At 37.9% G+C, this 72089-nt stretch overlaps 1 protein-coding gene and 1 non-coding gene across 2 annotated transcripts; both read right to left on the minus strand.

Moving 5' to 3' along the window:
- Nucleotides 1–7322: 7322 nt before the first annotated feature.
- LOC145589458 (uncharacterized) lies at nt 7323–37198 on the minus strand. The gene is made up of 20 exons (XM_081646032.1): nt 37031–37198; nt 36201–36782; nt 35521–36031; nt 34249–34324; nt 30748–30881; nt 29009–29202; nt 28626–28756; nt 28215–28490; nt 27694–27780; nt 23592–23846; nt 19290–19430; nt 18927–19217; nt 18664–18837; nt 14981–15896; nt 14662–14759; nt 13058–13162; nt 10185–11408; nt 8924–9565; nt 8616–8838; nt 7323–8225 (listed from the first exon to the last, which is right to left on the minus strand). Exons 2-20 carry the CDS (start codon nt 36757–36759, stop codon nt 7591–7593), a joined length of 6672 nt encoding a protein of 2223 aa, XP_081502158.1. The 5' UTR covers nt 36760–36782; nt 37031–37198; the 3' UTR covers nt 7323–7590.
- Nucleotides 37199–47352: 10154 nt separating this feature from the next.
- On the minus strand, nt 47353–47459 carry LOC145590434 (small nucleolar RNA R71). The gene has a single exon (XR_014102033.1). It is a non-coding gene; the product is annotated as a small nucleolar RNA R71 (small nucleolar RNA).
- Nucleotides 47460–72089: the final 24630 nt, after the last annotated feature.

Consider the following 72089-nt stretch of genomic DNA (forward strand, 5'->3'; position numbering starts at 1 on the left):
TACCTTTAGAAGGGTTGGCGCGTATGGATGGGATTCCACAAGTTAAACTTGTTTCCATGGTTTGGTGAATTCACGAACTCGGATGTACCCTTCGTTGCAATTAGCATTCGATTGGGTAGATGAAGTGTGAATTCTCATGGGGGTATGGCCATATGTAGAACACATATGGGTTTCAGAAAAGAGGGAAAAACTCAATCAGCAAGTAAAATCGGCCAAACAGTACTAGAACCGGTCAAAGAAAGAAGGCAGATTTTTGGCTCGGTATTGGAAGAACATGGCGCGAGACAACAGGGACCATCGCGAGGAGATGGCCCTGTCGCGTCGCGATATTTCTATCTCATCGCGACAGAGCCATCGCACTACGATGAGCACTATTTTCTCAGTGCTAGTTCCTACATGCCTCAGCAGCTTTCTGTGTTCTTAGAATTTTCCAGTTTTCGCAACGTTTTTTCAATTCTAGTTGTGAAAGATATTTCCCAAAAATCCTACGTGTAAAAATCCTATGTTTTTTACGCATTACAGATGGTCTTTCCAATGCTGACCTTTTTCTACTTAGCCAATAATGTCAATCAAAATTATGCACATGAATACTTATAACTTTTCGAGTCTCGTCCACTCATTCTAAATTATTGCCATAATAAATTTTAGGAATTAAAATAGAAATCCTCCCCAATGGAGTCGCCAAAAAACTGTAGGGAATAATTCAAGCATCCCACACTTGAGCCCCACTGTGATCATACACTTAAGTATGGTGGCGTCCAGAGGGAAGGAAGCTAGAGCAAAAGAGTCGCCAACAAGTTTTAGGAACTTGTAAATCGTTCACAAGGTGAAGATTACACCTCTTCACGATCCATGAGATCACTACTCCATAGTGGTCCTGAACCATGACTGGATATTCGGGGATGAAGGTACAAATCCAACCTAAAAGAGATTGAACCTGCCCTAAATAGGCCTCTACTTTATTCTTCTCATATTCATGTGCGCTTTTTAACTAACATACAATCAATATATTAACCCTAAACCTGTTTAATCTATGTTGGTTGATTATTAATGCACAAACAAATCTATCATTGACGATCACTTAAATTAAAATCATATTAGCCTAAACAAAATTATTAATTATCTTATTAAGCGTGATTTCAAGTACAAATTCCCTTTAAACCTGAAAGAGAGGGCGTGATCAAGCAATAATAATAATAATATCAAGCAACATAATAATAATATTGACACAACAATCATCATCATCATAATATCAATCTTAATCTCATCAAAGCAAAATATTATTATTAGCAAGATCCTAGGTATGATACTAACATGATTAATAACAAATCCTAGCATGTCACTAAACAATAAATATCAAAACTTTAGTCCTAACATGATAGAAGAAATAGGAAGCAACCTATACATGATACTAGAAAGCAATAAATAACATCCTAACATAATACTAGGAATTAAAATTATATCAACATGCTTTCTAAAGATATATAACAATAAAATTACTCACTTTGTTGCCTCATATCTCTTTCTATCAAAATAATACACACGTTAGTAACTTCAATAAAAATATTAAATCAGACAATTAATTTAAATAATTGAAATAGGGATTTGGGACCAAACCCTCAGAAATTATCAACCTTTCACGTCTAGGGCAAAGGCAACTTCGAGCTTGGTTATGTGCGTCTAAGTCTCGTGAATGCGGCATTGTATTTAGAAAGGCTAGGCTTAGAAAATCAAGATAGAAAGAAAGAATAAGCTTTTGCTTAAAGAGAGAGAGAATTAGTGTTGATGATTGAAAACGGGGAAATAAAGTCCCTATTTATAGAGAAAAACATCCGGAACGATAGAAAAGAGTCAGAATTCGACTCGGAGTAAAACTGCTCCTATCGCGATGCGATAAACTCCTCGCAGCGCGATGGCGCGACTACGATAAAAAAGCTGTACGGAGTCCTTTCCCTAATATAATTAGACGATTAGACTCCGTATTTATCATTAATTTAAGATCAGTTTATCATTAAAATATTTGCTTTATTTCAAATTAAATCCATTATCTTTTTCAAATAAAATAAAAGTATAATTATCAATCTTAGTTCCTTTAGAACTTAAAATAATCTTCTAGATTATTCTAGAAGTTAAAGTCAATCCTAATGACTTTAGGAATAATAATTAATGGGCCCTCCACTTGATCATTGGGCCATACATAAAATCATTTTGGGCCCAGTTTAGTATTTTGGCCATAACTTGCTCATTATTCATCGAAATTGGGCTTATAATATATCGCTGGAAAGCTATTTTCGAGCCCCATCCAACTACACTATCATTGGACCCATATAATGGACCAAACTAAATGGGACTGGACATTTTCCTAAACAAGGTACGAAAAGAAATATTTTCGAAAACAAAAAGAAGTATTTTTATTAAAACAAGCGCATCACGAGACTCTTTCACATTTCACCTCGTTCGATAATCAATGACGTGAAAGATATTCATCACTGGGTTTGGTTTTTGGGGAGACACAATTAGGTGTCTACAGTCCATAAATCACAAACAACTCTGCATTTGAAAAGAGCATGGAAAACAGTCTCCACCTCGTATAGGCACCAAAGACAACGATCATTATCCTTCATATGTCTATACATCAACAGGCACGCACTGGTAAAGTTCAAGTATAGATCCTCCAAGTAAAATGACGAGCTTTAGGGGAGACATCCATGTTCCAAATTTCAACCCAAGCTTGTTGGAAGTTATCAAGATTACAAGATTTCCCAAGCATATATGCAGATTTGACAGAGTAAGCGCCATCCTTTGAAAAATCCTAGGTGATAACATCGTTAGGAAGCCTTTCACTCAAGGGGATCGACATAATGCAGTGAACATCCCTCTCATTAAAATGTTGAACCAGGAGCTCATAATTCCATTCTCCACAATCAGTAGAAATTAAATCTCTCACATTGTTCAAGTGATCAACTCTTGGAGAGGAAATAAATCTCCCGTTTTCGTCCGCAATCCAAGGATTGTCCCAAATGTTCACACTATTCCCATCACCAATTCTCCAAATCGGTCCTTCCTTTAGAAGAGCTTTTGCAGCCCAAATTCCACGCCACGAATAGCTACTAGTCGAACCCAAAGTTGCCCCCAAAAAATCAGATTTTGGGTAGTACTTAGCTTGTAAAACTCGTGCAAACAAAGACGAAGGTGCGGTAAGAAGTCGCCAAGCTTGTCTACCCAATAGAGTAATATTAAAAACTTCCATATCTCTAAACCCCATACCACCACTTAGGAGAACAAAGAGAGTCCCAATTATCCCAATGAGTCTTCCTTTTAAAGTTCGAGTGGCCCCACCAAAAATCTAGCCGTCATGGAGTGAATGTCCTTGATGAGCGAAATTGGAAGCTTATAAACACCCAAAAGATACGTTAGAATGGCTTGAATAACTGCTTTAGTCAAAACTTCCTTTCCGGCTCCAGATAACAGCTTTTCCTTTTACCCTTGAAGCTTCTTCCGAATTCTATCTTTGAGAGCTCTAAAAATAAATTTTTTCAACCTCCCAATAACAGTAGGAACCCCTAGATACTTAACATGCTCTTCCACCCGTTTCATCTGAAGAACCTCTAATAATTCAGTTTATTTTGCTTCAATAACACCCTTGCTAAAAGAAATAACCTCCGACTTATCAAAATTAATTTTTTGCCCGGAAACTGCTTCATACTTGTTAAAAATTTCAATAATTTTTGAGTATTCCTGTCGGTTGGCTCTAGCAAAGAGAAGACCGTCATCGATGAAGAGGAGATGACTAATCTCCAGACCCGAGCAGCTAGCTCGAGCCCCATGAATTAATTTGTCCTTCGAAGCTTTATTCATCATTCCTGAAAAAACATCTGTCGCAATAATGAATAAATAGGGAAAAAGGGGATCTCCCTGCCGGAGACCTCTAGACGGTTTCACAGCTCCACAAACCTGCCCGTTGACAATAAAGGAATATGAAACAGACGTAACACACTCCATCACCATCTTCACCAACGGTCCGCAAACCCCATCTTTTTAAGAGCACAATCTAAAAAATACCATTCCACCCTGTCATATGTCTTACTCATGTCAAGTTTCATAGCAACGGTTCCCTTACGCCCTTTACTACGATATTTCATCGTATGAAAGAGCTTAAGAGCAATCAAAGAATTATCAGTTATCAACCTTCCCGGAACAAATTCACTCTGATGTTCAAAAATAACTCTCAGCAGGATCGATTTCAATCTCAAAACAATTGCTTTAGAAGTAATCTTATATAGCATATTGCAAAGGGCAATAGGATGAAATTCAGAGACTTGAGTCGGAGATTGTACCTTTGGGATCAATGCGATGTTTGTGTTGTTAATACTCTCCGGGGAACAAGTGCCATTAAGAGTGTTACAGACCATATTAGTCACATCGTCACCAACAGTATGCCAAAATCTTTGATAGAAAATGTCATGCATTCCATCAGGTCCCGGTGCCTTGCAAGGATGCATGCAAGATAAAGCAGCAAAATTTCATCCTTCGTATAGGTCGAAAAAGAAAATCATTATCCGCACTAGAAATTGTAGTCTCAATCGCCTCTAAAACCTCCGAATAAGAATTTGGAGAAGGACCAGCCGTCGTGAACAAATAAGCATAAAAATTTTCAATTATTTCTTCAAAGTCGTCCTCATCCAAAGTCCATTTTCCATCAGCATCATAGAGACCACTAATCTCATTTTTGCTTCTTCTTTGCGATGCTTTATGATGAAAGTACTTCGTATTCTTGTCCCTGTCCCTGATTTCCGACACTCTCAAACGTATGTACCAATATGCTTCCGGCTTCTCATATAATTCCTCTAGAGCCTTCTCAATTTTTGAGCAATCCTGTATCGAGTCATCAGAAATGGGCAAGCTTTGAGCATCTTTGAGAGATTTCTCCATGTCGTCAATTTTCTTCTCCAAGACATCAAAAATTTGCCCTACTCTGGCGGACTAATTCACCACCAACTAAATGTAATCTTGCTCTCATGTCTTCACTTTCAGACCTGACCCACGAATCACGAACAATCTGTTCACAATTATTATCCAAAAGCCATGCAGATTCAAATTTGAAGGATCTGTGTCGACATTTATTTCTCTTCTTCTTTGCTTATTCAAGGGTCAACAAGATTGGTGTGTGATCAGACTTGAAGCGCACCAAATGGAAAACAGAAGCTGACGGAAAGAGTTCATGCCAAGAAGAATTGCAAAGATATCTATCAAGGCGTTCACGAACCATACTTTGAACCGTTCGTCCTCTCTCCCATGTATACCACTGTCCAATGAAGCCAAGATCGCGGAGGGCACAATCATTTATCATCTCTCTAAAGTCATACATTGCAGGTATATCACAATCAGCACCCCCTCCTTCTCATCAAAACTCAAAATTTCGTTGAAATCACCACCGAACACCAACAAACCATGGTACGAGGAAATGACAATCCTGACAAGTTCCCAGGTTTTATGTTTATTTTCGGACTCCGGTCAGCCTTAAATACCCACGAAATGCCAAGAGAGTATTAATTACAAAGTCACATCCCTACACATGTGGTTTTGGGAGTATAAGACAAGGTTAAAAGACAAATTTTCCATCTTCCACAAAATGCACAAGCCACCAACAAGGCCTATAACTAGACCATCTGTCTCCATTGGTGTTCCTACACCGAAACTATAGGCATTGACGCAGCATCATAAATCCCCTCCAGCTCACTCGACTTCACACCCTCAGGTGATGATTGATCAGGTGAAAAAATGAGCTTCCTAGCTGGTGGCCCGAGTCTGACAAAACTCGAGTCAATATAACTAGGAAAGCGACTCTGCTTTTTTGCAGTGAGTTTCTCAAACCATTTTCTATCCTTCTCCTTCTCCATAATCGATTGTTTTGGCCTCTTAAGGTTTTCGTTTATTTTGGTAGCGAAGCTACCATAAATGGTGGTGGACATGTCGGTGGGGGCAAAGTTGTTGGAAATGTTAAAAACGATGGTGTCGGTGGACAAATCTCAACCTCTTTCAACGGAATTTGATGTAGGAAGAAGAAGAAGAGTGAAGGTGAATGGGAAGTTAACGATGTTAATTGAGCAAAAAATATAAAATATACCCTTATTTACATTTATGTCATTCTCAACATCTCATGTTTCTAATTGGGAAAGTGGGGCTCGCTTGTAAATATTTACGAAGTGGAAGAATTTTTTTCAACAATAAGAATACTTCCAACTACAATAAGAGCATGATGAGTAACTGTATTTGTTGGGTTGGAAACATTTTCAATTAAGTAGGTTAGTCACGTGTGATGCACGGTTTAATACTAAAAATTCACTTATAAGTATGTAATAAAAATGTTTTAAGGAAAACATAATAAATTGTAATCCCTTGTAATATTAATTGAGCTAAAATGAAGGACATGATGTTAAATATACTAAATAAATTCATAGCTTTCATAAAAATTTTAAAGTGTAAGCATTCGTTTTTGATTTAATTATATAAAATTTGAAGAATGATAAAGAGTGGAAAATCCAAACTCTACATCACATGGACAATCCAAATTTCTACAACCACATGGACAAAGACAAAGACCAAAAAAAAAAAAAAAAAAAAAAATTCTATGTAGCAGGAAAAAAATATTGTGAAAGAGACTAGCGGTCAATTATTTTTAGTACGTAGAAAATTGTGTACTTAGTCAATTTAGTCCTAAAAGATTTTAGAAAGATGTATAATTAATCAATCATTTTCAGACATTAGTGAAGGGAACACATGGACAATAATGATTTTGGCGGTAATTACTTTAGTATTAATTTTGCTGTTATAGATAAAGCATTACTGTTACCAAATGTTTGGTTAAAAGGTTTGGATAATAATTACCATTACCTAGAGAGAAAATGAAGTTAAGTGATACTTTTCTATGATTAACCTAAACAAATTAAAAAGGTAAAGAGTTAAATAAATCTTTTCCTCCTCATATGCTTCCTTTCCACCTTATTTTTAATATTCATACCAAACAAATAAAAAGGTAAGAATTTTCTAAAAACAAATTTCAATTTTGATACATAATTGTGAAATTCAAGTATTCCGACTTCATACAGTGTACTACGTATTTCAGTTTCAAAATGATTAACAATTATATTTCGTTCTCAGATGAAACATAATTTTACATGTAGTTCACATCGGATCAATTTGGATATTATAGTTGTAAATTCTTGTTCAGACCCTTTTTTTTCCATTTTGGGGAGTTTTTAAGGTTGTATACATTTTATACATACCTCTAATGAGTTGCACTCCCAAATCCCAAAACCAAATTAACAAAATACGAAGTATATTCCAAAAGCTAGAACACTAGCACGAACACGGTACACCGGAAGAATCTTGCACAATATTTTTTTTGAAACCTATTTCATTTCAAATTAATCACAATTAGTTACATTAGCTGCTAACCTATAGCTACAATAACAGTGGACTGTATACAGCTTGCAGACCCAGACTACTATAATTCTTAATCCGAAGCTGAAAATAGGATCTAAGAGTTACAACAAATTGAAGGTTAGGGAACCAAGAATGTCACGATAATTAATCATCATCAGATAAACAGACCACGTCTCCATTTTGTAAATTAGACGAAGAAAGTTGAACATTCGTTGCTTCCTCAAATCGGGATGTGTCAGAACTTCGCACATTATCTGGCAAAGAGGGTACGTTGTTAGAATGAAGATTAGCATCATGTCGCCTTGTAATATCCATTAGCAACTGTGTTGCACTCAAGGATAAGCTAAGTGGTGTACCCCTTCCCATTGATTCTTCTTGGCGAGACTGACCACGAGAGTTTAGCTGTACTGGTGCTAACAGCGGAGGTGGCTGTGGTGGGAGCTGCTGTGCTAAGTCAGAAGTTGGATTGTTAGGTGGCTGTGGCACCAACGCATCAGAAGGCATACAGCTGGAAGAAATAGCAGATGAAGCAGATCTGAAGGGCTGTATATGAGGGGCTGGGGCACGTGCTTCACGCCTAATTTGTTGCTGTTGTCCTGCCGTTAGTGCTACAGGATCGACATGAGAAATTCTGGCTTGAGCACTTAAGGTCATAGAGGGACGAACGGCCCGTAAAGGTGGTGTAGCACTAGGTGGAACACTGGAAGGCGACGTAGCAGGAGAGAAAGGTCTTGTAGAATGTAATTGCGAGGCAATCTCTACAGAACTAGAAGAGTTACCTGTAATATCAATTATTGTGAGAAGCAGACAACAATGAAATCAACTATGAAGCAGCTCCTAATAAAATCAGGCAAGTATAACTAAAAAGTAATACTGCCACCTCAATATCATCTGTACTTTTGACTTTAACATCAAAATTTAAGGTCAAAATTCTTCAAACATTGACAGCACAAACAGGGAAAAAGGAAAACAGAAAAAAAAAAAAAAAAAAAAAAACAAGATTATGTAGGGATCTTAGTAGATTTGTTATCATGAGTAAGGTGTCCTCTCAATCAAGCCTTTCATACTCTCTCTCTTCCTTTTTTTCTATAATTAATTTTTTTAAGAGGGGCTTCTCATTCGACCCTAAATTAAACAAATGTCATTTGTAAAGCCAAAAAATTAAATACCTAGCTGTGGCATCTTTGTAGCTGCCTTATAGTCGGTGCATTTAGATCGAAAAGCCTCAGCCAGCATCTTATGCATCACGACCTTGTTCTGACATGTTTCAAGTTCCTTCCTTTTAAGTGAAAATGCTGCCTCAGCTTCATCAATCTTCTTGTCATAGTTTCTCTTAATTTGAGCAACAAGTTCCTCAATTTCTTTATCACATTCTGATTTCAGTTGTGACTTCTGCAAGGCCCGGTAGGGAAAAATAATTAAGAAAGGCAGACATAATAAAAAATGGAAAAGAAAACGAAGGCAAGCATGCACTAACCTTTTGCTCGTGAATGGTCATCAAATTACCCATCTCTCTACGTATTCTATCTACTTCAAATTGAAGTGGATCAAAATGATTGGGTGTTGTAAACAAAGAGTTAGTAGGCATTTGCACTCGATTTGCATGGTCGGAATGTGCAGGGACAGCTCCTCTTGCTACTGGTGCATTAGTTTCATACGGGATGAAAAAATTTGCAGGAACAACATGAACAGGCATCTGTGAAAAAGGCTGTGAAACAGGTTCACCTAAAACACGGCCCCTATTTTGATCTTGTTGCCTTGGGGTTGTGGTATCCACAATAGATCCATGATTTACTATTGGCATATCAAGCCTACCATTTGGAGTCACTCCCATTTGCTCTTGATGCCTTGAGGTTGTGGTACCCCCAATAGATGTATGATTTCCAATTGGCTGACTATCAAGCCTATTAGGAGCAACTCCCAACTGATCATTGTAATGTGTAACCCACTCATTGAACGAAGCCTCGGTAGAACAGCGTGCTTCTTCATTATGCAAAAGGTCAGATGGCACATGATTGGGACGATTTAAAGATGATGTATCACCTAAAGGCACAGTATGTGTCCTGGTAGCAGGTCCTACTTGTTCTCCCACTTCAATATGAGATTCATCTCCAAGCCCCTAACCAGGTAACAGCAGTAAAAGAAGTGAATATGAGATAATATAAAGGAAAGGAGAATAGATAGTAGCCAATAGCCCACACAATCACATTTTGGGACAAACCAGTGATCTCTCACCAGACCAAAATCAAGAATAGACAAAAAAATCACAACAGCAAATGGAGTGTATTTTCAGTCTCCCTTCTAGCCCACGAAGAAGAGAGATGAAAACACCATTACCATTTTGTCAAGGGTGCTCTGCAAACAATTACTCAGAATGTTTTTTTTTTTCTTCTTAGTTGTTACTTACCAATTAAATTCTTCTTAAATCATTTAAAAAGATAATGAAGTGGTCCATAAATAATCCGAGAAATGCAGCCCTTTGTGCTAGGTGAAACCCAAGTCCAAAATACATAGCATAAATGACTGACCAAGGCACCTAGGCAGAACATCTTGTGACAGAGCTCAGATAATTAAAAATATCAAAGAAGGGAACAGAAAGTAGAACAGCAAAAGGTTGGAGTAGAAATGAGAAGATGCTGAAATTAACACACCACCCGTACCCCTAACCCCCTCCCAAAAAAAAAAAAAAAAAAAAAAAAAAAAAAAAAAAAGGAAAAGGGACAGAGGATAAAGCAAACCTGACTCTTAACAGCATTTGGGTGCTCCGTGAATGAACCAATTGGAGAGAGCAATGGCCCTGTTGTACTGGATCCATTAATTTGGTTGCTTTCTACAGCAGTCAACCTATCTACTATCACGTCATCTATTTGAGTGGTATATTTCTTAATTTGTCCAGTAGGAGCAGAAGGCTGTTCAGGTGAACATGTACTAGTATCAGGCCCATTAGATGCTGGTACGCTCTCTATACCAGTTATAGAATTATCATTCCCACAGTTTTCTATCTGTTCATCTGTACTCTCCAGATTTTCAGCTAGCACAGAAACTACTGCTTCTCCCTCAGAATTTTTCTGCTTTGGGAGATTTCCATTGATACCTCCAGTTCCATTTGATTCTTTATCTAGTCCAATAGGTCCCTTAGATGCTGGTATATTCTCTATGGATGCTACAAAATCATCATTTGAGCAACTCACTCTCTGCTCATCTGTATTCTCCAGATTTTCAGCAAGTACAGACGCTATTGCTTTTGCCTTGAAACTTTGCTGCTTTGAGAGGTTCCCATTGATACCCACAGTTCCATTTGATTCTTCATTTGGTCCAATAGGTTCAGCAACTTCAGAATTTACTCCACTCTTACCATCAGGTTCTTCCAAAAGCCTATGGCACCCCAAGGAGTTAAGTCGTTTCACATACCCAGCTAGCTTCTTCTCTTCTAAATCTTTTTCAACCTTTTGCCTAGCTTCAAGCTCTTTACGTTTGATGGATTTTTGCTTTTCTAGCTCTTCCCTTTTCTTAGCATAATCATTATCCAAGGCCTTCAACTTATCAATTCTAATTGCAGAATTAGCGTGAGTATAACGAATAGTGGTTGACTCTGCTTTACACCACTTTTCTAGCTTCATCGTCAAATCCTCCCAGGATTTTTCAAATTTCTCAAGTTCTTCATAGTGTTTATTTTTTAGCTTCTCCATTTGCCTGCCACATTTCATTTCAACCTTCTTCATATGTTCCTCAAGCTCTACAGTTACATTATTCAGGTTGCCTAGTGGTGATTCAATAAAATTTCCTTCCGACTTGGGATTTTTCACTCTCAAACAAATAAAATTATCCATTATTGGCTTCAACCTTGAAATTATTTTCTCAGTGTCACGTTCTAAGCAATTAAAGCCCAACCTCTCTCTGGCAATGGTAAGCGACTTTTTGTGATCAAGTTTGTTCTTCAGTACCTCAGCTGCAGTCCAACACTATTAAAGACAGCAAATCAAAGTGAGCAAAAGAAAACAGAATCATTCTAAGAAAACAAAAACAACACAAGAAAATTTACAAAAGCAGCTTAACAATTTTGGAGCACCACATATCTATGGATGAGACAACACCAAACTTCTCTTGAATTACAGAGAGCAACACATGACTACAATAAATTATTCTAAATATACGAAGCTTTTTGCTTTTTAATTGTTGCACCCTATGATCATACATTTGAATTGATCTTGTATTGCTATTTCCTTGGCAAAGATTTCATGTAAATTTCCATGAAGGATGCATAAATGCTCTTTGTAAATATACATAACACAACCAAACAATACTCCACCAAAAAGAATGCAACACTAAAAAGTTCCCCTTTGGAAAGATAAAGAAATATGATAACTTGAATAATTTGGAAATCAAATGGCAAGGCAAAGCCCAGGTAAATTTTCATTCAATACATAAATGAACAATGGTTATATAAATAAATATTATCAAACATAGGAAAATGGCATAAAATAATCTCATTCTATTTTGGCCACCCAATTCAAGGAAAATAAAGAATATAAAATATAATCTAAGGATAGGGACGGGATTAGAAGAAAAATCCCACAGCATATGGACAAGGAGGATTACAGCCCACTAGGGACTCTTTAGGGATGAGGATTCCCTTATACAACCCCCCCCCCCCCCCCTCTCTCCCTCCCAATGAGTCTGACATGCAAAGCTGGACTATATTGACTTGTTAGAGGTGCTGATTCATTAGGGTACTCCATACCATTAAAATAAGGGAAATTCTCAATGGTAACCCCCAATTTGTGTAACACTGAAATGGTGACCCTTTTTTTTTTTAATTGTACAAAATGACCTTAATTAAAAATTTATTCTCACTTATAACCTTATTTCACTAAATGGTTAATTTAAACTAAACTATGGTAAGGTTTTTTTTCAAAAGAACTTTAAAAAAAAAAAAAAATAAAAAAAATAACCCACCAATCAGCCACCCACACGCACACCACCACCTTCAAATTAAACCTGCCAGCCACCGCCACCCTCCTTCACTATCGGCGACCCTAACCCAGGACCCATGAACGCTTCCCGACCACCGCCTCTCCCTCTCTGTCCTCTGACAACACCAAAACCCACCACCGCACACCAGTTCAAACACCGACACGATAACGATTGAAGGTGGTGGTTTCGATTTCGGGTTAGGATGGATTCGGTTTCGGGTTAGGAGGGATTTGGTTTCGGGTGGGGAGGGTGTTCGAATTCGGGTGGCTCGTCAACAGAGAGAGATAGAGGTACGGCGAGCCGGCGAGTGACCATACTATGGGTCGTGGGTCGAAGGAGGTTGGGTGGTTTTTTTTGGTTTTTCTTTTTTTTTTTTTTAAAAAAAAAAAAAAAAAATAAAAAAAAAAAAAAAAAAAAAAAAAAAAAAGAAAAAAAAAAATCTAACCATGGTTTAATTTTTTTAACCAAATAAGACTCATTAATGTTATAAGTAGGATAAATTTCTTAATGAGGGTCATTTTGTATAATTAAAAATAAAGAGGGTTACCATTTCAGTGTTACAGAAGTTGGGGGTTGCCATTGAGAATTTCCCTTAAAATAATATATTATAGAAAAAGAACAAGGAGGCACTACATACCACTGAGAGTAAGAAAGCTTGTAATGTAGTCTCAGGCTCTCTTGTGACTCGATAATTTTTCACCAGATACTCGAGAAATTCCTCGGCCAACCTTTTCACATTATCCTGCACAAAGTTCAAATTTCAATCACACTATCATTACTAGGTTAAGTCTCACAATCTGTACATAATTTAAAGTTAACATAATTGTATAGTCACTGCAAATAGACATTTAACCTCTAAATAATTGAAATCCTTTTTGTCTATTCTATCCAATTCAAAAATTGAAATCTATCCCTTGTTCCAAATTAGTTGAATGTTTTGACTTTTGACACTATTCATATTATTTACTTTGAATAAATTTGTGAATTATATGTAAAAATAGTAATGTGAATTAAAATTCAAGTTTAAGAATTTTTTACAATAGTATAATTAAAGATATATTAGATTGAGTTTATGCGTTGGGAAACGTGATAAAAGACACGTATCAACTAATTTGGAACGAAAAACAAAAAAAAGCTATTTAATTCAACGTTTGATTCAAAGATCTACGCTAACCAGACCCCCCCCCCCCCTCCCGAAGCGCATTTCCATTATGCTACCTAGCCAAACACACCACCTCCAGGGCATAAAGCATATTTTAAGGTATAAGGACTTTTACTAGTTTAGCTTCCGGTTGTGGACTATGACAATGGAAGAAAGAATGACCAACTCGAGAAATCGCTGATGTCCGTGATGAGCTTACACTTCATAAAGGCAAATCATGATTATATCTCTCTCAAATTTTATCCACTTAACATATTCTTCAAAAACAATAAGCTGGACCAATTTGTAAAAAATACCAACTATTGCACTACAACTCATCACATGGAAATGTTTTACGGACACAGTAGAAAAGGAAAAAGGCAGCACAGGCTTTTCAAAAACATCATAAAAAGGTCAAGTTGCCAAGTCTCCAGTCATTAGCCCCAAAGACTACAACTAGTAATCAAACCCCTCTCAGAGAAAATACTCAGGTATCTCTCTTGGTCTCTGAAATTTTTCTCTCAGTCATTAGCCCCAAAGACTGCAAAATGTCCAAACCATCTTAGACAATTCTTCTCCATCTTATTCTCAACTGGTAACCCCTACTTTTGTCCTGATTATCTCATTCCATAATTGATCCCAACATACCTTGATACCCTTAACAAGATGATATAGCACACCCAAATCACCTATTTTCTCCATTTCACAAATGTTGCAACAATTACCATTTTAGGAGGTTTCACAAATATTGCAACATTTCCCTATTTGCACATGCTTTCTCTCTTTCTCTCTCCTAATCACATGGGTCTCTATCTTTACTCCCTATTTCCCTCCTCTTCTTAAAATCCGCATCCCATCCCCATGTTGCAATAATTGGGGAACAGAGGAAGTATTACATAATAATTAGTAGGGCAGAGCATTAACAAAAGGCATATGAAAAGAAAACATGTTTTGCAATATCTAATCAAGATATCCCAGTATCCCACAGAAAATTATGCAAGAAAATACTTCCCATTAAACAGCCACACATAATATCAAAGCATTATAAAAAATACCCACAGCACATGCACCATTTTCTCGACTCCGTACTAAAATCATACCTCAAGTAGCAGAGCTTCACAAAGTTCTAATAGAGTTGGCTTCAATATTTCAAAAAGATCCCCCAGCTGGTTATGCAGATTCTCTACATCACCAGACTCTGTAATAGATATAGTTTCAGGTTACAATTGATTACGACAAACAAGGTTGTATCAGCATTTATATGAAAATAAATAAACAAAAGCTTGGGACATTGTTTAGACTGGATGCTAAATTAGTTACTAGGGTTATCCAAATTTTGATGCATTATGAATCAATAATATAGATTAAACGCGAGTAATAAAACCTACAAAGGCCACCATAGAAATAACTGAACTATACCTTGATGCTCCTTGCTCCCAGAATCTTGTTTCTCTAGCCTTGGCTCAGTTTGCTGGGAAGAAGAATCAATCTTAGTACCATCCATTTTCTTGCGCCTCTTTGCTACTTCATCACTATGAACTTCTGAAGGAGACTCCTCAGAGTAATGGACACGCTTCCTGTGTCTCTGAGATGAGCCTGTAAGATACTTCCACTGAGGCTGCTTTCCTTCCAATAACTTAGTCCAAAAATCAGGTGGTGGAACTTCTTCTTGCTGAATTTTCTGCTCTCCAACCAAGGGTATACACTTGAGATAACATCCACCATTTTGTCGTGCTACTGATATATATTTACTTGAGTAAATATTATTACAATCTTGAATTAGAGAAACGATCTCTTTACTAACATCAATCATAAATGAAGATCTGAAAACAATATTGTCTTTGTAGTCCAGAATTTTATCCCGATGAAACTCATCTAGCCTTGAAAACAAATTTGAGGAGCCCCACATCAGAAGCATGTGCCTAGTACTTGGACTAGTACCCTGCAGAGTGCTATCAAGGATCATATCATTCTTGGCAAGGATAAGAACTTTCTCTTCAACAGTAAATGGGCAATACAACCGAAAGACTTTAATCAGTTCAAGCTTTGAATCTATTGTGATTTTTTGAAGTGCCTTTAGGTCATTATGAAGATTCCAGTCACTGTCAAATAAAATAACAGCATCTACTGTCGAAAGTTTAATGGCTGGACTACAAACTCGTGTCTCCAGTAAAAAGAAGGATCTCTCTCTTAATCTGTTGAAGTGGTTGCAAGCGGCCAGCTTCTTGGAAGGGATAACGCAACTTGTAACAGCTTCATAAGAATCTGAACCAAATCTCCCAAGAAAATCTTCAAGAACAACTGAGGTAGCATCCCTTGCAGTACCACCAGTTGACTGTCAATTGTCAAATCAAACCACATAGATAAGAAGACAGAATACATCAATAAAGGCAAATCAAGGACTGAATAAAATTAAAAATTAAAGCATGTAAGCATACGAGATACAAGACAAATTTATGAAGAAAATTACATACAAGTATCAAATGGTTAAATTTTCCATCATTTAAAAATTGTCCCTTAGGACAGAGGAAGAAAAACACAACTTATCCATGGGTAACTTCATAAGAGCACTACTTCATATATCACTAGTGAGACTATATTCAATTCAACTTATTTAAGCACATTTTTACTTACATTATCCATTTCCTACTAGCGTTAATTGTTATTTGCAACTTTGAGGGCTAACACCAATAAACTGGAGTGAGGATAAGTAATTAAGAGGATGATTAATTAACCTGTTATGGATTGGGTAATGGGGTCAATAGCCCAAGGCAACCACCTTTATTGGTGTACACGAGGCGCAAGAAAAGGGGACAGCAGGGGTCAAAAGCATGAGGCAGCAGCAGGAAGCAATTCTTTGCAACAAGACAAAGTTAATTAAAGAGAAGTTAAAGAAGGAAAGCAATCAAATTCAACAATGTCTACTGATGGTTTTTCTAAATTAGTTAACAAGTCACATGTATTCAATTTAGGGGTGACTATGGTCATTAGAAGCTTTGAGTATAAATATTGTAGTATGTTAGAAGTAGAAATCATCCAGAATCGAGTGAACTCTTGTGAGACTTGTAGTCTCAAGCTACTATGAGATTTATAGCCTAAAGCTATACTTATCCCCCTTACTTTGTAATTCGACCATTAATCGATTAATCCTCAAGCTTTGCCTTCTAAATTATATGCATTTAGCTTAATTAGTGTTGAGTGAAATCTGATACATGACATCACCAACAATTAAACCACCTTATCACCCACCCACCCAAGCTACCGTACCACACACCATTGAAAACGACCCCCACAAACCCACGAGAACCACCCTAAAAAACCCAGAAACCCCCCCATGAAATGAACCCATGTTATGAACCCACAAAAAACCTCCCCACGAAACGAATCCATGAAAAATCACCCCACAAAAACCTAGAAACCCACGAAAACCACAAACCCTAAAACCTACAAAACCAGCCAACAAACCCAAAAACCCACGGAAACCACAACCTAAAAACCTACAAAAGTACCCCCATAAACCTAGAAACACCCAAAAACCACCCTCACAACCCCAGAAAACCATGAAAACCACCCCCCCCCCCCACCCTCTCCGAAAAACCCTTCCAACTTACTGACACCCACCCTACAAACCCAAAAACCACCCCCACGAACCCGACAGAAACACCACGAGAATACGGCCTAGTATTACCATTGGGTTCAATTTTGTGGAGGTTGAACATATAGAAGATTTGAAAGAAGATGAAAAGAGATAATGGGATTGTAAGAGGAGAGAGAAAGATATGGGGGAAGATGAAGATGTTGATAAAATATCTTATTGTTAATTAAATTGGGAAAATGAAGAGTAGATGAATTAAATTGGGTTGGTTGGGGTAAATTAAATTTGGTGAGAATTATTGTTTATTAAGTAAGATTATTCACTTAATAAAATCTGATTTAGTTTATGTTAGTAATTTTGCTTGAATAATTTTACTAAAAACAGAATTATTTTTTTATTGGAAAGTTGCACATAATGTGAAACGTCCATAGTTGCAGATAACAATTAACGAAAGAGGTATTCCCTTTATTTTTATAAGTGCCTCATAGTTACATGACACACAAGTCGATGCAAAACTTTGCCTAATAATATCTTTAATTATCACTAACTATAAATTCTAACAATTGAATACTAATAATCTACACATTGAGACGATTCCAATGTAAGTCTAATGTATAAATGTATAATTAATTGTGTAATTATCACTAACTATATTTTTTTTCTTATGTATAATTCACAAACATTGGTCAAAGTAAGTCTAATGAATAGTGCCAAAACTCCCAATGGAACACTTCAAAAAAACAGAAGGAGTACATTACTTGCACCGTTTCTGTTTTCACAATTGCAATCACATTACTTCAACTATTAATAAATTAATTATGTAATTGTAAAATTTGGCATTTGATCGTAAGGGATGCCAATAATCACTTTTGGTTCATGTAACCGATCCCACTTATGGGATTAAGGCTTTGATTGATTAGTAAAATTTATAAAATTAAATTTAAATAAAGTACACATTGAGACGAATCTAACAAGACTCTGTATGACTATAGATTTCTGTTAGTATAAATTACAAAATGTAACTTAAGTGGAGTATGTAAATAGTGTACACTATAAAAACGTTGCAAATTTAAAATTAAAAAAAAAAAATGAAAGTATTTCACAAATGATCATATTAGAACGAGATTAGATCATATTTTACCATATAGTTTTATTTGTGTTAACTTCTCTCTAAATATCTTTAATTCCATGACAAAAAAAATGAAAAAAAAAAAAAAAATGATATTTGCAAAAGTAAACATTAATATGAATTTAATGAAATTAGATCAGAAAATTAATTAAATCAGGTAAGCTGAGAATAGCCGAAGACTGTATTAAAGCAAGACTAGCAAAGCATGTTTGAAGATACTAGTTTTGAGTCTTGTCTGTATTATGAAAAATTCATATCAAGATTACCTTTGACCCTAACAAAGATGACAAAGGTATACATAAAGGGACAACGAATCCAATTTTCAAAAGTGTAATTTGTAGCCAAGGAGAACTTCATTTAAATATTAAAACTAAGTACCTGGAACAGGATAAGAACTTTCAATTTTCGCTCCTTTAACTCAAAGAGAAGATTTTCAAGAAAATGTAGCTTGCCACTAGCTCGGATATCCACATTCATCCTAGCATCCGGGAGAAGATCTTTGGTTAGGGATTCTTGCAATTGCCAATCCACAATATAAGGATGGTCACAGCACTATAAAAACATAAAGAGCATCAGAAGTGAGAAGGTAAGAGAGTATATTAACATCCTTGACTTTTTCATGTACTCTTAAGAGAAAATACCTTTCGTAACAAAATTATAATATCACGGAGGGAGCCCACAGGATCACTCTTCCAAAATGTGCGAAGGGCAGAGAATTCTGACTGCATAGAATAGCAATACCGTTCAAGCTGAATATTTGAGATCTCCACTGGTACCCAATATTCAATAAATCTTGCACAAATAATGAAAGAGGACAATCTATCTTTCAATGCTTTAATGTCAGCATTGGAGTTAGAAAGTAGTTTAAGATCTTGATTGACACCAACAGGATCCAGCAAGGCCAAGATGCTTAAATAATCAGTTATGCTATCCTGCACATTCAACACTGCTATCAGGACATGTTTGATAAAATTAAAAACATTTTATGATGAAAGTAATCTTACCCTTAACTGGGCATTCATAAGAAGTAATCTCCATCCAGTATCCAAATTCTTGATACAACCAGAATGAGTCAAAATACAGGACTGTTGGGAGTCATCGATAATAACAGCTTCCCAACGAATGCCTTTCAGTTCTTCAACATCCTGCACATCATCAGTATGTTTAGAACAAACCCCATTAAGCTACATGATAGAACATAACCACAATTCAAACCTACAAAGTACAGATGAAGTGGAGACAGGAAAAACACATAATAATAGAAGCACCATTACATCTAATCATTTTAATCTGAAACCAAAAAAATGTTCAAAAGGATCATATGTAATAAAGCCATAGTAATTTCTGTTGGCATCTACTTTGTATATTTCAATGCTTGACAACATGAATATAACCTTTTCTTTCTTTTTTTTTGGTGGGGGGTGGGGGGGGGGGGGGGGGGGGGGGGGGGGGGGGGGGGGGTCAGGCAGGGGGGTAAGTGAATATAACCTTTTCTACGATGCACACATCCCATGGTGTAATAGATAACTCTGCAAATAAATACTCCCTCCATCCCATATTTACATGCCTATTTCTCAATTTTCACTGAGAGATTCCTTAAAGTTTATCATTGGAAGTACAACCATGATGTGGGTTGTCATTCAATAATGCAATAAATATTGAAAAAATCAGAAAATGAAAGGAAAGCTGTCATTTTTCTCTCTCCTCTCATACTTCCAGTAATAACCCCTCACCAAAACTTTACTTTCTCTCTCTAGATTAACAACAACGGCATCCTCTTTACTATACCAAGTCATCTCCGCCCGTACTTCCACATTTGGCCACCCATCAACACCCCCTAACCACCTCCCGTCAAACACATTTTCTTAATTTTAACCCTTGTACTATACCCAACCTTCATCTTCTCTCTCCATTCACAAGCTTCAGCTATGTCCAAGTAGAAAACGGATAGTTACCCACCCAAACAAAACAATCAATCAATAATCCAAAATTCTCCGGTTCTCCCTCAATTTTGCTCTGCAATTTCTTTTTATCTTCCCCTAAAGAATCATATCTGAAATTTTTAGACAGAGAAAATGAACATTGCTCTATTTTTTTTCCAGATCTAATTTCAAATAGCCAGCATAAGGTGAAATTAGTTGAGGGGTTTTGTAAAAGGGACAAATTAACGCAAGAAAATTAAAATTTCAAGTGCAACACAGACGAAATCGCAAGAAACGGAGAGAGAGAAAGAGCATAACCAAGGTTGAAGATGAAGTTTCCAAAGAAATTAAGAGAGAGATATAGAGAGAGAGAGAAAAATAAATAATTGGAAGTGCGATGCACACATCCCATGGTGTAATAGATAACTCTGCAAATAAATACTCCCTCCATCCCATATTTACATGCCTATTTCTCAATTTTCACTGAGAGATTCCTTCAAGTTTATCATTGGAAGTACAACCATGATGTGGGTTGTCATTCAATAATGCAATAAATATTGAAAAAATCAGAAAATGAAAGGAAAGCTGTCATTTTTCTCTCTCCTCTCATACTTCCAGTAATAATCCCTCACCAAAACTTTACTTTCTCTCTCTAGATTAACAACAATGGCATCCTCTTTACTATACCAAGTCATCTCTGCCCGTACTTCCACATTTGGCCACCCATCAACACCCCCTAACCACCTCCCGTCAAACACATTTTCTTAATTTTAACCCTTGTACTATACCCAACCTTCATCTTCTCTCTCCATTCACAAGCTTCAGCTATGTCCAAGTAGAAAACGGATAGTTACCCACCCAAACAAAACAATCAATCAATAATCCAAAATTCTCCGGTTCTCCCTCAATTTTGCTCTGCAATTTCTTTTTATCTTCCCCTAAAGAATCATATCTGAAATTTTTAGACAGAGAAAATGAACATTGCTCTATTTTTTTTTCCAGATCTAATTTCAAATAGCCAGCATAAGGTGAAATTAGTTGAGGGGTTTTGTAAAAGGGACAAATTAACGCAAGAAAATTAAAATTTCAAGTGCAACACAGACGAAATCACAAGAAACGGAGAGAGAGAAAGAGCATAACCAAGGTTGAAGATGAAGTTTCCAAAGAAATTAAGAGAGAGATAGAGAGAGAGAGAGAAAAATAAGACTGTTGAAATAATAATGTCAGTATTATTTCAGCATTAAAACCAAGGGAGATGGCACAAGTATCAATGCCAACTCAGCAAAAAAATGAGGATAATTAAGTCATTAGAAAGGGAGATGAGGGTATTCTGTCTAAAAATGGGAAGATTATCTAATAGGCATAACATTTTGGGACACCCAAAATCGAATACAAGCATATAATTATGGGATGGAGGGAGTAAAGTAAAATAAAAATAAACAAATTTTTATAAATAAAAAATAACACCAGCATACATCAAATTTATTTATAGAAAAATCCCTTGAAAAAGAACCACCTTGAAATGGATTTATTCTCAACAACACACCTATGTACAAAATTATAAAAATAAATAAATATCCTCACCGCAAAGTCCTATTCTCTCTTGTTCAAAAAAATAAAATAAAATAAAATAAAAAGTCCTATTCTCTCAACATACACTTGGATATTTTCTATCAACAAGATATTAACTATAGAAGTTAGGTGCTGTTATCTTTTTGAAAGTTCTGAGCTTGTGAGAAAGAAGTTAGGCCGAAAGAAGAATCAAATGTATGATGTTTCAGCTTCTCTACAAGCCCAAAAGAACAAAATATAGATTCCGGAGAGGGAAGTAGTAGAAGCTCCAAATGAAAATTCTAAAAACTTATGGCTGAACACTTTGCTCAATAGATGGAACTTTGTCTGGCCAACATTATTGCCATGCAATTTTTGAAATCCTCAATTGACCAAAAAATAATCCATGTCTTCCATCATCTTCTTCCTCACCCCTACTGTAGTATTCCAGATTCATCTTCAAATGATTTGAAATATGCAACTAATCCCACTAGACTACTAAAGCAGAGGAGCAAACAGCAAAATGCAAACCCAAAACAACAGAGATCAGGAGCCCCCAAGAAAGTCAACAGTTCATTAGGTTTGCCGACCAACATCAATGGGAAAAAAAAAATCAAAAATTTGTTCATCCAAGTAGAGCTACGATGTTTATCATACACCAAAACGACCACTCTTTTACTCCTCCATTCAAAACTATATATATAATTATGTACGTGTCAACTTTAACAAATACACAAGTATAAAAATTAATGCAAAAGATTTTACAACAGCAACATTAATGAAGTACTCCAAACAATTATTTGATCTGACATTTGAAGTCTTTGTGTATTTATACTTACTACCCACCCTTTTGCCCAAAAACTACCTGTTTGACTTTGTACAAAATTTAAATCTCTAAGTTAAACCTTATCCATTCCAAATTACATACCTTGCCTTCTTTCACGATACAGCACCAATAGCAAGAATTTTAAAAAACTCGTGAAACAGCGCCAATCAAGCAGCTAATACAGTAAATTAATTGAATAACATAGCATAACAATGCATGTGCTTTAGATATATTATAGATAATGGACATACCGGCCCACTGAAATTACGCAGTTAAGCAAATAAAACAATCAAAATAAGGGTAGGTTTCCCATAGAATTAATGTCTCGTAGACAGAATTAAAACAAGGAGGTGAGAATCACACCCCTACTTAAAAGTGTATTGCAATTGCTGCAAATTTGATTAAATCAGAGGCAAAATTGAAAGCAGAACACATTAAGTGAATCGCACCAAAACTGAAAGTAGCTTGAACTCATCCAGATTTTACATTTTAAATGGGAATAGGCACATAAACACAACAAGCATTATCAATTTGCACAGAAGCCAATTCCTAAAAGCTACATAGCAAAAAGGGTATTCCCATCTTTTTATAAGGAAACTAAATCAATATAACTGCACAACCCAAACTTTAAGTACAACAAGAGGATAAGGTGTTCTAGGAAAGAGACTGAAAATCAATTATCATGATACAAGAAATTATAAACAAGTCAAAGATATCTGTTAGAAATCCAAACAAAACATTACACCAAGGAGCCATAAACTTTTATAAAAAATAAAAAAATATATCATGATAAAGAGGGCCATAGCAAATATGCCCATAATCATGAGATCCAGAAGGTAAAATAAAAATAAAAAATACATGATGTTTCCCTGTAACAAATATATGTAAAATGTAATAAAAAGACCAATTATTTTAAAAAAAACTAGACCTACAAATGCCTTCTTGGATCAGTCTTGAACTCCTGGAAGAGTACAAACAATTTTATCTTATTATTCAAATGCACATACCTCAGCAATAGCTTCAGCACTAGATAGAAGTACTTGAAGCAATGCTTGACCACCATCTACATAAAGCTCCAGACTTCTTATGATATGACGTGCATCTGCATTTCCACCATAAACCACAACATTGATAGATGCTGCTAAGTGCAAAAACTCAGCCTCCCAGGATGGCAGAGATGCATTAGGACAAATGATGAGAAATGGCCGAGAACCTTGTGTCACTAAGGAAGAAACAAAATGGATTACTTTCACAAATCTATCCTGCAAAAACCCATTCAACCAAAAAAAAAAAGTAAGAAACAGACCCTTCACTTGGTAAGAAGAATACAGAAACAGCGAAAATTTTGAGATCTTGAAAAAAGAATGCAATTAGGCAAATAGCAATCAGCCAAAACATCACAGGTTCAGGTTCAAAAAAATTACAAATTAAAATTGTTTTTCAGAATCTAAATTCATGGGTCCAAGTTTGAACATATATCCATTAAAATGCTCTATGGATAGCTCAAAGGACTCAAACACGCACCCCCCGCCCCTTCCCCAACCAAAAAAAGAGAGTAAAATTAATAATAGTAGTAAAGCACAATAGGTTAAAGTAATAATTACCAAAGGAGGGCAATTGCAATGTTTACCAAACAACTAAAGAAAGATATAATGTTTCATTCCAGCCACGTTCCTTTTTCTCCCCATATTTAATTAAGATTGTTACATAACAAAAATAAAATAAAGAAAAATTAAACTAATGATTACTAATCCTTTGCAAAGGAAGATAACACTCTCCTAAATAGGGATATCAAAGGGACGGGGCGGATGTTGGCCTTCCCATCCCCATCCCCAACTAACATTTCGTCTCAATCCCTGCGGCGAGTCCAAAATTCATCCCCATCCCGCCCTAGCGGGTCCTAAAGGGAAATAATCTAAGGACCAAATTAAACACAAGAAAATTCAAGATAAACAAATTAGCCAAATAATGACACGTTGTCCACACAGAGAGATTCAATATTCAGAACCCTGTAAAATGAGTTGTTGCACAAAAAAAAACCAGTTCAAAAGATGACAAAAAAATTAGAAGAATAGTAAGGTTCAAAATACAATGGAAAAATGTGCAGAAAAGGTGAGTACGCAAATGCCCAGTCACGGAAGACAACTATCTTAAAGAGAATATGTGCTCCAAATGCAGCAATCTCTCTAGGTATTCCTAACTTTTTTTTTTTTTTTAGGGCAAGGTATTCCTAACTTTGTCCTGATCAAATAGGACTAATCAATTATCACGGCAGTCAAGTCCTTTTATTCTGCCTCTAATATATCACGAGTCATGGAAGGTTCTTCATCCAAAACCTAACAATCTTTATAATAATTAAGCAAAGCAACTTTGATACTAGCTTATACATTACATTCAGGTAGCTGCAGTTTTAAATTGGCACAAATGCAATTTGGCATCCACAATTTAAAAAGAGCTCAAACCTACTCATTAAAATCCTTCAATTTTGGAATGATAATAAGATTGTTGCTCAAAATGGATTTTATAAATAAAAATCATGAAACCACATAGTACAAGGACTAGCAGTCTTCCGAATTCTGATAGCAAAATCAACATATTTTTTTCAGCTAAACACTCGAATACAGAAACAACTTCCAAGAGTCAAACATGGAAAATTGATTTGCATACCAGAGACCATCAAACAAGGAAAAGCCCATATGTCCATTTCAATTTCATGCAAATAGAGTGATCAATTTTAAAATACAGACTTTATTAATACAAACCCTAGTCTGAAAGAAAAAATGAATAAAACCAAGTATAATTAGTGAATTTAAATACATAAGTGTTTCCATTGAGTTGCTTGCAACTCCCTAATACATCTAGTACCAAGACTCCAAGCATCATAGCTGTTCAGCACCTATATCTACAAAAACTTACTTCAATCATACCTAAACTATTTGATAAGTACCACAAACGTAAGAAAAACTCAAACAGGCACGTTATGAAATTAAATGCCCACTTGGCTTGGATGCTTCTCCAATTATCCCAGCAATATTAACCAACAGTTACCACTAACAACAGGGCCTAAATCAAAAGATTAAACAAGCACTGTTTTGTCACAAAACCCAAAAAAAATTAGAAAAAATTTTAAAATAAAAAGCAATTGAGGTATGGAGCAAATAGCCACAAAGAAAAAAAAAAAAAAAAGTATGCTGAAAATTTATCAAGTATTTCAGTCTATGTCCAACAATACTCAGAAATGTCAATAATTCAACATAGTTTTGCCAGTCTGACGTGTCGGGAGTCTGATCACATCAACCGACGTTATCAAGAAAATTTAACCATTATCAAAGAATGTTTGGAAGACCAGGAACCTTAATTTTACACAGTGATCGTTATACGCACCTGCGCAAGGCACAGTTAGGCAGGAGAGCTGGCGCCTTAGCTCTGCAAGACACAAATACCTACAGAAGGTGCACACCTATGTGCTTTTTTCTAGGCGACCACTTCAGCCTTTGCACCTTATGTTGCATCAATAGCTAATGTGTAACATAGCTTTTTTGTAAAGAATAAAACCACTCGACTTTGCAAAAATAAGATTTACTTCTATACTCCCTCTGCTTCATAATAATCGCAACACTTTCCTTTTTCATCCGTTTCATAATAATTGCAACACTTCCCTATTTGGTAAGGACCCACCAATATTTTATTACTTCTCTCTCCAACCAACCCCACTTACAACACTTTTTTATTATCTCTCTCTCCTACTAACAATTAAATAAATCTCCACTAACTATACTTTGTATTTTAATATTTCCTTTTGGTCCCCACCCAATTAATTTTTAAAACTTTGTGCCCTCCCTAGTGTTGCAATTAGAGGTGAGCAAAAATTCAGGTACCCTAAATCGGAACCGAAACTTGTTAGAAACCGCAGGTTCTAAAACTTGAACCTGTACAAGAGGTTTCGGTTCCGGATAGCAAAATGGAGAACCTGTTAGGGTACCCTATAACTAGATAAAAGTATAACTTAATTTTTAATTATATACCAATTCTAACTTATTTTTTAATTAATAAATTACAATTATAATATATGTATTAAATTTGTTAGACAACTACTTGTTTTATTTGCGAGTTGTAAACATTATAAATTAGTAACCAACCAGCTTTTTGTTAAAAAAAATCTGCAAAAAGTTAGTAAGTATATTACAAGATAGGGTACCCTGAATTGGAACCGATACCGTTCCTAATTTCAAGGAACCCGGTGAACAGGGTTCCGGTTCCAATTTTGAGGAACCTGTTGCAAGCGGTTCCGGTTACAGGAATTTAAACAGGGTACCCTATTTTGCTCACCCCTAGTTGCAATTATTACGAAACGAATGGAGGACTCATGAAGAGAGAAACCTCACATCCCCTACTTCCATTTGAAGAACCCTAGTGATTGATCACAAGCCCGTTCACCTTTTCTCATACCTCTAATTTTATGACTTATTTTACAAAATTCAAATATAATATCATACGAGTAAAGTGCACCTAGCCTTTCGCCTTGCGCCTAAGCTTCAAGGACTTTTGCGCCATGTTGTGCCCTTTAGATCTAAGTCGAGAGCCATTAAACTAGAAGAAAAAATATAGACCGACTAAGGGGGGGGGGGGGGGGAGCTAACAAGGCAACTTTGTCCTAGTTTAAAGATCAATTTAATAAATTACCCCTCGAAATTTATATTTATATTTCCTCCGTCAACAAAAAAATCTTCTTATATTCCCTTTTTAAATTTAAATGTCCACAAAAAATCTTCCAGATACTTAAAATGGAAACCTAACACACTCAACATATGTGTGATGGACCTTCCTACCAGCTCTCTTTCTCTATGCCATGTGATGTAGGCCCTCTCACTCAGTAGCTATCTTCCAATCATTATTTTTATATACTAATTCCTCCACTACTTACCAAAAACCTTACCCAACTATAAAACTTGATATGTGTGCCCAAACATAACAGAAAGATTGTCGTTAGTAACAATACAACAAAACAAGGTGCAATGCATCAACGACATTATCATATCAATAACCAAGCAAATCAATGGAAATGTAAGAAATCAAGAAGCAGCAGACATTATAGAAATAAAGGCATACCTGTTCATCTAGTAGAACAGCATTATGCCCCTTATGGTGATACTCACGAAGCTTATTGACATGCGAATCCTTTCTCTTTTCCTGAGCCTACAAATCATTAATAGACAAAACCAAATATGAAAACTGATGTCCCATTAGCAAGAGAAACAACTGGTCGCGAAATCAAGAAATTTGAAACCAAAAAAGGATAGAACAAGTCCCAAAGCACACAAGAAAAAACAGTAGATGAGAATATTGAGTATGCTGTAAATCATATAACAACAGTCATGCATAACTAGAAATAAAATTGTAACATATAAAAGGGGGATAAGAAAAGGATTATTAAAATTAATAAGTGCCATAAAGATTTACGCATCCTATCAAACTCACTCTACCTCCCCCTCCTCTAAGAATGGCACTTCCCTTTATTAAGAGGAACCAATACATAATTGTATATGGAAAAAACTACTAATTGTTCATAAGTCTTCAACATAAAAATTGGTAGAGACACATCTAAATATGAAGCCGCATAAATAACAAACCTCATTATTTCCAGATAATGGTGGGTTCCGGGCTTTGTTATGACGTGTTTCATATTCTTCAATCAATCGCTGAGTTTCGGGTTTCTTAAAAAAAGACAAATCCTCAGGTTCCCATGTCGCTAGATCATAATCAAGACCACACCATTTCACAAGCCATTCGTGCTGGCTCTTTGATTCAAGACTAATTTCCTGATCAATTGGCTTATCATCGACAATTACTGATCTTCTCTGCAGTAAACGATGAGGTACAGCCAAAGCTGGATTCCACTGCGAGTCCTAGAGAGAAAGAAGCATGTTACATTAAACCAGAGGCATGACTCATAAGGAGAAGCTTCTATGCACATGCACAGCCAACTTTGATTCACAAGGCACCAACATTGGCTGCAAACAGCTAAGAGATGTTTAGTATACCTCTTTCTGTTTGCCAAGCTTTGCGTGAAGTTCTGAGGCTTCGTGAACCAACAGTAATTCTGGTACCCAGCGATTATGAATATGAGCAAGACCTTTAAATTTGACAAAGCACTGCTTTTGTTTCTGTCTACCTGGAACAACACACTATCATGTGAAGCATCTGTCATCTTCATAATATATGCAATAATAAAAAAGTAGCAGGTACATATAATAGTCGCTTGTTCCTTTTTTTTAACTTTCAAAATAAGAAGTGCAAGACTGAAGGCCAACGAAGCAATACTTATAGTCTTTTGTTCACTTTTGATGGTAATGCTAACACTATGAATACAATACAGTCCCCATTACACTAAGTTTGACCTAAAATGAGATCAATTTATCAGTACCTTCAGTGTTTGACACATCCACTTCTCTAACATCCAAAATTGATTCTATGCCTTCAGACACAGAATGAACACCAAGGGTCAACTGTTTCTTAGTGCAGTCAGAACAGTACCAATTTGAAAGATATATATTTTCCTCAGGGTTCAATGAACATGGAGGATGATAACTTCTTCCGCATCCTTTTCCGCTACAGTGCCTAGAATTTAAAATTTTAAAAATCAATAATTATTACATATATCATAGATAACACAGCATCTAAACGAGATTTATGGTTATATAAACTGGATATTACAAATTAAAATTATGGAAAATTCTAATAGGAAGTTCAATGGTTTTGTGCTTTTCATATGGTAGCCATGAAATCAAGGAAATTTAATTAAGAAACATGCAATGCTACTGATGATTAAATAAAACAACAATAATGATGATTTGTCTGTAAAAATGATAAATGATGAGGTAGTGAACTAGTGAAGGCACATTGGGTGGTTTCCAGTGAATTTATTCTGAATCACAGTGCTTGGGCTTAACAGGGTGGTGATGTTAGGTTTCAATAAATGAGTTTAGGTGTGGCGGTTGATGGGAAGGGGAATCAATTATGCAGGTGGTTATTAATGATGTTGGTGAGAGTGTTAGGGTGATGATCAATGTTGGTCAAGGGTAACGTGTGTGAAGGCCGCAAATGATGGCCGTTTGTGGTTGCAAATCGGTATTGTTGCTAGTAGGGTAGGAGGGAGTCGTTTGTTATTGAGATGGACATGGTGTTGGTCAAGGTACGGTATTATTTGTTCTTAAACAGTATAAAGGGAAGCATAATATTTGTACCATTTATTAGCCAAAAATTCATCTTTAACGTCACTTTGTTAATATAGGAACACCCAATTGTTATTAGGTTTTCATACAATTTTGGGCTATCAGATATAAATGCAGAAAACATACAGCTACAAATGAGGATTTCCCAAAATTTTAGCATCCAGTGAATTAAAATGCAGGAGAGAGAAGCTCCGATGAGGATTTCCCAAGCTTCAAAAAACATTGGAATAGAACACACAAGAAATCAAGCCCAGATGTTCAAGCATATGCACAACGCAATACTATTCTGCTCAGCTTGCCAAGACAGTATTTACCTAAACATATTACATGCTTTAGATCAACAAAAAGTTGAATACAGCTTAGGCCACCCCATGGGACCCACTTCCCCCACATTGTTTATAAGCAGCTTCTCTCTCATGTAAACAAAGGGCCCATTGACCTCACTTTTATCACTTCCCTTGGCATGTGAAGCTACATCATGAGGGAATAGCTTAATAAAACGGATGGAGTATATAATTCAATAATGTTATTGAATTTTACTAATTAGAATTGCTTTTTACAGAAATATTTTTAGTTGAAGAAAATGGGAGGTGAGCTGCTAGCAGAAAACTTAGTAAAAATCTTCAACACTTAAGCTAAGAAATGGAGCATACTTCCTAATAAACAAATAATCACAGCATGAACCAAAGAGTACAAATCAAATAGTGCATGTATGAAAGAACTAAAATTTGAAGCAGCAACCTTAAGTAAACCCTTAGTATAAAAGATCCTAACTACATAAAGGAGAAATTGGCCATTGCCTCAAATTTGATTTAAGAGTATATGATTGTAGGTTGAAGTCTACAATAACCCACAACAGGATCCATTAGAAGAATTGCATAGTGGAAAAGACAAAGCAGACAGAGAGAAAAAGCAGGACAAAGTTACCCACAAGAGTTTTCCTGCAAGTTTGCAAGTAACACAAGTACTCCGCTGAACATCAAGCTTAGAAACGCTTTGGTTGACACCTCGACCAAGGTCCTCAGCAAATTCTGTAGTAACAACAGTCCAGCATTGCCTTCTATCCTAATTCATTATAACAGATAATTAGGGATCAATACGAAACCCAAATAATACCTTTAGATGCCAAAGAAAAACAGAGTACATATAAACACAATTAAAGCAATGTGATCTGATCATTACAGAAGTAGAATTTCCACCATGTAGGAAATGTACCCCTATGTTTTAAAAAATTACTACGTACAGACTATAATCCCAAGGTTCATTACACTAAATAAGTGGCAGAAAAAAGGAAATTGATGCCAACAGTCCAAACTATGATCACTCTTCTTTAAACAGTCCCAAGGGGCAAAACTATATGTGCACTAATAAAGAATGGACCTTACTAAAAAGTGGCCTACTACAGCAGGTAAAAAAGGGTCATGTGATAGTCACATGATTTTAATGAACCCCTTTTTGACTCAACAGTTTTGATTTCATTGTTGTAAATATTTAACTAATTAACTACCATTTAAACCTACCCTAATTCAATACATAACCAAACAATTGACTCCCTTTCTTTACTTCTTCACCTCTTCCACTTCTTTGCATCCTTCTTCAACCTCCTATGAACTAGAAACCAGCAACAAAGACAATAGTCGGCACCAACAATTAATTTTTTCCATAAATAGAACACATTCAACTACTTTAATAACAATTAAACTTCACCTAAAACAATAAACCAACTATATTCCCAGATTCTTGCAAAATTCGGAAGACAAAATTGTGAATCCATGCTTTAGTAGCAATAGGGCAGTTGAGGAGAAAAAACGAGCAGCCTCAGGAAGAAACAGTAGGGCCAGCATCAATTAGTTGCAATACAAATCCTTGTTCATGTGTATCCCAAATTTTTACAGTACACTTGTATTGAAAATTTGATTCATAAATCAAAATTTCAATTAATTAAATTATTAAACTAGTATAGTATTGACATTATAATTTACAGTACACTTGTACAAAAATATTCATTCATAATCTTAATGTATAATTAGTTATACTAGATTACTAGAGCCCTTTTGGCTCAAAAATAAGCCCATCAGACCTCATTTAATTAAAACAACAGTTTCAGGCCTTTCAGCATCCCTTATTTTTGTTTAGCGACTTGGTTATTTGGAGGTGAACTGATGGAGTACATGGGTCATTGATTTTGGGTAATGCTAGGGTTTTCAAGGCAGTTGCAAAGGGCCTTTTTTTTTTTTTTTTTTTTGGGGGGGGGGGGGGGTGGGGGGGGGGGGGGTGGTTGGCACTTGGCAGTAGAACGAAGGTGATGGAACGATGGAGGTTCCAATCGGGTTGAACGCTGGGAAAGGGTAAGGCGGGTGGTGGATTGGGATCTTACTCATCTTAGTTGTGGTTTCGATAAATAGTGAGCAGGGGTGAGGGAGTAGCACGAGGTAGCTGACAGGGTGAGGAACCAAAAGAAAGAGGTTGTTGACTCTCATATTGTTCATTGTTTATGGTAATTATGAAAGTCAAATGAGGGGAAAAAAAAAAAAGGTAACAAAATTATAAAGGTCATTTTTGTGTCATCTGCCATAGGTTTAAATCAAATTGCCAGGGTCCATTCCCATAAAAGACTGAATATAGTAATGATTGTTCTTAGTAATTCAAAAGAATGGACTGTTTCAAGATGAATGAACATAGTTGGGATCATTCTTATCAATAAAAAATTTAAAAAAAAAAAATAGACATGGGTGTAGAATTACAACATAAACTGAAAAAAAAATCCTTTTTAAAAGACTTTATGCGTGAAATTTACCATACAAATGCATACTTCCTCCGTTTCTCAATAAACCCAATTTACTCTTTGCGCTATTTTTTTTTGCTAACTTGGACTTTTTTTTTTTAATGTAAGAAATATGTCATTTTTATTGTTGTAAGGTTAGTCTCATAGTATATTTTCAAAATATCAACTATTAAAATAATTTTCATTATTAAAAATTTTATTTATTAATGGTCAAAGTTGTTTCGCTGACAAAGAGTAAAAGACAAAACAGTGCATGTATTATTAAACGGATGCAGTATACACACATTTTAAACTGACATCATAGTTGAATCTATTGAAATGCTTTTTTAAGCCTATTGTGAGCACATATTGCACACATTCTTATTGCCATCTCATGGTGCAAATATATGACCGCGTCATTTCAATTGGAGCATATCTTATAAGATTTTCAATTGATCAATTATTACTATTGTTGTAAGATTAATCTCATTGTATATTTTCAAAATATAAACTATTAAAATAATTTTCATTATAAAAATTAAATTTGTTGATAGTCAAAGTTGTTTTGCTAAGAAGGGTTTCGCTAACAAGGGTTAGCGTCAAAACAGTGCATGCATTATGAAATGGATGAAGTATACACACATTTTAAGCCTATTGTGAGCACATATTGCACACATTCTTATTTTTGTTTCTTGGTGCAAACATATCAATCAAAGCCTTAATCCCTTAAGTGGGGTCCGGGTACATAAACCAAAAGTGATTATTCAGTATAGTCATCCACAAAAAATCTTCCTCCTCCAAACCTTATGATCAAATACCTCATTCTCATGCAAATCCATTTGTTTCATATCCTTCCTAACTACTTCCAACCAAGTCAATTTCGATCTCCCTCTACCTTACTCTCCATGATCCCACTCCTCCACTCTTCATGTCTCCATATTAACCAACACATCATTTCAATTAGGGCATAACTTATAAGATTTTCAATTGATTGATTACAACTATGTTCTACATAAACCCATGACATTGTCCGAATCAAACATTCCAACCCCAAACCAACCCCACGTCGAATGTTACATCTTGAGTTTCACTCAAAAGTTGCTTGCTATTCAGAGAGACATTAAAGACTTCCCATGTCTCCCAATAATGGCTTGAAGCCCCTAATAGTCTACTCAACAACTATTATGGCTTTTGAAATAAAATTCGCTTCACAACAACCACAACAAGAATCAATCAACTCAATAATTCAATTACCGAGACAATGTCACCATTCCCAAAATCGCAACCAAACCCATATTTTTAACCATTATTTTCCATCTATTTTTACATTTTTCACTATAGTTGTGTGGACGTGTGGTATAAGATAATTATTAAAGTATCTGATTTTTCATTAAAGTATCATATAACCATACACTTGTCAAAAATCCCAACATCAAGACACAATTATGGAGGAGAAAATGTAGAGTGGAAGTAGCATTGATGGCCAATCAAAATGATTTCAGTGAAGATACCTTAATTGAACCTCATATAATATATACAAAGTATTAAATGTTGGTAAATTGTACATAATACTTCTTGAAGAAGAGCCACAGCCACAGGGGTGGAAAAAGCAAATCAAAAAAGCCAACAGCACATAAACTAAAAATATAGTAAAAGATAAAAACCAACCTTAGAATTATCGATGTCATTTATAGTGTTTAAAAGACAGCAGCAAAGCTCTTCCTCCGGAGAATCATAGTCCAGCCTGCAACAAAAAGAATTTTATTTTATAGGTTGCTAGAAAGAGAACAGTCAGTAGTCTGTACAGATGTTGTAATAAATTTAAACAAACTACGAATGACAGGTCCACAGATTGACAAAAGAATGGGAGCGCTAACATGTGAGGGAAAATTTCTGTTTTGATAGGAGTCTAAAGCATATTTTGAAATTTCTGAACACAGATCTATGTACTTTGAGCAACTTAAGCTTGACGGTGCCCAAAATCGTGCACCAGGTGGCCAAGGGTTGCATTCTTATTCAATAGGTTCTAGACAACTATTAACACATAGGAGTTTTGACTACTTAAATTATCCAAGTCCACCTTCATCTGCAAGAGCTTATTGCATGGCAAGTAGAGTTGCATAGAGAGAGACACATGGAAAATTTACTTTTTATGCAAAGAGAACAATTACTTGCTTTCAAAAAAAGAGAACAACTACTTAGTGGGTTGTAGCCTAGACAAACACTCACTGACTCACACGGGTAGAATACCACAACATTGTTCCCATACCACAAATCAAATCACATACCACATACACTCTAAACAAAAGTTTACCTTCAAAAACACTAAAACAAAGCAAGCCAAACAGAATCATAAGTTTGAAGTGTAGAAAGAAAAAAAAAGAGATCTTTATGTCTAAATCTCGCGGCAATATATAGATGATGAAGAGAGAGGGAGTAGAAAAAGAAATACGAAATTAAACGAAGTCGAACCCACTATGCATGAACAACAACAGATAATAAGAAAATGGAAAAGATAATATTTTTTTATATCAATTAGAATGGGAAGCTATCTTTTCTTCAAAAAAAAAAGAATGGGAAGCTATATTTCCTTCAAAAAAACAAGAGGAAGCTATCTAACCAAAGAATTTGTTTTGATAATGACCACCCTTTGCAAAGAACAAAGACAAGAACTCAGAGGATTTAAAGTGGTGTCAACAAGCAAACTTTCAACTTCTTGCCATTTGTACATCAAGTTATTCAATCCACCAAACGAAAAATTTGATTCAAATCCGTTATTAGGTTATTTTTTCTGAGCATTTACAATATAATAATGATTACAACAATTAACTGGAAGCAAGACATGGTAACTGTTGAACATATGTTTGGTTCAATATGCGTTCCCCAAGTTTTAGTGAGGATTAATGACTTACACCAACTACGAAATGAAAAAATCATTACCTTCGCTTTCTTAAGCATTTGGCACAGTCCTCGGCAAAAATGCTTAAATTGCATGAAGATGATACTGAGGAAGCAACATCCATGGCACATTTGCTTGTACCTTCACTTCTAACAGCAGAAGCCCCTTGACTTATCCCTCTCTCACTACATCCAGATCCATCACCATCGTCAGATAGCTTGTCAAGAGTCAACTGCATTTCCTGGTTGGAAAGATTTTCCATTGCAGAGCCATTCACTGGACCTTCTTTAGATTTGTCGGATTTTTGCACAGCCTCGATCCTAGGAGAGGATGGAGAGCCAACATCATGACCCCTAGACGCCAGCAGAATTACTCCATCTTCGATTTCACAAGAATTAGAATCTCCAGCATCATCATCTATGTCCTTTGCACAATCTCCATTCATTTCTTCTCCATCACTACGCTCTTGATCCTCTTCTTCGATTTTCTCATGACCGCTACCTCCACTGTCATCACAATTTTCCGGCCTGCTCTTTTTATCAGATTCTGAATCTGCAGGATTTTACAAAAGGATCATGCAACAGCATTTAAGTAATAGCAAATATAGCATAACAAGCTCAACAACAATACAACAGACTTGTGAAATACAGTACATAGAAAATTAAAACGGAAAGAAAAAAAAAGTTGTAAATGAGGAGACCAAGAGTAATTAATAGCTCACCTGATACTTTGCTCTTCTTCAGGGGCTTAAACATGTCTCTGTAACGCCGAGCATCTAGCCTCTTTTTCCTCTTATTACCAACTTCAGAACTGCAACTCTGCTTACCCCTATCTTTAACTTCCTGTGCAATCTGCTTTAAAGTCTTATCTTGGTTCTGATTCTTCTCGTTTGAAGAGTCTAACACAGTTGAACCCTTAATCTGCTTCTTCGAACCTTTAGAAGACGGTGAACCCTTCTCCCCCATCTCCTTGGAGCTTAAAGAGTGAGACTTATTCTCCCTCACCGACCTTCGCAATGGGCTCGGATTCCCAGCTTTCTTCTTCTTAGAAGAGGGTGGGGTGGCAGGTGGCGACTGCCTTTGTAGTCTCTGAGACTTCCTCAGACTAACCGGACTCGAATTATTCTGACCCCTAGTTGACCTCCTCAGCGCAGAAGCATCTGAACCTGAGACTGAGGCTTGTGAATCACTTTTACCACTACTCGAGGCCCGTCCCTGAGCCGGGGCGGCCGCCCTGGACCCAGGGAGAGAAGCAACATTTTCATTGTTCTGCCCTAACATTATTAAAGGTTATAAACAAAATCCTGCAACACAACAGCAACCAAATTCGACTCAATCATCAAATTAGGCTCAAAAGATCGCATAAATTTCTTCACACTTATGAAAATCAACGTAAATTACACATAGAATTACACTAGCAACAAAATCGATGATTACAATTTATCAAACTTCAGTAATTACACAACCAATAATTCGTAGCAATTGCATGAATCTAAACCCTAGATTGTGAAATTAATAATGGACGATTCCAAAAATAGAAAGAAAAATTTACCTTAAAAGCTTCTTCAATGGAGAAAAAGCTCAGAAGTGCGCTTCAATGGAGAATTCAAAGTGCGCTTCAATGGAGGAGAGAGAGAAAAATACACAGGGGTGCAGCGTTAAAGTGAAAACTTCCATTGAGGGAAACAAAGTGAAAACTTAAGAGAAAGAGGAAGATTAATGACACGCATATAATGTAAACAGTTACATCTATTTTTTATTTTTTTTATTTTTTTTTTCCAATAATAATACTCCATGTTAATCTACTTTGTAAATACGGAACACAGATTAATAGTATGACTTCCCTCGATTTTTTTTATTTGGAACCATTTGAACAACTCGAAATTTAGGGAGCCACAAGGGCGGATGATCCCAAGATGTCTTAAAATTGGGAGGGAGCTCTAGACACTTGAGTTTTCCCTCACTCTCGAATTGATTTGTTACGTGTAAACTATTATGTAAGTGAGATTTGTTAGAAATGAATAAATGATTTTTTGTAAAAATGGTAATGGGAAAAATCACAGAGTTAATTAAAGGAACAACCAACTCTTTCTTAAAAAAAAAAAAAAAAAAAAAAAAAAAAAAAAAAAACTCTTTACAATTGTTAAGGAGGTCCAAGAGCTTCTCTTTCCAACCTGGTTTAAAAAAAGTAGGCTCAAAGTAGATTAGCATCTCAACAAGGAGAATTGCCATCGAGCGAGATGCTCAACGGAATTCAAGGTTGTTGAAGAGTTGTTCAAATGACGAGTGATTTGGTGGATGTGATCGGAGAGGAAATAATGAGAATTTCATGAATGGACTTTTTAATATGGGGGAGAGGTCAGAGGAGTTGTTGAAATAGGGGAAGAAGAAAGAAAGGAAAAAAAAAGAATAAGAAGAAAGTTTATGCTCCAAAATAGGAGAAAATGTGGGAAATGGGTTATTAAATGTAACATGAAAGGCACACGTGATACGATCAATGTTAAAGAACTAGGTTACAGATGGAGATCAAGTAAAGGTAGTAACTTACTACATTAATTTATGTTTTATAAGGTATTTAATTACAACATTTTTTTCGGGAAATTTGACAATGTAGGACTATACTATAACAGAAACTCCTACAATATCAAATGTCATATGTTGCTTCCATAATAATAATAATAATAATATAAAAAAAAGGAAAGAAAAGTACTATATTAAACAACTTTATGTGTCAAAAAAAGTTAAAAGATTTATCTTGTGTCAAAAAAAGTTAAAAGATTTATCTAATTTTTTTTATTCTATATAAATTTAATATCTAATGAAATCTAAATATTACAAAGTATTTCGTTATTTTTAAATGATCAGCGTAAATATATTACTAATTTGAGATGATTGTGGTAATATACTTTATATCTTATAAAAAAAAAGTGATTAGACATTTTAAGATATTCTTTTCGCATAACATAATTTTTATCAATCAGTAATTACATATTACAAGATAATCTTTTCGCTAAAGATAATTTTTATCAATCTTAATTAATTCACTTGGTAACACAAATATATTAAACAACTTTATGTTAGTCTGATTGGGAATTAAGTACTATATTACATAAATTTCACAAATTATATTCATTCACAACTAATCAGGATCTACAAGCATAACACATAAATTAAAGAATCACATGGAATTTCACGAATCATATTCATCCGCAACTAATTAGGTTCTACAAGCATAACACTTAAATTAAAAAATCACGTAATTCATACCTTTGACATGTGATTTCCACGAATGATTGATTGCGATGAAGGGAGAATAAGAGTCCTAGATGGTGCTCCTTTACTCAGTCAACGAGTTAGGATTGAACCTCCACTACTTCTAGATAGTCGAGCACGAACAACCTTCGAACCACCTTCTATGGAGAAGATGGAATGAGAAACCACCAACTACGAACACCATACACACGTCAAACACATGGAGGGGTGAGAGAGAGAAAGATTAGGGTTAGGGTTTTTTATTGCTTGGTGAATCAACTAACTAATTAACCTAGGCTACTCTAATTATATATGACATATATATAAGTAGAGTCCAATATCAAGCCCAAAACCTCCCTCTATACTCCATATGGCCCCTTAGAAGGGCCCACTAATGGGACTTTTTCTTTTGTTCAATCCATCATCACAAAGTGTGACCTTGTAGGATCTATTTTATTTGGTTTTGAATTATTTGACTAAACCAAAGATTATTGATCATGTCTAACAATAGATAATGACGACCAAAGAGAATGAATTAATTATCTCCATAATTTGATCCAATAATATATCTAGTAATTGCACTTAACGAAGACATTCAAGTTTTTTGTTTTATCTATTTAGGATAACATTGTTATTTTATTAATGGATACGTATAATACATTAAAAATCTAACAAAATCTCAACATCAATTCATTTATTATAAATGTTCAGGAAAAATATTTTAGAATAACGAAGTATGTAATAGAAGATTACGATAAGATAAATTCCAATTTTATTTTATTTTTGAAGAAAAAAAAAGTGATACAATTATTGTCAATACATGTTACTTTTTGTCAAGAATTTTATCAAGGATTGCGAAGAAAATGAGACTTCCCTACATGAATTGGATTTAGTCTCATTTGATAAAATACTTTAAAAACAATTAAATGATACATAATATTGCAAAAACTTTCATGTATATCAGGCTTATAATAACATTTTTTTGGTGTAAAAGAGAGGAGAAACCTCAAAACTAAGAAACACACAACAAATTAAAACAAAAACAGGCAATGATAAAATAAAAGGCTAGAAAACATAAACAAAACAAAATGAACTAGTGAAGACTACTAGTCTTTAAGTTGCTAGAGCCAGAACCTTCCTCGCAATAGTTACACCATTCAAATTCTCCAATAAAACGATCCATAGATCCATTGGGATCTCCTCAAGGATAACCATACATTGAGAATGTAACACCCTAGAAATTCTTTCCCTTTAAAATACCTGTTTTACTCTTTATAAAAATACGAATTAGGAAAATCTAACATTACCGCCACCGTGAAAACAACTAAGGCAAATATCGAAGACACACAGCGGAAGACTATATTTAAAAACCATTTAAAGCTAGTCAACTTTCAAGTCAAAACCCAACGAAAGTAAAGTAAAACCAATGTCAAACGAAACCAAACATAGTCAAACAAAGTCAACCCACAACTTGGAACCATTATAGACCCTTATTAAAACCGAGTAATACCAAAACCTTTGCGTTAGTTGCAATCATAATAATAATAATAATAATAATAATAATAATAATAATAATAATAATAATAATAATAAACTTATTCTTATGAAAACTAAACATGATTCGCTCTTCACTCATGCCCATCATGAATATGCTTCATCACCTGAAAAGAGCTTCACTTTACTTGTCCCACTACTCGCCATTAGAAATGGGTCGTCGTAGGGCCAAGGTAAAGACAAGGCCAAACAAACATACAAACACACAATCAGCAAAGCTGCGTACTACATAAGCGTAACGAAACACACTAACATGATTTCATCCTATCAATCACACAACTTACCTTGTTGCACCCGTAACAAGCATTCAAGACACTCAACATTTAAATTGAAAAATACAAATGTCTATTTAAATTCGATTACGCATCGAACAGGTTTTCAACCAAATCCCTGCCCCAAATAGATTTAGGTAAACTACACCGGAAGCTAACCGGGTAGGCAAATGTCAGATGAAGTGACGGACGTCCTGTGCATAATAATAATGAAAAGGAAAATACAGCGTCTTGTACTCTCAGTAGAAGTTATGGTTAAATATAAAACCCCACAACTCCCCCCATATATGTTCATACTCGAGGTATATACGTTCCAAGAGTTTTGGTGCGTAATCTCTTTCACTTTACGTTGTTTTACGTATTATTCAACTTGGTGATGACTCTCAAATCATAACATGATCAAACATTATAATTATACAAGCAATCAATCATATCAAATTAATTCTTGAATAATTAGTGACCACATAACTTTTAATGTTGAATCCTTTTTAATCTACCTAGGTGTCAAATACACCTTAAACGCATAATGCGCCGCAAATCCTATCCTTGGTGTTAGAAACACCTTAAGTGGACATATGCACCACAATATAATTTATTCTTGTGTACTAAGACACTTGAGAGCTCAAATCTCATGCTTAAAGCTAAGCATCAATAAAAATTATATGAACCATAATAAAATTCCCTTTTAATATTCCAAACCTGTAATCCCCCATATTTTTAATATATTTATTTATTATTTATATAAATATTTTTATTTTGATTTTATAAGTATGAATTATTTTGATGTAAAGTAATAAGATTTTCATTATTATTAAACTAAAACTATTAAGTTTTTGGTTGAAATCAAAATCCCTTTTTAAGTTACTAGCCCAAACACTTAATGCCTATTCAAGCCTAAATTACAAGTTCCTACTCCTAATAAGATTAGGAAAGTTAAGCCCATACTTTTACAAAAACATAAACCCTTTAACCCACCTTTTTTCCCCTCACTTCTCTTCTCCTCTTTCACGTACAAAAAAAAAAAAAAAAAAAAAAAAAAAAAAAGAGTTCCTGCTTGCTGCCAGCCAACCCGACGCCCTCCCTGCTCACCACTAACCACCACCGCGCCACCAGGCCACCGCCGTCCAGCCGCCCCTGCTGCTGCCGTTCGCCCTTTCCTCCCTTTCTTCCTTTATTTCTTTTTATTGCTTTATTATCTTAATTAAATTGTTTAAAGTTTCAACCTTTAATTAAAATTTTGTTCTAAATTATATTGTTATGGTTTGATAATATGTTTGGATAATAAAAGATTATAAATTTATGAGTTTTGACATGTTTAATTTATTATACAAAATTTCAGATTATATATGTTGTATAATTTAGGGTATTAAACATTGATTTTTCATGTCTTAGGGCTTGAAAACGTGCTAATCAAGTTATCTAATTATACTATGTTTAAATTACATCAAAGTATGATTATTTTGATTATATATAAATTTTCAGATTATTAAAGTTTTGATTTTTATGAGCAAGATATGTTAATTTCATGTTTTTATGCTTCTAAGCCTATAAAATAATTATTGTGGGTATTTTATGATTAAAAAGCTTTGAACTTTAAATTACAGCCTCAAGTATAAATTTTCAGATTTCATATTTTTTATTTTGAAGCCTCTAATTACATTGAATTGATATATTTTTGGGTTTTAAACACACTAACTTGCTATATAACAATAATTTCAAGTAATGATGCTTATGGGGTTATTTTATATACTTAAACTAAATTTTCAGATTTATTTACCTACTTTAAAGCTGCTGGAATTTCATGTTATACACTATATTTTCATAATTTTGACATATAAACTTATAGTTGGGATGTTATATTATTATTATTGACTAATGGGAACAATTTAAAAGCTTTGTTTTGATAGTTTAAGAGGTTTTAAAATAGTTTAGTATTGCTGTAAATTTATTTGCTTGGGTATTAATTTAATTCTCGTTGTTTGGTTTAGGAGAAAAGTTTATAGAAGGTGATTTCTAGTGAGTAAAGTGGCATACCAATTCGTTTACTCAAGGTACGTACGAGTTACGAAACCTTGCTTTTAGATGCATGTTTAAGGACGGATCGAGAACTTAGTATCATGTATAGAGAAGATTGGGATAAATTATTTGGTTATACATTGTGATTTCCGTATGTTGTGCACTATTCTATATTGCAAGTACTGTTTATGCTCTAATTATGTAAGGTGCGCTTAGAGGCAAAGGTATGTGATTGGTGAAATGATTCATTTATTACTCATTCATGATTATTGAAATAGAATGAGTAAAGGAGGAAGTTAAGTCTTATAAGACGAGGTTAAAGTTGTGGGGTGCCGTATGCACTCAAGGTGTTTATACACCGAGGTAGTTAAAGGAATAAATAATAAATGTTGCTTGTCATTAATAAATCAAGAATTGAAATTGAAAGTTTGCTTTACTTGATTGAATTGATATTGGATTGATTGTATTGCTCTGCAAATGAGTCATCACCAAGTCTAAACTTGTAAATCACGTAAAGTGCAAGATGGATGAGCAACAAAACTTTGGATTTGTGCACATCTGGAGTAATGACAATCAGGGGTTGGGGTACACGGGGTATTAACCGTGCACTTTTCTTGAGGCCGTCTGATCTACAATTTTCAAAACTAGGAGTTAGATGAGATCTCATACTAGCTACGGTCACGGAGTCGTGCCCGTGGTCGTTGGATGTTTTATTGATGTTTCCGAAAGGAGGCATGGGGTTTTCTTTTATTGATGTTCCAAATGGAGCATGGGTTGGACAACCTTGTCTATTGCTTAATCCAATGAATAACAATGATGAGTTAACTACTTTTAACTAGTGAAGTCTTAGTACATTGATAGTTGAGTCATGTGTCGAGTCTACAAATTAATGATGTGTGATGATTGATTGTTAGTAGCATGCTAGGGTTTTCTTATTATGTTTCGCAGCTTGTATGTACTCAGCTTTGCTGATTGCGTGCTTTGTGTGTCTTTCTTTGGTCATGACCTTCACTTTTCAATGACCCTGTGACGATCCAATTTTTACACTTGTAATATTGGGGAGCAAATTAACCACAGGTTCTTACACATGCAGCATCCGTATCTAGGCGGTGGGATCTCAAGTGGAGTGTTGGTTGCTTTTCTTATTTTTATTATTATTATTTACTTTTGAAGTTATCTAAACTCAATTTTCTTTCATACTACCTCTATTGATTCAAGTTTTGAATAAGGGCCTTAATGGTTCCAAGTGTAAGATTTAATTTGGTTGATTTTTGGTTTTGAAACTTATTTAAAACTGTTTTAGTTTTTCCGTTGCTAATTTCTGAAATAGCCTTAACGTTTAAACACGTGGCGGTAGCACACCAGTAATTCTCTTAAATATTGTTCAGGGTCCTCACAAGTTTAAACAGAGAATTATTGGGGTGTTACAAAACCAAATTAAACATATAGTTTAATTAAAAGTGCTTCCAATCATGTCAATAATAAAAGTGATTCATATTTAACATGCCAATATAATTATTTCCAATCACCAAACCATCACAAATAATTAATCCACGATTCATAATTCAATCACCAACATCAACCATATAACAAATTCCAATCAATACCTATTATGATACTATTTGGGATTAATTATTCAAAGCCTAGCATATTCCTACATCAACAATTAAATACGGATTAGCAAAATATGCTAAGTACGATAAGTGCAAGATAATTAAACTCAATTTATTAGCAAACATGCTTTTGAAATCAATTCAATACTTTCCAATAATTTAACCAATAATTCCGACTCAAAATTCCAAAACCAATTTTAATAATCAATATCAATAGTCAATTCAATAAACCAATTCCTCTTTAAAACCAATTCCTTTTAATCCAATTCCTCACCCAAGTGTGCACACCCCTCAAGCTAGTCTCCTTATATTACAAGGCTATTCTTGAGGAAAGATCCGGTCATACAAAGTCCAAGGCCTTATCAATAAACCAAATCCGCATAGTGGGATTACCAACATGCTTGTAAAGCATAAATAATAATCCTCTTTAAATCCAATAATTCCAACCTTTAATAATAATAATTCAAACTCCTTTTTTATTTAAATCCACATGCTTTCAAAATCAAACCCTTTTAAACATGAATAATATTTTTAATTATTTAAAACATGATATAAAATCAATACTCCAATTTATTTATCAAAACCAATTTATTTAAACATGCTTTTATTTCATAAATCATAATTCAATTCAATTCAATCATCATAAAATCATTCAAACATGCTTATTCAAACCAATCACTTCCAAGGTATCTAGCCACTTAACGTACCTTGATCCTTGCTTAGCAAAATCACACACAAAGAACCTCAAGAATCTTGATCAAACACATCCTACAAATAAATATAACCTTAATCAATATAAGGTTAACAAATAATCACAATAATTAAATTAAAAACCCCCAACTATATGTACATGAACCTTTTAAATTAATTTTCATAAACATCATTAAAAATCTAATTTTATATAATTAAAACTACTCATAATAATTTTTATCAATCCCCCATAATAATAATAATAATAATTGAATAAAAAAAGAGAAGAAGAAAAGATAAGGAACCAAGGAAAAGAGAAGAATTGGATTTTCGTTGGAAAGAATAGGCAGAACTTGCAGAGGCTGTAACTCCTTCGATATAACTTCGAATTGGGTGATTCTTGAGCCTAACCTCAAGGATTTTTCAAGAGGAACAATCTTCTGTGAAAATTCAATACCCCAAAAAACTATGGCAAGAGAATGTGGGAAGAATTATGGCAAGTAGGGTATAAGGGATTTGATATGTCTATTTTGTATAATGTTTTACCCCCGTCCCTTGGTCGTAATTAGTAGTGTTTTTGGCTCTTTAGAGCCACTTTTATTAATAATTGGTGTTTTCTAGTATTTTCGTAGTTTTGGTTGAGTTTTGTAGGGGGAATTGCATCTTTGGAGCTTTTTCCTGGGATTATTGCGGTACAACTACGAGCATTTGAAGGCATGACCGATTGCATTTGGACACCGAGTATTCAAGACCCGAAGTGGAGATTCGAATTGGGCCAAGAATGAAGCCTTATCCAAGTCCAGCATATAGCCGGGCCCGATCGGGCGAGCTTTAGCCCGATCGGGCGGATGCCCAGAACGAGTGGGCGAAGAAAAAGGCGGGACCGATCGGGCGGCCTTCGCCCGATCGGGCGTTCTGGGGAGCTATTTTTAGCGATTCCTTAGTTCTAATTAGGAATAATTTTGGGTTATTGTATAACTACAATTTTTATGCTTTTGTTTAGTACCTCTTCTCTTAGACTTTCTCTCTCTACTTAGTTAATTTCTCTCTACAACTTCACTCTTGTTTTTGATTCAACTCTTTGTTTGACGTTAATTTGGTAACGATTTCTTCTCCATTAATTTCAGTATTTCTATTTCTTTATTTCATCATGTTTTCTTTAATTACTCTGATTAGTTTAGATTTAATTATGTGTGAGTAGTTTAATTCTAGGGTTTTGGGGAATCCATAATTAATATGAAGGGTTAATTTATTATCGTTGATTATTGACATTGCTTGATAATTTCTTATTGAATTGTTTTAATTCTTTACGATTAGATTATGAATCGAGTAGATGTGATTTGATTATAAAAGTATAGCAATATTGAATTGATGAATCGAGCAGATATTAATTTGATATTAAAGGCTATTTTCAATAGGAACTTAGATCTAGTAAATTGCGAGAGCATGTTAGGTCTATGTTGATTAATAAATTGCGAGAGCCTGTTATTCATGTTATATGTGCAATGTTAATTATTGGTTGTTATGTTTTATCCCGGATTATTAATTATTGGTGAACCTGTAACCCTAGGCTTCCTTATTATTGATTTTCTCCTTAAACTTGATCTCCGTAGTATAGTTTCTTTTTACAACAACAAATTAGTTACATGATAATTTAGATTACTCTTAATTAATTAGGAATAAATTAACTTGTTTCCCTGTGGTTCGACCCTTCTTCCCTATCTGCATGTTAGAGGATTTAGGAATTATTTTTGATTAGGTGATTATGACTTTAGCCTGTCAAAATTTGGCACCGTTGCCAGGGAAACGGTTTTATTTTTATTTCTGATTGTTTTCTGTAGTCTGGGTTATTTCTTCTTGTCTTAGAGAATGTTAGTTCTTTGAGGCAAGTCTCATAATTGCTTTTTAGTTCTTTGTGTATGCCTAGGTGTTCAAGATCAGGTTATATCCCATTCGATCCTGAGATCGAACGCTCTTTTCATAGACAAAAGAATCTTTACAGGCAAATCCTGGCGGGTTCTGGGGATAACAATAATCGCCGAGACTCTCCAACTGATTCTAGTGATTCAGAAGTACCTTCAGATTCAGAATCAGAGATGACGGCACCTAAGAAGCTCAGTGATTATTCGCAGCCGACGCTTACAGATTTTCCACATCTTACTCCCACTCCGTCTCTTGATGGGGTACAATTCGAGATTAAACCCCAATTTATCACGATGATAGAAAGGAAGCAATTTAGTGGAGCTAAGGGTGCAGACCCAAATCTTCATATTGCAGACTACTGTTAATATTGTAATACCATCAGGCAAGCTAGGGTCACACAGGACCAAATCAGGGAGATTCTCTTTCCTTTTTCTTTATGTGGAAAAGCCAAATTATGGTATAATGGATTAAATAGAACTGCACTTAGTATAACTAACTGGGAGACTCCTGTTTTAAATTTCTATAATAAATATTACCCTACAGAGAGGACAGCTTTGCTAAGAAGCGCAATTCAAAACTTTTCCCAAGAGCCAGATGAAACTTTGTATGAGGCTTGGGAAAGATTTAAAGATTTGTAGAGGGAGTGTCCCCACCATAATTTGGCACAGTGGCAGTTAATCCAAGCCTTTTATAATGGGATTGGAAATTTATCTAGAACAATATTGGATTCTGCAGCTAGTGGGAGGTTTATGAACCTTAATGTTGATGATGCAGGTCAAGTAATCAAAGATATGGCAATCAACAATTCCCAATATGGGAATCCTAGAGGCTTTGCTAACAAAGGGAAACATAGTGTCGACTCTGTATCCTTTTTACAAGCTCAATTAACCTCTATTTGTTAAAAATTAGATAATCTTAGTACTGCAAATATAGCTAATGTTTCTGCAATTAATAATAATGATAATGAGGCTTTTTGTGAAAACTGTGGAATTGTAGGTAATTGGGAGCAAGATTGCAGGAGTTCCGTGGAGAAAGTCAACGCCTTTCAAGCTTATAGGCAGAATGACCCATACTCCAACACTTACAATCCTGGTTTTCGGAATCATCCATATCTTTCTTACCGGAGCACCAATGTTCAAAATCCACCACCTCCACAACAATCACAAGCGCCACAACAACCACAGTAGAAATATTACCACCCCAATGCTGGCCAGAAGAACCAACCACAACAACCCTCCTCATCTTCCGACCCTGCTTTGGCAAAAATTAGAGCGATGCTGGCTAATATGCAAAAGCACATGGAGAGTAGAGATGCTCAAATTGATTCGATCATAGCACATAACAAAATAGTAGATAATCAAATTGCGCAGATTTCTTCTACTCTATAAGCCCGTCAATAGGGATCCCTGCTGTTTTGGGTGTTTTTGTCCCTCGGGAGTGTTACAGCTCGAAGACTAGTCCGATGCGGCCTGTACCTGCAAAACAAACGGAGACACCGGTTGGTAGGTGCTCCACCTCCGACGATCAAGTTAGTAACTTGAAGGGAGAGAAAAAGGTGTGGAAATTTAGGTGGGGATCTGCTCGGATTCCAAGCTCAGTTGTCTCTATCAAAGGGATAGTTTGTAATAAAATGGAAAAACGTGCCCTCCAAAAGAGGGGAATCTCCCTATTTATAGGGTCCTTGGGAATTATGCCCCTGATTAGGTCACAGAACCCTAATCAGTGGTGGGCTGCGCCGCATTGCGGCTTTCTCGGGATTTGGGCCTGAAGGCCGTCATTTTCCCAAATATCTGGGATGACACGTGTCAAGCAGGGATAGGTCCACTTTGGACCATCCTGGGGCTGACACGTGTCGCCCTCTGGTTGGTCCACATGGCGGGGTAAAATTACCCTAAACATTTGCCCCTCACAGATGTGACGTGGCACGCCACGTGGCATCTGTGACACGCATCACTCTCTGATTGGTGGTAATTTTACCGCCAAAATTTTACTGTTCACCATCTGAGTAAATTACAGGAATACCCCTTAATTTACCCTCCTTATATAGCCGTTTACCCTCATGATTTTTGTACGTTTCACAAAAATTTTCAGAGAAAACTTAGAGAGAATCTTGAAAGAGAGAGCATAAGTCATCCGTCTGAGTCACGCGCAAGCTAAGAAAACTCAGCCTCATCAACACAAGCGGACCCGTCTACCTTCAGATCTCAAATCTAAAGGTACCGTCTCTGACTCTCTCAGCTCTTTTTCATTTTACCGCTTGTACATATTTCTTGCAATAAATGGATTCATCACCAACACACATGGCACAACCTAGGTTAGAATCCAGCCGTTCACCAGGGACAGCTGAGTCTAGGACTGGTAGTGCCGTCTCAGGGTGTTGGGACCACCCTCATGCTTGGATTCCGACCATTTGCGTGTCTGTGCCGGACACAATGGCTCGGACTATGCAGACATCACAAGACCCCAATTATAGGAGCGAAGGCTCAGGCGGCCAAACGCCCGAGGGGGAGACGTCTGGCTCAGAACACTAGACGGCTCCGGAGAGATCCCCTCCGCGTGGCCCCCCAACTCCTCCAGACTCGTTTTTGGACGAGTGCGACCAAGGCGGTGAGGAGGCCGCCTCAGCTTCTGTCTCCCAATCTGGGGAGGAGACGGGGAGTGGATTTACCGTCTCCTCTTTTGAGAGCAGCGATGATCTTCCCCCGCTTGAGGATAGCGAGGAAGAAGAGAGGAAGAAATGGAACGAGAAGGACGATCCCTACAAGATCCACGTCTCCATCAAAGACAGGGACCTCATGGAAAGAGGTCTTGAATTTTTTTTGAAAGTGCACCCAATGGGAGACGGGTGGAAAATAAGGGTGCCTCCTACAAACGGCACCATCTCTTGGGAAGATACTGAACGAAACGCCAACGGCTACTTCGGCTGTTACGAGGCGGCGTTCAAGGCTGGTTTGCGCTTCCCCCTTCACCAGGCGGTGAAGGCAATCTTGAGAGGCTACGGCCTCGGAGTCTGGCAACTTACCCCCAATTCTTGGGCAAACATTCTGGGGTATGTTGCCGCTTGTGAATTCCAAGGAATTCACCCCGGCTGGGAAGCTTTTGCTAAGATGCACTATCTTAGCCGCAGCCCAGGCGGGTACAGAGCGTGGTATACTTTGACCACGTTTCCTCAATATATGATGAACTTTGGATAAGGTCTCAAAATTTGACGGCTGGAAGCACATGTTCTACCTGTTGACGGCCCCAACTAGGCGGGAGAACTACGAGCTCTGTCAATACAATAAGAAGCCTGACCTTCTGGGTCGGAAATGCTGTCTTCCCCGGATCCCGGATGAGGACTTCGACAAAATAATTGAGGCTGACTTCTTCGGCCTCACAGACGCCACATTGTCAACCGGGGAGACAATAAAAGTCCCCAGAAACTGGATCCTTAAGAGCGCCTGGCTCAGGGACGAATGCTTCCTAGCCGCCTGCGGGCTAGGACACATGTTCACCAGACGTATGCGCCTGAATACACTTCCGTCTGTAGTACTTTTGTATCGGAATCGTTTTTTATGATGTACTAATCAATTCCCTTTTTGTTTTTGCAGAAGAAGCTCTGAACATGTTGCCAGACGAGAAGACCCCCAAACGGTCCTCAGCACAGATCCGCCGAGACTTGGCGGAAGCCCAGGCAAGAGAGCTCAGGGCCAAGGTAAACGCCTGACTCTTTTCTTGAGTTTGCTTTCAAAGTTTACTTTCTTCGACTGCTAACATTAACTTGTTTATTTTCTCAGGGAGGAGAGGTGGACAAGACGTTGAGAAAAAACTCAAACGGGCTAGGGAGGAGACCACCGCCTCTAACCCCAGCAAGTCCTCAAAAAAGGCTGCCTCCACCGCAACTCCCAACGCCCCAGGCGGGAAGACTCAAATGTGGATAGGGGGAAGGACGGAGAGGGTGAGTGGCTCTCTAGGCCTTGACCTGGCCAACCCCCTATCTGCAACCGGGGGGTTCACCACGCCTGCCAGCGGCTCTCGCCTGGCCGGCTCTGCAGGTAAGAACCCTTTTGAATCCCCGCCTGAGCTGGGATGGCCGTTGCGAGTGAAATCACACTCCCAGCAGACGTCATCCTCAGACGGTCGGAACCAGATTGGTGCTGCTTTAGTTTCACACTCTGACGCTGATTGTGGTGCAGATCAATCACCCCGCTGGCCAGACGTCCAGAAGCACGCCAAGGCCATGCTGGAGGCTGTCAGCAAACGGGATAAGGATGCTATCCCGGGGATTGAGACGTTCAATCTTGAACGTATCCTGTCCCTCCTGGCTGAGGTAAGACACTTGAATAATTTTCAATAATTTTCTCCAAGTTTTTCTCCTCCTGCAGTGCTAACCTTGTTTTGCTTTTGCAGGCTCTTCTGCGGGTAGATGGGCTCAAGCGTCCTTACACCCGCAAGCGGGATGAGGTAAGACGGGCCAAGCAGTCCGCCTCAGACTCCAATAATGTTGCTTTATACTCGTGTAACATTGACGATCTTGAAACTAAAGCAACCCAAATGACACAGGCGGCCAAGATCCAGGAACTGGAGGCGGACTTGCGGGCGGCCAAGCAGAAGGCGACGGATGCTGAGACGGCCTAGAAACAGGCGGAGGAGGACCTCGTAAAGCTAGGGAGGACCTCAAGAAGGCTCAGGAGGATCTGGAGAAGCTTCAGGGTGTCTCGAAAGAGAACACTGATCTGAAGGGGAAAGTTGCCAAGCTGGAGAAGGAGGCGGCCAAAGCTCAGGATAATTTCTGAGCGACTCTGCAGGCGGATCAAAACCGCCTGGTAGCTGAGATGGCCGCCGACAGCGAGGCCATGATGAAGATCGCCTGGGCTGCCTTGTATCCAAACAAGGATTATGACGTTTGGGCTCTGGCTTACAAATATGCTGAAGAGGTGATATACCTGAGAGAGAAGGGTGAGCCAGAGCCTGAGTCTTTCCTCGCCTGAGCCAACAATGAGCACCCCGAGCCTGAAGCCCCCGAGACTGAAGAAGAAGGGGAGAAGGGCCAGGAGGGACCGTCTGCGGGGCAATGATTTCAGCGGCTGTGTGCCAATTTCTTTCTTTTTTTTATCTGCGGCAGTATGCCATCATTTGCTTTTCCGGCCTGTGTGCCGAGTATATTTGTATCTTTACCGGCTATAGGGCCGTGTTGTCAAACAATTTCCTTTACCCGGACGGGGTCCGGTTAACATTTAATCCATCACAGCCGTTTGGCTGGGTGGAAATTCAACGAATGCACTGACTGAGTCGGTTTTTATTACTTTGCGCTTGTGTTTGCACTTCAATTTCATTTCAATTTTTTGCATTTTTCAATATTTGCCTATCTTATCAAAAGCATGCGGCGATCTCTTCCTAACTTATCAAAAGTATACGGCTGTCCTTGCCCCTGGACGGCTGTGTGGTTGGTTTCAAGTGGAGTTGGTTGATTGACTTGGGAACGTCTGATGCTGCAAAGAGCATGATACGTTTGTAAGTCAATCAATCACAGTAGTGATTGCCCCAAACCAAGTACACAGCCGTACATTAACAGGCGTTCCAGTCACTAGCTAGACGGTGTTGACCGTCTAGGTAGAGATTGTATAGCCATTGCACAACTCTTTTGCCCCAAACGAGGATGTATGCAATTTAAAACGAAAAAACTCTAAGTAAGAACTTCAGTCGGTCGCCGACTGATGTCATTGGACATCCGGGTTCCGAAACTTGGTCGTTCCTTAGACGGTTCAGGTCAAACGACTATGGATGGCTGATTCAGCCGTCCAATTGTGGCCGCCTGAATTGGTACGTAGAGTAAGTAGGTTGGCATCTCTCTGCGACGATTGCACCCGGAGGGGTGTCGCCGGACGCCTTTGTCCATGTTGGGATAGACGAATTTATGGGAAAGAGCAGCCATCCGGCCATTGGCCTTCTGGTCTTGTTTGAGACCGGCTGTATAGCCACTAAGCGGTTTTGTGCTTAGCTTAATTATCTGGCCATTGGCCTCTCGTCAATCAGACGTTAATTCAATTTTCAAGTGACAAACTCAGAAAAATAAACAAGTGAAAACAAAAGGCAATTTCTTGTTTACAAACATTACAAATCTCAGAAGTAGTACTTTTTCAAAAATTTTCTACATTCCAAGTTCTAGGCAGGCGCCTGCCGTCTGGAGTTTCCAAGCGGTAGGTGCCGTCTCTTACTTCTTCATAAATCCGGTAGGGGCCTTCCCAATTTGGAGTTAGCTTTCCAAGCTCATTGGCCCTACCGGTTGCCTCCATTTTCCGTAACACTAGGTCGTCCACTTTCAAAGGACGCCTGTGTACTTTCTTGTTGTAGGCTCTTGTCATTCTCAGACGGTAAATCTCATGACGCAAGGCGGCATTGCCCCTGCGTTCTGGGAGTGAGTCCAATGCCAGGCGCATTGCCTCCCAGTTTGCCTCTTCATCATAAAGCATGACTATAAGAGTCGGCTCATAGTGTTCAATGGGAAAGACGGCTTCAGCACCGTAAACCATGAGAAATGGGGTTTCACCGGTTGCCCCCTTTGCTGTTGTCCGGATGGCCCATAGGACATGGATTAATTCCTCATCCCATAAGCCACCGGCTCTTTCAATTTTCTTCTTAATGCCGTCTGAGATCAATTTGTTGAAGGCTTCAACTTGGCCGTTTGCTTGGGGACGGCCGACTGATGCAAAATAACTTGAGATCCCTTGATCTCCCAACCAAGTTTTTAGCTGAGGCGTCTCAAACTGAGGACCATTATCAAACACCATGGACATAGGAACCCCATACCGGGTGATGACATTCTTCCAGATGAAAGAGATGACGTCTGATGTCTTGATATTTTTTACCGCCTCAGCCTCTACCCATTTGGTAAAGTAATCCACAGCCACCAAGATGTAGCGCTTTCCGCCTGGTGCAGGCGTGTAAGGACCTAAGATGTCCATGCCCCATTTTGCAAACGGAATTGGGCTGTGGATGGCCGTCAGATCAGTAGCCGGACGGTGAATAAGTTTGCCAAATTTCTGGCACTTGTCACATTTCTTCACCAACTCCTTGGCGTCTGCCTCTAGAGTGGGCCAAAAGTAATGTCGTCTGGCTCTGACGGCTAGGGATCTGCCGCCTATATGGGAGGCGTAGAATCCCGAGTGCAAGTCTTCAAGAACTTCTTTCCCCTTTTCTGGGGTTACACACTTCAAAAGAGGCTTAAGAAACCCCGCCTTGAAGAGTTCTCCATTTCTCAACTCAAAGCTTGTGGCTCGCTTCTTCAGAACGACTGCCTCCTGTGGCGAATCAGGAAGTGTACCGTCTGAGAGGTATGCCCGGATGCCATCCATCCAGGTAGAGCTTCGGTCAAGGACTCCAATGGGATCTTCATAGATGCTTCTTTTTTCAAGAACTTCCCAAAAGACTGACCGAGGCGTATCATGGCAGGCGGAGGATGCAAGTTTTGACAGTGCATCCGCCTGGTTGTTATCAGACCTGGGTACTTGATTCAGATGAAACTCTTCGAGTGACCCACCCTCCTCTTTGACCGCCTGAAGATATTTGATCATAGCCGGGTGAGTTGCCTCAAATTTTCCCTCATACTGGCTAACGACCAACTGTGAATCAGAGTAGGCGTCAGTTTTTGTTGCCCCTGCCGCCTTACACATGCAGATTCCGGCTAGCAGGGCTTCATATTCCGCCTCATTGTTTGAGGCCTGAAACTTGAACCGTAGTGCATACTCATATCTGTCCCCCTCAGGAGACTCATAAATTACGCCTACACCACAGTCGTTCTTTGTAGAGCCCCCGTCTACATACACTTTCCAAACCTGATCAAGATTATCCGGAGCCACCGGACGGGTCATTTCAACAATGAAGTCGGCAAACGCTTGACCTTTCACTGCCTTCCTTGGTTCGTAAGTGATTTCAAGACTTTGCATTTCAATAGCCCATTTCAACATTCTGCCGGCTGACTTTAAGGTAGACATTGGCTGCTTGAGTGGCTGGTCGGTGTAAATCACCACCGGATGAGCCAGAAAGTAAGGCTTCAATTTTTTGAATGCCATGTACAAAGCAAGACCAAAATTTTCAACCATGGGGTACCGGAGTTCAACATTTTTAGAACATGGCTAATGAAGTAAACCGGGAGCTAAACGCCGTCTCGCTCAGCAAGGAGAACGGCACTGAGAGCATGATCTGAGACGGCCAAATACATGTACAACGTCTCCCTAGGTAGAGGACTGACCAGCCTAGGCAGAGAATGCAAGTGCTCTTTTAGCTTCCGGAATGCCGTCTCAGCATCGTCTCCCCATTCAAACGTGGTCTTCTTCCTGATTGCTTGGAAGAAGTAAAGGCATTTGTCACCTGACCGGGTGAGGAACCTTCCCAAGGCGGCCAGGCAACTTGTTAGTCTCTGAACTTCCTTGACAGAACGGGGTGACCTCACGTCAATTACCGCCTGTATCTTTTCGGGGTTAGCCTCTATCCCCCTTTGATCAATCAGGAATCCGAGAAACTTCCCAGACTCAACACCAAAGACGCATTTCTTGGGGTTTAACATGACCTTATGCTGCCTGAGGGTGGTGAATGTTTCTCGGAGATTAGCAAGATGATCCGTCTGTTGCTTGGATTTGACTATCATGTCATCGATGTACGCCTCCACATTCCTCCCAATTTGATTAATGAAGACCGTATTAATCATCCGTTGGAAGGTGGCAGGCGCATTCTTCAAGCCAAACGGCATCACAATATAACAGAATAACCCCAAATCAGTGACGAAGGCCGTCTTCTCTTGATCTTTCTTCCAGAGGGGTATCTGATGGAAGCCGGAGTAGGCATCCATGAAGCTCATCAAGGCGTGACCGGCTGTTGAATCGACCAGACCGTCGATCTTTGGAAGCGGGTAACTGTCCTTTGGACATGCCTTGTTGAGGTCTGTGTAATCAACACACATGCGCCAGGTCCCATTCGGTTTCTTAACAAGGACCACATTGGCCACCTAGTCGGGGAAATTACAAGGCCGAATGAACCTGGTGTCTAGCAGCTTTTTGACTTCGGCAGCTGCCGCCTGACTTCTTTCTCGCCATGGTTTCTTTTCTTTTGCCGGATGGGCTTCTTTTAGGATCCACGGCGAGTTTGTGGACAGCGAGATCCGGGCTGACGCCTGGCATCTCTTCCACTTCAAAGGCAAAGATGTCTTTGAATTCTTTCAGCAGAAGGTGCAAGCTTGCACCCAGAGTAGCATAAGCAACCGTCCCAACCTTCACAGTACGCTCTGGACGGCTGTCATCCAGAGCGAGATCAATGTTTTCACCAGCCGGTTGGGGACGGAGCTCGTCTGATCGTTCCCCGGTCAGTGATTGCTATTTTTTCTCTTTTTTCACCTCCACCAGCTGAGGCGCTTTTCTTTTCTTACCAACGGCTGGTGGGGCAGGATTGGCATCCTTGACATTGTCAAGGTCTATTGGTTCCTTTTCTTGGCCGTCTGAGGCCACACTGTCTTTAACGGCTGAGAGGTAGCACTCCGGAGCCGTCTTCTGATCCCCGTTCAGGGAACCAACAGAGCCATCATCCCGCTCATACTTGATGAGCATGAGAGACGGGATGATTACCGCCTTGGCTTCGTTGAAGGTTGGCCTACCAAGGATGATATTGTAGGCGGTCAACTCCTTAACGACTAAGAATCTGACGACAATATGTCGTCCCTGGCCTTTTTCTCCCAGCCGGATGGGCAAGTCAATTCTTCCGGCTGGGTAGACCATCCCACCCCCAAAACCAACCAAGGGGTGGGTGACCGGATGCATGCAGCTGACATTGTATTTCAGCTTCTGCAGGCACCGGAGGCTGATAATGTTCGACGAGCTGCCGGTGTCAATAAGGATCCGTCCAACCAGCTGTTTGGCAACCTTACATTCAATGACGACCGGGTCGTCATGCGGACGGCGGACGCTGCCCTTGTCCTTCTCAGTTATGAGGACGTCTGGGAAGGTGGAACTGGCAGACGCCTGCTCATCATCATCATCCTTGTCCATCTTTCGAAGATGGCTCTTGGTGCCCCGGATGGTAGGGCACCACAAGAAAATCCGCGTGCTACAGTGTAGACCGGATCCTTATCGGTATCCGAGCTACTAGTAGGCTGATGGGTAGTCTTGGGGGACTGACCCTTGTTTTTCTTCTTTGCCCTAGCTGGGGACTTAGAAATGTAGGACTTTAGAAGCCCTTTGTCAGCCAGACGGTCCAACGTCCGCTGTAGACTGAAGCAGTCGTTGGTGTCATGGCCAACCTCCTCATGGAACTGGCAAAATTTATTTTTGTTCCGCAACTGGACGGAACTCTTCATTGGATTCGGCTTCTCAATGGACAACCGGTCCTTTACCTCCATGAGGATGGAGTTGCAGTCTTTGTTAAACTCGTACTTGAGGACGTACGGTTTAAACTCTCTCTTTTTCTTCTGGGACGGCTGGTCAGAATCACTAACCGCCCAGACTTCTTTTCTCTTTTTGCTCTCTTCTTTTTTGTTGGCCGGCTGAGGAGACTGACTTTCTTTTTGTTTGTCAGACTTCTTTGAGTCTGACTGACTACTAGGCGTGCAGAGGTCGGTAGCTTGAATATAGCTCTCCGCCTCCCTCAGGGCCGTCTGTAGCGTAAATGCCCCCTTTCTGACAAGGTCGAACTTAAAAGCCGACCCGTCTCTCAGACCCTTGAAAAAGTCTGTAAAAGCTACCTCGTTAGACAGTCCCTGGATCTGAATTCTGACCAGGTTGAACCGCCTGACATATGAGCGTAGCCCTTCCTTCTCACCCTGCTTAACGGTGCTCAAATCAAGGCTTGTTTTCTTAGCAGGGATGTTCATTGAGAAGTTGGTGGCAAACAAGAAGGCTAGCTTCTTGAAGCAATCAATTGAGCCGGCTGGCAAGTTGCCAAACCACTGTTGGGCAATGCCCTTTAGTGTAGCCGGGAAACATCAACACCAGGTGGCATCGTCCCAACCCTGTAAGCACATGAGGTTGGTGTATGCCATCAGGTGGTCTTCTGGGTTGGTGGTACCATCATAGGTGCCCACCAACACATTCTTAACCTTGGACGGCTGAGCCGCCTCGGTTATATTCTTGGCAAACGCAGAGGGTTGTTCACCAAGCTTGAGCAGCTGGAGCTGCCAGTCCAAAGGCTGGATGGGGGTGTATGCCGCCTGTCCTCCAAAAGGAGGAGGCTGCATGAACTGTAGGCCATATTGCCCATATTGCGCCTGAGGCGCATATGGGACAGACCCAATCATCAACTGAGGTTCGGTATTGACGGTTTTACCGCCTGTCCGACTCTCAAGTAAGGACTGTGAGTTCCTTACAGAAGTTTCTTTGAAGCTGTCTGGAAAGCTCGAAGTAGAGGCTGACTCAGACAGCTGCTGGTTTCTCCTCTGCTCGATGATGTGTCGAGCGTCGGAGGCTGTTTTCTTGCTGGTCCCCGGCTGTTCATGCCGAGGCTGCCTCTGAGGACCAGTAGGCAGTAGAATTTTCGACCAGTCAAGTCTGGAGGCCATCCTCTCCTTCTCCCTTTCTTTGTCTTTGGGATGGGGAGTTGGACGCCTGTCCTTGACGGGCTTTTTCTTCCCAGGAGTGGGAGACTTCTTAGCCGGCGGACTCTTGCTAAAGCCTGCCTTGTTTTTGTTGATCATGGCCTTGATTTCACCTTTGAAAGAGGTCATGAATTTCATGAGCTCATCCCGGGTGACTGGGGCTTGACCTTTGGCCTTCTAGGTTTCCCCTTCTGGCCTTCCAGAGGGGCGCCTGCTTGGGCCTGCCTGGTCGAGATTGCGCTCCAATCTATCTTTGGAACGCTTGTACTTTGACATGAAGGGCCCATCCTTTGTGGTATAGGTCTCCACGTCATCATCATCTTCATCATCAGCTTCATCCTCAGTGACAACCTCAGGTGGAGGCCGAGGGAACAACTGAGGGATTCCAGAACCTCCCGGCTGAGGTGCTGGTTGAGGGTTTTCTTGATTTTCCGGTTGTATAACCGGCTGTAAGTTTGTAAGATCAGGAATGGGTACAGACTCTCCAACCATCTTTGAGGTACCCTCCCCACAGAGGGCGCCAAATGTTTTGGATGTTTTTGTCCCTCGGGAGAGTTACAGCTCGAAGACTGGTCCGATGCGGCCTGTACCTGCAAAACAAATGGAGACACCGGTTGGTAGGTGCTCCGCCTCCGACGATCAAGTTAGTAACTTGAAGGGAGAGAAAAAGGTGTGGAAATTTAGGTGGGGATCTGCTCGGATTCCAAGCTCAGTTGTCTCTATCAAAGGGACAGTTTGTAATAAAATGGAAAAACGTGCCCTCCAAAAGAGGGGAATCTCCCTATTTATAGGGTCCTTGGGAATTGTGCCCCTGATTAGGTCACAGAACCCTAATCAGTGGTGGGCTGCGCCGCATTGCGGCTTTCTCGGGATTTGGGCCTGAAGGCCGTCATTTTCCCAAATATCTGGGATGACACGTGTCAAGCAGGGATAGGTCCACTTTGGACCATCCTGGGGGCTGACACGTGTCGCCCTCTGGTTGGTCCACATGGTGGGGTAAAATTACCCTAAACACCTGCCAGCACAGCCAACCAGGCCTACGGATCAAGCTTTCGCAATTACTCTAAGGAGCGGTTCACACTATGAAGGACCCCTATGCCCAGAGATGATGAACCTGTTTTAATGAATAATGCTAATCTTGATTCCATTAAACCTAACAATGTTGTTAATAGCCTTACAAGGCTAAAGAGTAGTATTAATATTTCTGATAATACATTGCAGGGTACAACTCCAGGGAAGATAGCAGCTCCAGATAAGAGCAGTAATGCTCCAAAGCTGGTTATCAAACTACCATTCCCCAATCATCACTTAAAAACAAATTTGGATAAGCAGTTTGATTAGTTTCTGGAGATGGTTAAAGATTTGCAGGTAACGATACCCTTCACAGAACTAATTACACAAATTCCTGCATATGCAAAATTCATGAAGGAAATATTGACTAGAAAAAGATCTATTAGTGAGGTAGAGATAGTCGCTTTTACTGCAGAATGTAGTGTCGTACTACAAAATAAATCTCCACCTAAATTGAAAGATCCGGGTAGTTTTTCTATCCCTTGTCATATTGGAAATCTAATGATTGATAATGCATTATGTGATTTGGGTGCTAGCGTTAGTGTCATGCCATTGTCTGTGTGTTCCAAGCTAAATATGGGTAAATTAAAAGCTACTAATATTACTCTACAAATGGCCGATCGTTCTTTTAAATTCCCCTTAGGTGTTTTAGAGGATGTTCCTGTTAGAGTAGGTAAATTTTATATACCTGTTGACTTTGTTGTTCTTGATATGGCTGAGGATTTACAAACTCTAATTATTTTGGGTAGACTATTTCTTAACACTGCAGGAGCAATTATAGATGTGAAATGTGGCAAACTGACACTATCAGTAGGGGATGATTAAATTACTTTCAATTTGAATAATACCCCTAAAAGCCCCATGACAGAGGATTAATGTGGTTGATAATTGTTCTAATAAGCCCCAAGCTCTTGTAAAAGATCCCTTGGAGGCGGTATCTTGTGTTGCATCCTCTACAGATGAAATAGACAGATGGCAAAAGGAAGTTGATGCAATAGAAAGAGCCCTCTACACTGTCGGTCTTGGCTTTGAAGATGAGAAGGTGGAAACAAACAAGCAAGTTGCGGAAAGTGAGTTTATAGTGAGTGTTCCACCAGATCGAGTTGCAATTGCTCAATCCAGTGATAATTTGAAGCAACCATCAGTCAAAAAGAGGTCTCTTGTGAGTAGTAGTAAAGAACCCCCAGTTCACAACAAGGAGGATCCACCAGATAAGGTGAATTGGCGTCCCACAGGGCATGTCAGGAAGCCGCATCGTGGTCTAAACACAGCTCGACCGGGTGAGAAACCACCCGATCAAGCGGTAGGCCAAGGGTCCTAATTTTTAGTCTTGTGGTAAGAGGGTCGTGCGGGACCTATATAAACCAGCGCTTTGCGGGAGGCAACCCTTATTTCTTGCTTTCTAGACTAGTTTTTTATCATTGTTATTTTTTTACTTTAATTTTTTAGAGAGGTCAGGACAGTGTAATCTTACCTTTTAAAAGTGTTTTATACAGGTTTCAAGTCACCAAAGTAAGGAGATTTAAAGAGAAAAAAAAAAAGAAGAGATTGAGTGTTCCGAGTTGGGCAGGGGCCCGATCGAGCGGACCTCGCCCAATCGGGAGCGAGAGTGAGGTTCAGATCGAGCTTTACTCTTGCCCGATCGGGCGGATAGCCCGATCGGGCGCGAGAGTGAGCCAGAAATCGAGTGAAAATTCGCCCGATCAGGCGGATGCGCCCGATCGGGCGCAAAATCGGAGAAATCGAGTGCACAAAAAGATATCCCGTGCGAGGGGATTGAGTTTGATTCGACCCCTCTCGCGCCCGATTGGGTGCGAGCCTTAAGAATCAAACTGCTGAAGGTTCGCCCGATTGGGCGGACCTGTGCCCGATCGAGCGCGCCTTTTTACCCGGGTTTACAAACCCTTTTTTCCCCTTTTTCTTTTCACTTCCTTCCTTATTTCTCCTCCTTCACTCACTCTTTCTCTCTCTAAACTCCATTAAAAAACCTTCAAACTCACTTTTCAACTCAAGATCTTCTCATATTCTCCCATCAAAACTCAAAAAACTTTTTACATATTTTTCGTCCTCTCACTTTCCTCTACAATCTAAATATACTTTTCACTTGTTTCTCTCAATTTTTTTAGGAACCCTTAGAGAGAGAAAGCTTCAACTTGTCAACCATGGCATCCAAAAGATCAAGGACACAAAGGGGTGAGTCATCAAGGTAAACACCAACACCCACGGTCGACCCGGAGCTCCAAATTCCGGGATGGAGCGAGGTGGTGGTCACAAACACCGAGCAAAAGAATAGGATGCTCAATCTAATTAAGAGGCAGGTAATTTCTACTCGTTTTGTTCATCACCCGACTTTGTCTAAGTTAGGAATTGACAAGCATATGGAAAAGTTGTTCAAAGGAATTGGAATGAATGGTTTATTCAAATTGCATTACGATACTTATGATTATTTGACCGTTGTATTTATTTCTACGTTTAATTTGATTAAGTCTAGTGCGTCCATATATCATGTTCAATTCCGTTTGCTTAATAAAGATTTAAGATTGTCGTTGAAAGATTTTGGTAAAATTTTTGAGTTGAAATCCGATAGGCCATCGGAACCTCCTAGGGACTATTGTGCCGAAATCTATTTGGCTTTGACAGGAAATGTACTTGAAAACCTCCAACATGCCAAGGGAACTTGGATACAACATCCCGTGCTAAAATTTTGGCAACGGTTTGTTGGCCTCACCATCTTTGGGAGGCATGAGCCGGCCAACGTGAGGAGGGATGAGTTAGAATTGTTATCCACCTATATGATCCCTAGTAGTGAAAAACTAAACATTCCCCTTAAGATGGCCCAACATTTTTAAAGGTGTGGTAAGATGACCGAGGCCGGTAGGTCTAGAACCCCAATTTACTTTGGTGGGTTAGTCACCCACATGGCGGTTAAATTGATGGGTTTTACACCCAATGATCATTGAAAAGTAATTGGCTCTACCCTTATGGACCTAGCATATTTAGGGGGCCTCAATTGGATCCAAGCTACCCCTAGTGAAATATGGTGGATTATCCATAGAGAGAACGGTAGGAAGGATCAAGCCTTTACCTTGCCTAACCCAAATTTATCCAAGTTCGAAAAGGGTAAATCTACTTATACTTTTGAGTTAGGAGACCAAGGGGAGGCTAGAGAGGCTCACCACTCACCACCCCAACCTCCACCCCAATTCCAACCTCCACCTTAACCCCAACCCCACATGTATGATATCCCCACCTCTTCCTTTGACTACAACATCGATCCTAATGCACCTTATGACTTCTCGGCTTTTAGGAGCCAACTAGATAGGATCGAGAGAGGCCAAGGAAGAGTGGAGGGTTTAGTCCAAAACCTTGACTCTAGGGTAGGTTCCCTAGATAGACGGGGTGGGGTATGTGGAGAGAAACCTAGGGAGGGGTTTATACCCCATGTATGATGACTATGCCCGCCGAGGGGCTATCCCCCCCCGAGGCTCTTGTTCCCGATTGGTTTCAATACCCCCAAGGAGGGTATTCGACCCCCGGTGCTTTTGGTAGTTATGTGGAATACTTTTCGGTCCATGGTTATGGGGCCGATGTACCTTTTGGTGGGACTGGGGGGAATGTAGACCCTAACTATTTTGCAGGTGGTTTGGGCTGTGGAGGTGCCGGTTCGAGTCATGGCGGTGTTGGCTCTAGCCATGGTGGTGGATTTGCTAGGATGGAGGAGGATGAGGATGATGATTGAGGAGTAGCTAGTCCTAGCTACACTTCCAAGTCAATGAGGGCATTGCTTGATTTGGCTTGGGGGGAGATCTTGTATATATGGTATTTCTCTCTCTTATATTTTTTTTTATTGCTTTCTAGTGTAGTTTCTCTATTGTTTTTTAGAGTAGTTTTATTGCTTTTGAAAAAAAAATGCAAAAATACGTTCCAATGAAGAAAATGAATCATGCTTCCCTATGCCCCTTGAAAAAAATTGTTTTGACTCTTGGATATTGATGATGAACATTGTGGATTGGTTGGTCATGATTTGATGTTTGATTGCCTTGAAACCTTAGAATGCGTCAATTTTGTCCAACTACTTGGAATATAGTGCTTGACTAGTTGATTTGGCGAGGAATGTGTGTTAGTTCCTGGTATATCAATGAATCTGAGTATTGACTTGCGACTATGAGTAATGTTTATAGATTCACTATTATGCACAATGTGGAGGACGAAGGCATTTTTTTTCTTTTAGGTAGCCTTCAGACGATATTAGATACATTTGTTCCCTTCTTGCTACCCATGTTGTTGCTTGTGCCCTTTTATTATTTATTTAGCCACATTACAAGCCTATTTAGCCCCATTGGTTACTAGTCCCAAGCTTGGCTTGGGGGAGCTATTAGTTGGTGAGGTGAGGGAGTTGTGGTGTGCATATTATTTGCACAATGTGGGAATAAAAGAAGAGTGATTGTTTTTTTGATTTTGTGATTGGAAAAATTGTTGATAGTTGTGTTTAAAAGTTGAAAATTTCCAATGTGAGATAAAAAGAAAAAAAAGAGCAAAAGAAAAAAAATTGGTTCAATGTTCAAGTGTTCTAAGTGAAGGTTGCTCAAGAAAAAAAATTCAAAGGCAAAATATTCAAGTTCAAAAGAAAATAATAATTCAAAGTTTATTAGTTCACTCAAGTTCTATAATATTTTTTTTTTTGAGTGATTTAATGTAAGTGTTGAAAAATATTGTTATTATTGGTTGGTTTGTTTGGTGAATTTTTGTGGAGTTGAGTTGAGTTGAGTTGAGTTGGAGATGATTAGTCATTATTTATTTTTTTTGACCTTGGTTTTATTAGGATATGTCCTTAAGCATGGCTTTGCTCCCACATTTCTTCCCAAATATTTCCTACCCTTTACCTTAGCCTTACATTACAAGCTTTAAAGACCTTTCGACCTTTGTTCATAGAATTGTGTAGATGTGAAAGTAGTTGTTTGTCAATGCAAGGGATGACTTGATGTATTTCGAGTCGACTATTTAGGTTGAGTGTTATTCTCTTTAAACACACGAGTGTTGTGAGTTTGGGGGGGGCATTGTTCACAATTAAGGGGTGGTTTGAGAGCGAATCAAGTACATTCTTTACTCGCCACATAAATGAGAGTTGAGTGTGTGAGCACTAGTCTTGAATTCTATACGCTCTTGTGGTTTGCTCTACTTGACAATTGCTAGGGAAGATAGGAAGTCGAATGGATTTGAATGATTGATTTTGATGCATGTTTGTTGGATTGACCTTGAGTTATATTTTGGATCTTTGATTTGATTTGGGGTGAAGTCATGATTTGTTTTGATTCATTGCCTTGCTTAGGGACAAGCAAGGGTTTGGCTTGGGGGAGTTTGATATGTCTATTTTGTATAGTGTTTTACCCCCGTCCCTTGGACGTAATTAGTAGTGTTTTTGGCTCTTTAGAGCCACTTTTATTACTAATTGGTGTTTTCTAGTGTTTTCGTCGTTTTGGTTGAGTTTTGTAGGGAATTTCATCTTTGGAGCTTTTTCCCGGGATTATTGCGGTACAACTACGAGCATTTGAAGGCATGACCGATTGCATTTGGACACCGAGTATTCAAGACCCAAAGTGGAGATTCGAATTGGGCTAAGAATGAAGCCCAATCCAAGTCCAGCATATAGCCTGGCCCGATCGGGCGAGCTTTAGCCCGATCGGGCGGATGCCCAGAACAAGTGGGCGAAGAAAAAGGCGGGCCCAATAGGGCGGCCCTTCGCCCGATCAGGCGCGCGTTTCTGGGGAGCTGTTTTCAGCGATTCCTTAGTTCTAATTAGGTGTAATTTTGGGTTATTGTATAAATACGATTATTATGCTTTTGTTTAGTACCTCTTCTCTTAGACTTTCTCTCTCTACTTAGTTAATTTCTCTCTCTTAATTTCTCTCTACAACTTCACTCTTGTTTTTGATTCAACTCTTTGTTTGACGTTAATTTTGGTAACGATTTCTTCTCTATTAATTTCAGTATTTCTATTTCTTTATTTCATCATGTTTTCTTTAATTACTCTGATTAGTTTAGATTTAATTATGTGTGAGTAGTTTAAATCTAGGGTTTTGGGGAATCCATAATTAATATGAAGGGTTAATTTATTATCGTTGATTATTGACATTGCATGATAATTTCTTATTGAATTGTTTTAATTCTTTACGATTAGATTATAAATCGAGCAGATGTGATTTGATTATAAAAGTATAGCAATGTTGAATTGATGAATCGAGCAGATGTTAATTTGATATTAAAGGCTATTGTCAATAGGAACTTAGATCTAGTAAATTGCGAGAGCATGTTAGGTCTATGTTGATTAATAAATTGCGAGAGCTTGTTATTCATGTTATATGTGCAATGTTAATTATTGGTTGTTATGTTTTATACCGGATTATTAATTATTGGTGAATCTGTAACCCTAGGCTTCCTTATTATTGATTTTCTCCTTAAACTTGATCTCCGTAGTATAGTTTCTTTTTACAACAACAAATTGGTTACTTGATAATTTAGATTACTCTTAATTAATTAGGAATAAATTAACTTGTTTCCCTGTGGTTCGACCCTTCTTCCCTATCTGCATAGTTAGAGGATTTAGGAATTATTTTTGATCAGGTGATTACGACTTTAGCCTGTTTGGATTACTTGGAGAAGTGAGTAAAAGAATTAAGGAAAGTTTGGATATTAAGGTGATTGTGTATACTTGAATATGGATGGTATGTATGTCATGTAAAATAATAGGGAAATTAGAATTACTTAGGGAATAATTAAGAAGAGTGAATGGCAAGAAAATATGATGATTAGATATTAAAAAGATGGAGAAATAGAATTAAGGAAAATAAGAGATTTTGGGAGATAATTTAAAATACAATTTTACCAAAATAAATTCCCTTAAAATAATTAGAGAGGGTCGAAAATATTGAGCTTACCATAGCTCAAATTTTCGGATTCCTCTAGATATATTTACGATGATTTTGCTCGATTTTTAAAGAATAAAATAATTGTATAAATAATATAGAATGAATAATTAAATAATTAATTAATTAAATACATTTACCAATAAATAACCAAGAAAATCAGATTTTCCATTCATGGAATTTCCGAAATTCCTTAACTCATTATTGGGAATTTTCGGCCATATTAAATAATTAATAAAATATTATTTTGCTTTAATTAAAATATCCGAAATATGTAAATAACCCGGTTTTTAGAATAAGATAAATGGATAATAAATCTTATCCAAAATAATGATTAGTTTTCAAAATACTTTTGACGCCAAAATTCAAATATTATTTTGGCTCCAAACAATTAATTTACTAAAATACCCTTTTTATAAAATAATTCCTAATTAATTAATTAGAAAATATGTATGAAATTACAAGGTATTACAAAATTGTTGTAAATATGTTTTAAAACACGTATTTCAATAATTTTAAACCACCCATAATCAATTTCCATCCATGTACAATAATTTAGAGACCTAGGGTTTTCAATTTGGGGCTTTTAAATTCAAAACCAAATATGAAAATTTATATACATTATATTTATAATCAAACATCATAAAATCATCACAAAACCCCAAATTAATAATTAGATGATGGATTAAAATAAAAAGAATAATTTTTTTTGTTTGTTCTCGAAAAAGGGAGAAGAAGGGGGAGAGTAGTCGGCGCCACCTCCCCCGCGGCTGTTGCTGCTATCGCGCCGTGCTGGCGGCTGGCGGCAGCCGACTGTGGTGGTGGTGGTGGCAGCCGGCCACCGGTGGTGGTGTGTGTGTGGTGGTGTAAAAAAAAAGGGAGGAGTGGAAAATAAGAGGAGAGGAAGAGAGTTACCTTTGGGTATTTTTCCACCTTGGGGCAAAGTTTGATTTTTGCTCATATGATGGGTATTTATACCCTCTCTCAAAAAACTCTCCTACTTAAAATTCCTTTTCTACCCTTAATGATCCCTTTCCTATTCCAACTACAATTTGACTTTCCTTTAAATACCGTTGACTTCCAAAATTATCTTTTATAAAATCATATGCCCCAATATTTTTAAATTATAAAATAAAGCATTTCCAAAATTATTAAATAAATAAATTGGATCTTTAATAAAACTCTTTAAATATATATAAAACCTCATAAATAATTAATTTCAACTTCTTTTAATACTTCAAGAAATACTATGTAAATTAAAAATACGTATAAAAATACAGGGTATTACAGAGAAAGTCCAATGTCATAGTTAACAAGTCAATCCTCCGCGTGATTAGCTTCACAGTACCAATGACTTACCATGACCCTCCAATTAACCTTGTCTACATACGAAGTAAGCTTTTGCATTTTTGAGTGATGAAAAAGTAATGGTTTTGAGGTGTAGGTGTTGGGTACAATCTAGATGGTAAGTGATTATTGACAAGGTAGTCAGTAACTTGGTGAAATTCTTCATTACTTTCTTCATTACTATGATACTATCAGATGAAGAACTTGAGCTTGAAGAGCTTTTTTGAAACAACATTTGTGTTAATTATAGTAAAGTTTTGTGGATGATGTTTTAAGTGTGTTGACAGGATAAAGTCGTATCACCTAATCAAAAGTATTACCTAAGTCCTCTAACTAAAGTAGATAGAGAAGTAGGGTCGAATCCACAGGGAAACAATTCTTTCTATTCCTAATTAATTAATATAATCTAAATTATTAAATAACCAATTTGTTGTGAAGGGAATTAAAATAAGGAGAATAAAAGTAGGGAGACATCAATAAATAAAAGCCTAGGGCATAGGTTCACCAATAAATAATATTCCAGGGTAAAACACAATAATCAATCATCAATTAATTAGATCATAAAGGGCTTTCGCTACGTTTACAATCACAGAATTAATCTACCGGTATTAAATCGTATCTCTCGAATATTGACTTAACCATTTATAAATTAACTTGCCTGTTGAAAGTAACCTTAACATCAATTCTCATCTCTTGAATCTCGAATCAATATTGCATAACTCATACAATTAAACCAGGCCAAATCTAATTGCATAGAATTAAATCAATCAATAGGAAATTAATCAAGCATTGACAATTAACAATAATAAATCACCCCTTCATATTATTTATGGATCCCCACTTACCCTAATAATAAACTACTCAAACATAATAAAATTTAAATTAATCAAAGCAATTAAACGAAACATGATGAATCAAAGCAATTAAATTACTGAAAATAAAAAGGGGAAGAAATCGTTACCAAAGTTAACGGAAATAATGAATTGTATAAAAACCAAGATTTGTAGAGAGAGAAACAAGAGAGAAGTCTAAGCTTAAGAGAGAATTGAGTTAATGAAAGAGATAATTGTATCAAGACTAAACAAAACGTATTTATACAAAGCTTAAAAATCCTAATTAGAAACTAAGTAAAAATCGTCGGAAATAAACTCCAAAACACGTGCCCGGTCGGGCGCGCATTTTTCTTCGTAGGAGCGTCTCTTGCGCCTGGTCGGACGCTAGCTCGGGCGAAGGAGCCTTCTTCCTTCTTCCGCCCCGCCCGGTCGGGCGTGCCTTCGGGCGAGCCTCCATCCGGCTGGGCGGAGCTCGTGGGCAATCTTGGACCCTTGGTTTGGGCTACAAACTTGGCCCAAACGCTAATTTCCTCTTTGGGGCTGTAATCACTCAGTCCAATGCCTAGTTTTCTTCTAAGTCGAGCCCTTAATCACCGGTTTGATGACTCTAACTAGCGTTGGGATATGCAATATGGTCAATATCCTCTAGTGCTTGTAGTGGCTCCAATAATTCCGGGAAAATGCTCCAAATATGCAATTTCCTACAAAACACTACCAAGACTACAAAAACACTAGAAAACACATATTAGTAATAAAAGTGGCTCTAAAGAGCCAAAAATACTCCTAATTATGATCAAGGGATGGGGGTAAATCACTATATAAAATAGACATATCAAACTCCCCTAAGCCAAACCTTTGCTTGTCCCAAAGCAAAGAGCTCATCAATGAACAAATAAAACATACTTCACCCCAAATCAATCAAAATCAAACATAAACAATTCAAGGCAAATCCAACAAGTATGCATCAAAACCAACCAATCAAATCCATCCAATCACCCATCCTCCCTAACAATTGTCAAATAAAGCAAACCACAAGAGCATATAGAATTCAAGACTAGTGCTCACACACTCAACTCTCATTTATGTGGCGGATATATAATGTATCCGATCGCTCTCCATCCCAAACCCTTTATGTGAACAATGCCCTCCCAACTCACAACACTCGTGTGTTTTTTAAAGAAATGCACTCAACCTAAATAGTCGACTCAAAATATATCAAATTATTCTTTGCATTGATAAGAAACTAATTTCACATTCACACAACTCTATGCACAAAGGTCAAAAGGTCTTTAAAGCTTGTAATGTAAGGCTTAGGGTAAAGGGTAGGAAGTATTTGGGTAAATGTGAGAGTAAAGCCATGCTTAAGGGAGCCAAATCCTAATTAAACAAGGTAAAAAATAAGTAATGACCAATCATCTCCAACATAACTCAAATCTACCAAAAGTTCAACAAACATCCAATTCAATCAACAATAATAATTCCCAAAACATACGCTCGTAATACTCTAAGTTCTTGGTTTAGCCCCGGCTAAGCTTCGGGATATGGCCGTACGGGTCGTTCTTGTGGGTGGACTTCGTAGGAGGTTCTCACATTTGCGAAACTCGAGTAGCTTTTCAAGTAAGAGCTCTTCGGGAGCAAATTAAAGCACGCGACGAGGGTAATTTCGTCTTTCCTTATTCTTATCAATTATGTTATTAATTATGTTGTTAATTAATATGCTTATGTTTAGTTGCTTTTATTTATGTGCGGGTCTTGGGGTCGGGTTTTGTTTCCACGTGGTGTTGGACATCACAAAACCCAACAAAGTTTTCAACTTGTAATTTCTATTTGGGTCTGCTCTACCTCAATTGGACAAGTGGACTTTCTCGTAGGTAATATGCCCTTTAGCCGCCTATATTACCCCTAAGCAATAGCAGGAGACTTATAGCGCTGTTTGATCCAGGGTGAAAGTGGCCAAATATGTGTTGACATAAGTCAGACAATTTTTTAGGCCGTAAGAGTTCCACTTTAGATTATCTAAATCAAGCGGCTATGAGTTAACCCCTATTGAGTCAATAAATTTTAGCCGCTTGTATGTGCTTATAGAGCAATGTACCACCCAGATGGGAGATGCTCTTTACGATGGATTCACTAGGGTAGGCGTCGTCGAATGTCGTACTCATGTTGGAGTAGACGATTGGTTTGAAATTGGCCGTCTGCACATTGCACAGACGGTGTTCCCATTGGGAGTCGTATATATTTAAAGTGTAAATAATCAAAATTTTGAAAACAAAAAGCACCTTTTCATTGATAAGCTTTTTATTTATAAAAAATTTACAAGTCTCAAAAGTAGCACTTCTTAAAGTTATCTACATTCTAGGTTATGACTAGCTTCCTGCCGTCTGGAGTTTTCAGGCGCCTCTAACTTCTTCATAGATCCGATAGGGGCCTTCCCAGTTAGGTGTCAGCTTGCCTTGTTCATTGGCTCTACCGGTTGCCTCCATTTTTCGTAACACAAAGTCCCCCACTTTCAAGGGCCGTTTGTGTACTCTTTTGTTATAGGCTCTTGTCATTCTCAGACGGTAAATCTCATGACGCAAGGCGGCATTGGCCTTGCGTTCCGGGAGTGATTCCAATACTAGCCGCATGGCTTCCTAGTTTGCCACTTCATCATATAGCATGACTTAGAGAGTCGGCTTATAGTGTTCGATGGGAAGTCGGCCTCAGCACCGTACACCATGAGAAATGGGGTTTCGCCGGTCGCCCTTTTTTCTGTTTTTCTGATGGCTTATAGGACATGAGTTAATTCTTTAGCCCATAGACTGCCAACTCTTTCTATTTTCTTCTTTATGCCGTCTGAGATTAGTTTGTTGAAGGCTTCAACTAGGCCGTTTGCTTGGGGTCGGCCGACTGATGCAAAACAATGTGAGATCCCTTCACTACTACATTTTAGAGCTGATGCCACGCCCAAATTCGTTGCAATAGAGCCCTTAAACCGTTGTAATAGACCTAACACAACGGTTATAGACCGTGGCATCTGCTGGCGTGGCAATAGCCCTAATGCAACGGTAAATAGACCTAACGCAACGACTGCCTTATAGCCGTTGCATTAGTTATGTATCTAATGCAACGGCAACATTATAACCGTCGCATTAGCTATAATGGCTAATGCCACGGTGCCATATACCTAATGCGACGCTTTTATGAGACAGTTTGAGATGCACAATGTCTAATGCAACGACTATAATAATAATAATAATAATAATAATAATAATAATAATAATAATAATAATAATAATAATAATAATAATAATAATAATAATAATAATAATAATAATAATAATAATAATAAATCTCAATAAAACAATTAAATAGAAATTTCATTTATATTAATTGAATGTTTGTACATTGTTGCCCTTGCGGAGCTTACAAAGTCTAATATCACTAATTCACTACTCATATTTACTAAGGAAAAAAAAACCTAAGCTATATAACTGCAAAAGACTAATCTAAAAAATTAAGACAGAAATGAGAGCTCTCTATCTTCTATATCCTTAAATGATGAAAATCAGAATCAATAC

Source organism: Chenopodium album, chromosome 17, assembly GCF_948465745.1.
Source record: "Chenopodium album chromosome 17, dcCheAlbu1.1, whole genome shotgun sequence".
Classification (NCBI taxonomy): Eukaryota; Viridiplantae; Streptophyta; class Magnoliopsida; order Caryophyllales; family Amaranthaceae; genus Chenopodium; species Chenopodium album.

Bases quoted from the DNA above. Each gene is read 5' to 3' on its own strand.
- LOC145589458 (XM_081646032.1), bottom strand. From the start codon at position 36,759: ATGTTAGGGCAGAACAATGAAAATGTTGCTTCTCTCCCTGGGTCCAGG. The intron at 28,491-28,625 runs GTATACTAAACA...CTTTCTCTCTAG, and splicing joins AGCTTGGCAAACAGAAAGAG to GACTCGCAGTGGAATCCAGC. The intron at 8,839-8,923 runs GTTAGTGCATGC...CGGGCCTTGCAG, and splicing joins TGACCATTCACGAGCAAAAG to AAGTCACAACTGAAATCAGA.